Source organism: Malus domestica, chromosome 14 (assembly GCF_042453785.1).
Source record: "Malus domestica chromosome 14, GDT2T_hap1".
Classification (NCBI taxonomy): domain Eukaryota; kingdom Viridiplantae; phylum Streptophyta; class Magnoliopsida; order Rosales; family Rosaceae; genus Malus; species Malus domestica.
The window spans coordinates 627920-696760 of record NC_091674.1 but is presented as its reverse complement, the minus strand read 5'-3'; the positions used below and the strand labels follow the sequence as shown (position 1 = coordinate 696760).

At 37.7% G+C, this 68841-nt stretch overlaps 8 protein-coding genes and 1 long non-coding RNA gene across 18 annotated transcripts in view; 5 read left to right on the top strand and 4 right to left on the bottom strand.

Moving 5' to 3' along the window:
* The window catches only part of LOC103453904 (probable inactive leucine-rich repeat receptor-like protein kinase At3g03770), a 4972-nt gene extending 4873 nt beyond the window's left edge, over positions 1-99 (bottom strand). Inside the window, exon 1 of the mRNA XM_008393497.4 lies at positions 1-99. This exon is cut by the window's left edge and continues 420 nt beyond it. The gene's annotated coding sequence lies outside the window, so the exon portion shown is untranslated.
* A 3377-nt stretch (positions 100-3476) lies between these two features.
* On the bottom strand, positions 3477-6584 carry LOC103453905 (plant cysteine oxidase 2-like). The gene is made up of 5 exons (XM_008393498.4): positions 6039-6584; positions 5251-5372; positions 5007-5163; positions 4706-4909; positions 3477-4145 (listed from the first exon to the last, which is right to left on the bottom strand). The coding sequence occupies exons 1-5, from the start codon at positions 6196-6198 to the stop codon at positions 4015-4017; spliced, it is 774 nt and encodes a 257-aa protein (XP_008391720.1). The 5' UTR covers positions 6199-6584; the 3' UTR covers positions 3477-4014.
* Positions 6585-9818: 3234 nt separating this feature from the next.
* On the bottom strand, positions 9819-16975 carry LOC103430914 (protein RRP6-like 2). Its single transcript, XM_008369054.4, has 14 exons — positions 16171-16975; positions 15812-15967; positions 15080-15238; positions 14921-15004; positions 14641-14720; positions 14468-14518; positions 13931-14039; positions 13160-13242; positions 12515-12560; positions 12106-12193; positions 11828-11997; positions 11252-11536; positions 11055-11156; positions 9819-10715 (listed from the first exon to the last, which is right to left on the bottom strand). Exons 1-14 carry the CDS (start codon positions 16864-16866, stop codon positions 10080-10082), a joined length of 2745 nt encoding a protein of 914 aa, XP_008367276.2. The 5' UTR covers positions 16867-16975; the 3' UTR covers positions 9819-10079.
* A 924-nt stretch (positions 16976-17899) lies between these two features.
* LOC103430915 (argininosuccinate lyase, chloroplastic-like) lies at positions 17900-22172 on the top strand. Of its 4 annotated transcripts, XM_070811972.1 has the most exons (8): positions 17933-18074; positions 18380-18541; positions 18738-19062; positions 19158-19538; positions 19817-19965; positions 20713-21004; positions 21282-21446; positions 21688-22172. In XM_070811972.1, exons 3-8 carry the CDS (start codon positions 18745-18747, stop codon positions 21943-21945), a joined length of 1563 nt encoding a protein of 520 aa, XP_070668073.1. In that variant the 5' UTR covers positions 17933-18074; positions 18380-18541; positions 18738-18744; the 3' UTR covers positions 21946-22172. The 4 variants fall into 4 exon arrangements, with proteins under 4 accessions (XP_070668075.1, XP_070668074.1, XP_070668073.1 ...); XM_070811974.1 differs by lacking the exon at positions 18380-18541 and having other exon boundaries at positions 17900-18074; positions 18823-19062; XM_070811973.1 differs by lacking the exon at positions 18380-18541 and having other exon boundaries at positions 17900-18074.
* Positions 22173-22759: 587 nt separating this feature from the next.
* On the top strand, positions 22760-23290 carry LOC139191510 (uncharacterized). Its single transcript, XM_070812397.1, has one exon. It carries the CDS (start codon positions 22760-22762, stop codon positions 23288-23290), a length of 531 nt encoding a protein of 176 aa, XP_070668498.1.
* A 3936-nt stretch (positions 23291-27226) lies between these two features.
* Positions 27227-36370, top strand: LOC103430916 (protein XAP5 CIRCADIAN TIMEKEEPER). The gene is made up of 13 exons (XM_008369059.4): positions 27227-27363; positions 27803-28028; positions 28252-28317; positions 28428-28492; positions 28605-28717; positions 29118-29196; positions 29306-29382; positions 29466-29527; positions 29636-29767; positions 29868-29921; positions 30060-30125; positions 30307-30381; positions 36094-36370. Exons 2-13 carry the CDS (start codon positions 27858-27860, stop codon positions 36142-36144), a joined length of 1011 nt encoding a protein of 336 aa, XP_008367281.1. The 5' UTR covers positions 27227-27363; positions 27803-27857; the 3' UTR covers positions 36145-36370.
* Positions 36371-52787: 16417 nt separating this feature from the next.
* Positions 52788-57130, bottom strand: LOC103430917 (uncharacterized). Of its 2 annotated transcripts, none has more exons than XM_008369060.3 (10): positions 56898-57130; positions 56242-56506; positions 55859-55960; positions 55498-55667; positions 55200-55333; positions 54915-55092; positions 54098-54671; positions 53833-53945; positions 53487-53730; positions 52788-53301 (listed from the first exon to the last, which is right to left on the bottom strand). In XM_008369060.3, the coding sequence occupies exons 1-10, from the start codon at positions 57092-57094 to the stop codon at positions 53068-53070; spliced, it is 2211 nt and encodes a 736-aa protein (XP_008367282.2). In that variant the 5' UTR covers positions 57095-57130; the 3' UTR covers positions 52788-53067. The 2 variants fall into 2 exon arrangements, with proteins under 2 accessions (XP_008367282.2, XP_008367283.2); XM_008369061.4 differs by having other exon boundaries at positions 53132-53312.
* A 903-nt stretch (positions 57131-58033) lies between these two features.
* Positions 58034-60608, top strand: LOC103430919 (uncharacterized). 5 transcript variants are annotated; one of them, XR_011575742.1, is made up of 5 exons: positions 58120-58354; positions 58600-59189; positions 59727-59824; positions 60041-60148; positions 60310-60608. It is a non-coding gene; the product is annotated as an uncharacterized lncRNA (long non-coding RNA). The 5 variants fall into 5 exon arrangements; XR_011575740.1 differs by having other exon boundaries at positions 60041-60608; XR_011575741.1 differs by having other exon boundaries at positions 59707-59824; positions 60041-60608.
* Positions 60609-62626: 2018 nt separating this feature from the next.
* Positions 62627-68239, top strand: LOC103453896 (FH protein interacting protein FIP2). 2 transcript variants are annotated; one of them, XM_008393490.4, is made up of 11 exons: positions 62627-62823; positions 63375-63484; positions 63954-64088; positions 64903-65058; positions 65483-65566; positions 65734-65780; positions 65870-65943; positions 66163-66221; positions 66414-66473; positions 67740-67820; positions 68055-68239. In XM_008393490.4, exons 1-11 carry the CDS (start codon positions 62778-62780, stop codon positions 68106-68108), a joined length of 906 nt encoding a protein of 301 aa, XP_008391712.1. In that variant the 5' UTR covers positions 62627-62777; the 3' UTR covers positions 68109-68239. The 2 variants fall into 2 exon arrangements, with proteins under 2 accessions (XP_008391712.1, XP_008391710.1); XM_008393488.4 differs by having other exon boundaries at positions 62643-62823; positions 63954-64100.
* The last annotated feature ends 602 nt before the right edge of the window (positions 68240-68841 follow it).

Sequence of the window (68841 nt, the reverse complement as noted above, 5' to 3'; positions counted from 1 at the left end):
ATTCTAGTTATTTTTCTCTGTGTTTTTATTTTTGCCCTTCTGGAATATATTCTTGTGCTTTTTGGAAAGCTAAACTCAAAGGGCAGCCATGGTTGGACTGCAACTTGAAAGCAAAAGCAAAAAAAAATATTCTTTCAGAGGAGAATGGAAGCTTTATTTCACTGTAACTGTCTGTGAGTGGGGAAGATTGTCTAAGAGCATAAAGATAAAAAATCACGTGGAAAAATGGACAAAATTAAATACGATTTATCTTGTTTTGTTCTGTTTTTAACTCCATCGAAACCTTTAACGATAAATCTCTACACTTATTTGTGAGTTTTCCGGGATACAGGAAAAATTCATAAAGATATTTTAATTTCTTTTTAATCATCATCGTGTGATTAATCGGAATCGATAAACTACTGATCCGTTTTTATGAAACTTTGACAGAAATCGATCTACTGATAATATTCTCATAATTCCAGATTGATTTCGAAGATTATAATTTATTTAAAAAATGGGAAATAGTAAAATAAAATGGTGTGCAGGGCAAAGAGACAAAGGCAACAGACCGGGTGTAAGCTTTCGCTTTCTCGGTGTGGTGGTGTGGTAAGCTTTGGCTTTCCATCCACCTGTCACGTGCTGGTGTAGCCCTGGCCCACCCTCTCTACCTTTTTCTACTTTCCCTCCTGCAGCAGTCAACTCTCTCTCTCTCTCTCTCTCTCATTTGTAATTTGTCCCAAATAAAACTTGTTACACAAGGTTTTAATTAGTGACAATATAATATAAATATGAACTGCACACAAGATTTGATTGATTTAAAGATCAAACTTTGTGTTCTGAGACGAGCTGGTCACAAGATTAACTTTAAAAAAAAAATTTATGAAAAATATTTGAAAAATTTGAGTTTTAACAAAAATGATAAAATAAATAGTATAATGAATAGTATCAAGATTAACTTTTTAATGTAAAAATATGATTTTTAGTTAAAATGAACCGTAAGTTCCTTACTTTAATATCTTACGAACCCTTCATTTCATGTTAAATTTTTATTATTTTGTCTTGATTTTATTTCATTTGTTGCAACATCTTCTCGTAGCTGAAGAAATTGTGCGACATCATAAGGACAATGGAGGTCAATAAGGAAAAGCATTTTCCAATGTTTTGTGTGTGTTGGGACACAATTGGAGACTTTAGGTTCTAAAGACCCACTTATTTAAAGTGGAAGAATCAAATAACAAGGAATTGAGAGCTTTTTAACGTCACACAATCACACATATTCTTACCCTTTTTTTTCTTTATACAAATTAATCGATAATGAGGGAGGAAGAATCTTGAGTTAGGGATATAAGTTGTTATCTAACTCAACAAGTAATATTAAAGATGATGAAATCGAATTTAACATCTCGTAAGAATGAATGTTCTTAAGTAACTCAGCTACAAACCTTTTTTTTATCCTTATCTTTTTTTTTTTCCTTTCACTTTGACTACGGTATGTACATTTATTTTATACATTCATCATCTAACGGTTAGATATGATCAGATATGTAATATCCCATTTTATTATTTTTACACATTTACTAAATACATTCACCATCTATATTATTGTCACATCCCGGCCCGGGTCCACCACATCCCGGGTCCGTTCCACCACCGTAGCACGATATTGTCCGTTTTGGGCTTACCATTCCCTCACGGTTTTGTTTTTGGGAACTCACGAGCAACTTCCCAATTGGTCACCCATTCTGGGAGTGCTCTAGCCTCCTTCTCGCTTAACTTCGAAGTTCCTACGAAACCCGAAGCCAGTGAGTTCCTAAAAGGCCTCATGCTAGGTAAGGATGAGAATATACATTTAAGGATCACTCCCTTGGGCGATGTGGGATGTTACAATCCACCCCCTTAGGGGCCTGACGTCCTCGTCGGCACACTTCCGGCCATGGATTGGCTCTGATACCAATTTGTCACATCCCGGGCCCGTTCCACCACCGTAGCACGATATTGTCCGCTTTGGGCTTACCATTTCCTCACGGTTTTGTTTTTGGAAACTCACGAGCAACTTCCATGTGGGTCATCCATCCTGGGAATGCTCTGTCCTCCTTCTCGCTTAACTTCGAAGTTCCTACGAAACCCGAAGCCAATGAGTTCCCAAAAGGCCTCGTGCTAGGTAGGGATGAGAATATACATTTAAGGATCACTCCCCTGAACTATGTGGGATGTTACAATTATGAATCGCATATTTACCATCTATCCCAAGCTACCTAGACAGATCAGGCGCACCTTTTCATCTTTTCTACTTTTTTTTCCTACTTCGTATATCCTATAGTTATAGTAGCTTCGTGGATCTGTCAGGTTCTTGCGTCCCTGTGCTTAGAGTGAGTCCAGCTTGAGTTTTAGGTATTGTCAAATATGATATTCTCTTTTTTAATTGTATAATTAACCGTTAGTTGACGAATATATTAAGTAAATACATGTACTATAGCGAGCCTTGATTATTTCCCATGTATTTCAGAGGTTCAAGCCCATAACCATTGACAATTCGTTGTACACTGCAAGATTTTAAATGGAGGGTGTTATTTTTATATTACAACGAGGAGGATAGATTGGGAGACTTGGATTCTCTGCCCTCCAATTTCTATGCCCTCTCCGTGCCCTCCTATTTTTGTGGTTACGGTTAAGCTACGTCAACATTTTATATTATTATTTCTTTTTATTTTATTATTTTTATAAAAAAATAATATAAAATATTGACGTGACTTAACCGTGATCACACAAAACAGGAGGGCACGGAAAGGGCACCTAAATGGGAGGGCAGAGAATCCAAGTCCTAGATTGGGTGCCTGATTAGACATGCTTTATTAAAGGTGTAGGCCCCCTGGTCCAGGAGAGGAGACCCACCTACACAAACGTCATGGTCTCTTTTCCACTTGACCTAGGACTCCTGTGGTCCTATTTCAACCCCTACATTAAGGTCCAACCCACCCCTAATTTGTCTTGAAGCCATAGATCCCCCTCCCCCCTCTATACGCTAAAACTCAAAAACTCGAATCTCCTCACCCCCCCCCCCACGACGTAAGATACTCTCTCTCAACACCACAATTCATTACATTTCTATACGCTAAAACTCAAAAACTCGCTCGAATCTCATTTAACTCTTTGAACGTTAGACAGCATCTTAGAACTCAACTCGAGTCTTACGTTGTTGTTCAAATAGGTATTGTATAAGTGTGATGTGATTGAAAATTAACAAAAATCAATTTATTTATTTTTATTTTTATTCAAAGTTTTCTTATCCAAATAAGAAAATAAAACTCTTAACAAAACTTTTCAGGAGCTCATGTCGCATCCAACCAACAAGAGTTCTATTCGTAACTGTTTTACCAAGTTTTATTAAACGGACTTTAACAGTAGAAGGCAAAGTGAGACATGACACGAGTTTGAGTTTCAGAGAATTACGTGACAAAAGTTGAAAAACAACAAAAAGTAACGAGCAAACCACCTTATTAAAAACATGAGCTCTTTGAGCAACATGATTCTTCAAATACTAAAAATAGGAGAAAGAAGAAACAATCAGACAGCTCAACAACCGCCTTACGTCACAATGTAGTCAAATTCATAAACCATGAACTTAAAGGTTACCAAATCCACCTAAACTTTTTTTTTTCTTCTGAAAATCTGTAAAACTATGGTACATAAGCAATATAACAAAGTAATGAAATGAGAGAAGAAATCATCTCCGGATCTCTTCTACCAAGACCACCGAATCAAGTGATCTACACCTTTGAAATTTCATCCAACGGCAAAAAATTATTATAGATTTTAAGGGGTCAAAACAGATGACCGTTGGATGAAATTTCAAAGTCCCGAATCACTTGATCCGGTGGCCTTGATGGAAGAGATCCGCAGAGGATCCCTTCTCATGAAATGAAGCTCTACAACCATTTTATCTTAATTCAAACACTGTAGGAAAATGAGAGACTTCCGCCTAGATCGGAGCGTGGAGACGAATAAATACTCGGAGGGCATACATCGGGAGAGCTACGACCTCCTCTTGGTAACTTGTGGACCCAAGTACTCGATTCTATCCATTTTTGCGTACTCAGGCATTTCAATCTCTTCCAACCACCAGTAACTATCGTGTTTCTCTTCAGTTTCCGCTGCTCCTCCATCTGCGTCGAATTGGCAAGCAAATAAGATATAGCTTATAAACTCAAACGTGCATCAAAATGCCAGTAACAAGTTTCAGTATTTTAACAAGTCTCAGTAACAAGTTTCAGGAGTTCAAGTTTCTTCAATGGTTAAATAGAATGACCGAGGACCGTGCCTAAGCAGCCTAAGCAGAAAATGGTCAGGTTAAATCATCAACATGTAGCTGGAGAGTTTCAGAGCTGTACACATATACTAGACGTATACTGGAGAAGCGAGTGTTGAGAATATAAAAACATTCGCTCTACCTATAGCCAATTGAATTTGAGTTCGATGCTCTAAATTTTTAAGAGGCCTCATCTCGTAGGTTAACATTCTCTTTTGTATCGCCAAATGGCTCACCAATTGCATCATGCACATCTCTGATGGTTCCTACATTCTCCCACATTGATTGTGTGTAGCTTTTATAAATGCAAGTCCGAGAAAAATTCATACACATCACCCCATAAATTGGTTGTTTTCACAACAGATCAAAGCAAATAAACTATTTGGCAACTTGTCAAAAAAGCAAGAGTTCACTTACTTGAACAAGCAGCATAGGGATGGTCTCTGTAATACGTGCAATCCCGGCCATCTTCTTTAGAATAGGGTGGTCCCATCACATCGAGCACTGCACATGGTGTTTTGGCTGTGAAGGCATGGATGTTGCCACCTTCTGTTGGATAAAGTACTGATGCTTTGCATGAGGCTGTGAAGACATCATTAGCTTTCAACTCGGCCAGTCTCACTGCAAAATCATCCTACTAATATTAGATACTGGTTAAGACAGTCCCAGATAGTTTTTATTTTCGTTTTAATTCTACAGGAGAATGATATCGACTCACATTGAGGCGCTGGCGTGGAGCCATCTGAATTTACGGGATCAACCCAATCGTATGATTTAATATGCATCTCGCCTAATAGAAGCTTACTGAAAACAGTCATATCTGGATGGTTATGGAGTGGGATAACACCATTTGCCGGAATAAAAAAGCAGCACAACTGCACATGGAAATAAACAGCAGAACCAATCAACAATCGACCAAGTAAATACCGGACCAACTAGATAGAAGGAAGTAATAAACTTACCGAAAATTTGTTGCACTCATATATGGTTGTATACGTGACCCTAGGAGTCCCTTTCACAACAGCTTTACGCTTGAAGAACTGCAGATCCCTACTTAGCCCAACATCTTCTGGTCTCATATTATCTACAGCAACACAATAAAATCGGCTTGTAAAGAAGATGGCGGATGTCCACATTAAACAAGCAGTAATGCAATCAACTCGGACAATGTTTCCTTCACGCATGAAATGGGTCAAATATTTATCCGGACCACATATCACTTTCATACATAAAAATTCCGTGCTAATGCTTGCCTGCCCCTCTCCTTAATCTTTTCCCCAGCATTACACACACGCACGTCCACGTATAGATAATTGTACGCCATGAGAACCTAGATTCATTATCCATTGCAGGCTACAACATATTAAATCCGACACATTACCCCGACACGCCACCAACTACATATTAACTAAGCAACTCAAATTTGCAATTTTTCCTAAAACGGAACGAGGTTTATATTTCCTAGATATAGCAACGTTATCAAATTCTTTCCTATCTTTGCAAATTTGGACTTTTTCCTAAAACAAAAGGACAGGAAATTTTGTCCAAGCACAGATGCACGCACATACATTATACATAGATCGAAACGCCACAGATAGGAATTCGAATAGACAAAAACATATGACCATATTCTCAACGCTCCTAGTACAAGATTCTTATGATAAAATATCAATCAAACATAAACGACAACGACATGTGACTGAATTAATCAAAAGTAAAGTACGAAACTTGGTAAATCCGAAAAACGTACCGAGGATGCGACACAGCTTGTGCACATGGTGAGGCAAAGGAACGTTTCCGGGGCCTTTGAAAACTTGTCTGCACGCACGAAAGAGCTGTTTCAGCGGAGTTGGAACCTTCGACGGCGGCATCTGATGTCTTCCCTGCTCCACCACCCTCGCAGTCTCCATAGTGATATATTCACTTCAGATGCAGCACAGAATTTCTCCTTCAAACCCCAGAATTCAATATCCAAATTGAGAAACAAAGAAGCAAGAGAAGCAACCGATCCGCAAAGCAAAGATTAATTTCAGAATGGTCGAAGGTGTTTGATGAAATGCCAAAGAGAAGTGGGGCGATGATGATACCGTGTAACAGTGGGAGGGAGGGGGACATCTACGATCATATATAATGGATCGAGCCATCGAGAGAGAGAGAGAGAGAGAGAGAGAAAGGAGGAGAGAGAAACCAAAACCAGGGGCGGCACGGATGGATGTGGTGCGGAAGAGGAAGAAAAGTTGGTAGATTGTGGGAAAAACCAAGGAAAAATTAAGAGACAAGGTTCTGCAGTTCTGCCATTTGTACCCATAGATTTGGGTTGAAACTAGGGGCTTTGGGCTGAGCTGGTCACGCCAGGATGTGAAATGACCAAATTGCCCATACACGATGGCGAATACTGTTGGCTTTGACCGTTTATTTGGTAATTTGGCTGGGAAAATATCTTGCTCATCACCACTATCGTCGACCACGTGTCACTCTCTCTGGAATCAATTGTTTTATCGTATTATTATTCTTTTTTTTTTTTGGTTGTTGTATTATTATTCATACTGCGGCTTATTCTCTTTACAAAACTTCGGGGGTTGCTTCTAGGTAAAAGCACTTTTTGGCAGAAAGTGTCAGTGTTTCTTCTAAAATACGAATACTCTCCACTCTCAAGAGAGAAATTTAAGTTATGAAATGCATTGTGAATGCTACACATATATTTGTGCAAAAAACAACCTAATCAAAAAGGATTTTGGTGAAAGTCAAATGTACTAGCAGAAGAGAACTTATTCTATTTATATGAACAATCGTTCACCTCCTTTTACGTTCTCTTCAAGCGCAACCGTTTTAGTTCATTCAAATTATAAAAAAAAAACTTCATGATTTTACTTACGTGTATGAAAAAATGATGGTGAAACAATTTCTCTTAATAAGTGCATATTTTTAATCTTACGTAAATATTTTGATATAAAATTACTATTTTGCCCTTCTTATGTAAATATTGTGTATTAAAAGTGAGGGCAAAATAGCAAAAAAGGGAAAAAGGGAAAAAGATACATAATTACTATTTTGCCTTCCTGATGTCAATATTGTGCATTTAAAAGTGAGGGCAAAATTGGAAGAAAAGAGGGCAAAAAGTTGACAAGTCCTCTTCTCTTAATAGAATATAGAATATATAAATAGATTAGATGAAAATGTTGGAGGGAGGTGAAATACTTTCTTCTTCTATATAGAGCTCATTTTGATGTACTTTTAAAATGACCGAAAACACATTTGGTGAAAATATTTTTAGAACTAATCCTTAGTTAAAATGTAAGTAAATCCTAGAAAAACACTTAAAGTACTTCATGGAAGAAGCACATAACTGGTGCTTCTTACAGAAAACACTTCGAGTGTTTTTGGAATCCAAAAACATTTTCTCTAAAAACGCTTTCAGTTATTTTAAAAGCACATCCAAACAAGCTCATAAGAAGTTGTTGGATCAAATTCCTATAAATAGAAGCATGTCTGTAACTTCATTACAACACATCAGATCAAGAGTGATAAACAATAATACCACTATCCCCCTCCTCTCTTTACCTACATCCTTTGTGTTATACATTGTACCCGTTCTGCTTCTATATCTATCAAAAGTTATCTCTCACTTTTGCCTATTTATAAGAGTTATGTGAATTGGTTCACTTCACAACTATTTCTTATTTACTAACATATATATTTGAATTTTTTTTTAGTTTTCTTGTAAATCTATAATAAAATATTAAAACATCAAGAGAATGGCATGTTTCTTAGAGAACTTGTTATTTCCAGATCCTTTTTGTGAGAATTTCATAAATATGTGAATAATATATGTTCATCGTACATTGTGCGATCAGAAATTATTTTAAATATTTTTATTTAAAATTAACTACAAACAGTACCTGATAAAAACTGACCGCACGATGTATGATGAACAAACACGATTTACGGATCTCCAAGATCCTCACCAAAATGATCCGGAGAGGATCATGTTGGGTTATTTCCTTCTCGCATTTAAGTAAACATGTCTTTGCAGATGGTATTTTACCACATTAAAAAGTTGTAATTATGCCAATGCATCTTAGTGCGGGTTTGATTCGTATCAATATCCTTTTCTTTTTTACCACTAACAATTTAACACGTTAAAAGCTATCATCTGTCAGAAGAAAAAAAAATAATAAACATGTCATTTATGTAGTGAGTATGTACCAACTTTTATCTCTCTCTCACATTACAGGCAAAAAGAAGAGACAGCAGCAAGAGGATGCGCATTCAGTTGCATCTAGCTTTCAAGCAACAAATCCATTATCTAGAATAATTTGACAAATCCATTAACTAGGATACACATTCTCTCATACACTTGAGCGACCAATCCATTAAGCAATTAGAGAATACACATTCTAATATTCAATTTTAATGGCGTCACCTTCCAATAAATACTTTTCATTTGTTCGCAAATATAATGATTATTTATTGAAAGACTACCGCATGATGAAATAGTGACATAAGAGAATCTCGCCGGAGATAGGGGAAATTTGGCTAGTCCAAAAAGCAATAAGTGCCATAGGGCTTTCTAGCTTTCAATTCAAGTAGCAAAATCCATTAACTAGAATAATTTGACAATTTGATTAGAAATTTAGAAATAGGTATTAACTTGAAATTGACATGTTATAATTACGCTCAATTGCATAACTTTCAATTTACTTCTCTTTCTTAACTTTCAATTTTGTTGCATTTCTTTGGACTACTTGAAAAATTATGTCATTCCTACAATATTACAGAACAAATCTATGCCGGAAACTTAACGAAATGTCGCACTTCTAAGAAGTTGTTGGATTTTGGTAACAATTATGTGAATCAGTTCACTTCGTAACTATTTCTTGTTTACGAACATACATATTTGAAAAATTGTCAGATTTCTTGTAAATTGTAATAAAATATTAAAACATCAAGAATAAGGCATGTTTCTATGTTCTTTCCTTCTCGCATTTAAGTAAACATGTCTTTGCATATGGTATTTTACCACAGTGGAAAGTTGTAATTATGCTAATGCATCCTAATGTGGGTGCGATTCATGTCAATCTCCCTTTCTCTTTGACCACTAACAATTTAATACATTAAACGCTATCATCTATCAGAAAAAATAATAATAAAAATGTCTTTTATGTAATAGTATGTATCAGCTTTTGTCTCGCTCTCACATTACACGTAAAAAGAAGAGATACACATTCAGTTGCGTCTAGCTTTCAAGCAACAGATCCATTAATTAGAATAATTTGACAAATCCATTAACTAGGATACACATTCTCTCACGTACTCAAGCAACAAATCCATTAAGAGAGCAACTAGAGGATACACATTCTAATATTCAATTTAAGAGCGTCACGATCCAATAAATACTTTTTATTTGTTCAGAAAGTGCAATGACTTTATTGAAAGACTGCCGCCTGATAAAATATAATTTGATTGAAAGGCTGCCGTGTGATAAAATAGTGACATAAGAAAATCTCGCCAAAGATTGAGGAACTTTGACTGGTCCAAAAATGCAATAGGACTTTCTAGCTTTCATTTCAAGCAACAAAATCCATTAACTAGAATAATTTGACAATTTGATTAGAAATTTAGAAATAGGCATTAACTTAAAATTGACGGGGTTCACATTTTTTAATTACGATCAATTGCATAACTTTCAATTACTTCTCTTTCTTAACTTTCAATTTTGTTGCATTTCTTTCGACTACATGAAAAATTCTGTCATTCCTACAATAATACAGAACAAATCTATGCCGGAAACTTATCGAAATGTCGCACTTCTATTTCCGGTTGCTGGAAAAGCTTGGCGTCGCCTACCCTGTCCTAGTTCTTTTGACCCATCGTCGTTTGAAACTAGAGCAGCTAAAGATTTTTTCTTTCCCGCTGAGTTTAAGCTCTTCACACCATCCGCAGCTCCAGCCTCTTTGACCGGCTTAGCTCCGAATATAACCTGACTCTTTGCTGCCTCATAGTCGAAAGGCTTCACCTGCAAACCACCAGATTCCTGGGACTTCTCCACTTCTCTTGTCTTCCTGTTTTGGTTAAGCGACTGAAAACATTTTTGGAAGCTCGACGACAAATCAGAGAGAGACACGGGTTCGTCTTCCCCATCCCTCCCCCAAGCAGATGGTACCGAATCATTCTCCTCCGGCTCATTTCTGGTTTCTGAGGAACCATCTACCGGTTCACCTCCATCTGAATCATTTTCCAATGTTATGATGTCACCTAAACCAGAACCAGAGGGTGATGCAGTAAGCGGACCTTCAGAATGGGGAGTTTCTGAACTTTTATCTCGTGCTTCCAAGGTTGGTTTGGATTTCTCACTCCCGCCCGAAAATGAGTGGAATGGGAAGTTCACTGAAGATCTAATTTGTTCCAACTTATTATCTTCCTTGCCCTAGAAAGAAAATTAAGAACACAAGAGTTAATAATGTACCGAGTTACCAAAGAAGATTCCATGGAAATTTAGCTGTTTAAATATAAAAAATAAAATAAAAAAAACCACCACCAATATATGATTCAGTTGACAACGTAAAAAAGGACCGTTACTGATCACTTAAGTGCTTGATGTAGAAGGTGAACAATCTATATAACAAGACATTTGTGGTTGCAATATTTCTATTTGACTCGACTTGTAACGCGCAAGATTTAGGCCTAGCTGCGATTGCAAGTAATACAAGACAAAGATGGCCTATTCCATTTCAGGCATACAATTTACAGCAGTGTTCTTACTAACCTTTATATCGACATCGAACTTCCTTTTTGGAACTGCACTCCCCAACAGTGAACTAAAGGCACGGCTGGGCTTCTTTTGCACCTGAACACTCACTCCAGTAACCTACAACAGAAATAGACAACTATTTTAACACTAGAGCTCTACAAGCAAGAAATATAACAAGATAAAACATCCAAAAGAAGCAAATGGATGTCAACCTTCGCTGAATCTAATAAACAGGCATTGCTGCTTCCTTCTCTGCTTTGCCCCAGAACACTGTTCTGCCTAAGATTCACTGAAATGGGACTGCCAGTTTCAGGAGAGTTTCCTTGTCCATTTCTTACAAGTTCAGAGGCACCAAATGCAATCCCCTTATACTCCATTCCATGCTGCTGAGACGGGGGTGAAACTACAGATACATCACCATTAGTCGAATTGCTGACAGACTGATCCGGTAACAAGGCTTCAGATCCATCATTGACCAATATATTCTCTTCAGATGCCTGCAAAAAGTGTACTGTTAACTATAGATAAAAGTGAAGAAAAAAAAAGTCATCGCCAAACACCTGAAGAATGGACTACTGTCAAAATTAATAAATTTGAAAATGAAAGGGGTGAAAAGGACAGTGATTTTATCATGATAGCATAGTTAAATGGCACCCGACCCGATACATGAAATTGATAGATTTTTGTTCATAACATTCCGTAGGTAACCTGAATGAAAGCCTAATAGGGAAAGGCAAACATGAATGCCCAGTCTTCATGATCACCAAACAACTAAACATAGGGCTTACCATTCCTGCATGTGCCACCTTCAGATGTTCGACAGCAGGCTCAAAAAAAGCAGCATTTTGCATAGAATGTCTAATGATACTAACAACTGAACCAAGATTACGCTCAATGTACGGGTGCTTTGATTTCACCAATCGCTTTAACTTGCTAGTGGTGACAGGCATCTGTTTAGCTTTTACAGACAAAAAAGTAAAAGTAAATAAGTCGGATGTCTACTGTGTAAAAAGAGAAAAGAATTAATAATGATCTTGAAAAACAAGGAATTGAGTACAAGTAATACCAATTTCAAGAAGAGTTTTGTTTGGTAATATATAGCCAGTACTTTCATCCTCTGCACGAGCAACAACATCCCTCCACTCACAAAGACCCTGAAACCATTTAACAAATGAATAAAGTATAAGTGGTGTATAACCTTTAAAACTGAGCATTAATCAATTGAGTTCCTCGTCTAACATAAGTACATATGACATTACTCGATAAGAAACAGATTATCAACTTATGGTTGCGCCAAATAATTTAATATTTAACTAGTCCTCTTACGTAAAAACTCATTATTTAAACATAGTTTAGAAGTAACGCACAATGAGAATCATATTGGGAAAGTAGATAAGATATACTACAATTCAAATGAAGATTAGCCAACATTAAAATTTGAACAATGTATAAAAGAAAATATGGAGGCATCTTACGGAAACAATGGCAAGCTGCTGAGAATTGAAACCCGCACCATGCAACCTGCATCGAAATAGTAAATAATATAAATTGAAGTCATTATAAAATATAAACAAAGGTAATGCATACAAAATTCCTATTCATGAACATAGTTATAGAAAGGACAAAGGAACTGGACTCCCTCCCATCATATATTCATATTTCCTCAATTAATAGTATAATCCAACAAGGTCATCTCACCAATTTAATTGATGGCACAAGATTTTTACACAATCCCTACCAACTTATATGAAACTTCTAATGGAGCTTTAATGGAGGTAAACCCTTGTTTTGATGACGGATATTTGGTACAGAGTTGTGGTGGGCTTAAACAATGAAATTCAGAAAAGATGTGCGCTCTCTGAGGGAAAAACTAGTCTAACATTAACAATGTACAAGGCATATGAACAACCTAAAAATTGCGTGTAATAATATTAAAAATCTTTAAAAGAAATTTTGGTCAACAAAACAAAAGCATGCACTAGGGAAATTGAGGATTGGGGGGATTGGAGAGGGGTCATGGCCAAGACCAGAAAAAATTACCCAAATACCAAAAATAGAAAAAGAAAAAGAAAATAAATAAATAGATAACATTTGCCCGGCCACAAAAAATAAAAGCATACCCGTATATGTGGAGATAAGAATTTTCTGTCAAAAGCTCTTTCTCATACAGATGCATACATATATCATAACTGCGTTTGTAAACCTGTCAGGAAAAAAAAAATTAAAAAAAAACTTATAATATGTAAGACAAGATAATTGGAAGAACAATTTCCTAAGATGTATCAACCAATTTACCATCAAGACATAATTACTCTATATGAAAGAATACTTAGATCACAAAATACTAGAAGGATACCTACACAATAAAACACCAACTCAAACAGTAATCCATCTGCAGATGCTATAAACAAAAGAATATCGAAATCAATATTCCAGAAGTGCTACAAAATTCGTCTTGGGAATTTAAAAACAAATAAAAGTTGGGCTGGTTTGGTATTGTTGTGCTTTGAAAAAAAAACTGCTTCTGCTGTGATGTGAGAATAAGCTCATTTTTGCTGCTTCACATTTTCAGCTTTTTTTCACCCAAAACTGTGAAATAAAGCTGTTTTTAAGTGTTTACCAAACACCTTTTTTAAGCTCAGCTTTTTTTGATACCCACTTTCACCTCAGTACCAAACTAGTATTATATATTCTAAACGCCAAGAAACATGGCTAGGGGCCAACCCAAATATGCAAATTCAATAATGAAAATACAGTCTCATATAGGCAAAACTAGCAGTTCTGTACAAAGGGTAACAATATATAAAAGTGTTAAAATTGTAAAGAATGCGAGAGCCAAAAAGAACATATTCAAAACAAAGAAGAGCATGTGATCATCATTCATACTACACCTCCACTAAAGGAGTGTCAGAGTTTTCTGATTCCTTGGGCAGCAGACATAACTGTGTTCTCATTAAATCATACATATGCAACAAATAGTGTGTATCTTCTCTGGCATATCTGTCAAGAAAAGAAAACTTCTTTAGATAAACATGGAATAAAAAAAAATTCTAAAAGGAATGGACATGAGAATGCAACATCTAAAATATCTATTAATATAAACACCCAAAAGGCGAAAATAATCATGTGAACAAGAAAGCAAAATAAATTTATGATGCATGAAGACTGCCCTTAATGCATTGCTTACTCCAAGTTTCAATTTGGACGTAATCTTAATCCTAAAACTAATTTTCGAATTACTAGAAACCGCCGCACTAGATGATCCTAAACAATCAAGTGTCAAATAACTCTAATACAAATAAGAAAGAAATTTCACGTTGTGTCGATTATAAAATTAGGATTGAACAGTTTGAGACTTATGAAATATTATCAACAGAACTAATACTAGCTGAGTTGCTCACTTAAACATATACAATTCACATTTTTACCTGACCATCTCCTCAGGCAGAGGGCGTAATCTCCAGTCTGCATTCTGGTATCTGCAGGAGAAACAGTAGTTAAAATCAAAGAAGCAACACATGAATCTATCAAATGTAAAGAGAGAAAGTTATTTAGGAGCATTTAGAAGATTAAAGAAATCGGAGTAATAGCAACAGCTTACTCTTTGTTAGCAGTAACACCACATAAGTTCTGTAGAAGATACTCCAAACTATTTCTCTCCAATTTCAACACCCTCGAAGCCTGAGGATTAAATAAATTGGTCGTCTTTGGTTAGCAACACATAATAAAGAAGTATATTTCAAGTAGAAAAGCTAAAATCGTAAGAACAAAAGTAAAAATCATGGTACTCTTTTCCAGATAAAGGAAAAGATACTAAAAATTCCTTTGCGAGACAAGAAAATCCATTCGTTCAGTTGCTTCAAAGAATCAAAGTACATCACCTGGCCAGTATCAAACAAATTGCAGATATAAATGCCAAAATCACGTTGAAGCCACATGATATCACGATCTGCTCCATGCATCACCTGATGAATTGTAAAATATTGTCAGAAAAAATCATATGCTACGAAGGTAGAAATGCAAATGGGCATGAAACAAACCTTTCTCTTGGCAGGGTCTTTGAAAACTTCCCTAAGATATGGCCCAACATGAATTCTAAGCTTCAGAGTATCTACTATAAAATCTTCGGTTCGAGTTGAAATTTGCATCAAGCAAGTCAATCCTTGAAAAGATCGATATTGATTGTGTTCCAAATCGACCTATACAGCAAAAGATAGAAGTTAAAATACAGGGGAATGAATGCCAAAATGCAAAGTTAAGTAAAATGAAATAATCATAACAATGAAATGCCAACTTCGCAATTCCATGCAGCTATGAATGAATAAACCTTTTGAAAAACTCAAATATAGGGTACACATAGGTAGCAATGTTGCGGATGAAATGGAAAAGGTTAAAAGAAGCAGAATAACTGGAAGAAAAAAAACCGATGGAAATATATGCTCACATAACAAACATCACACAAATGTTTATACAACACCAATTTGACATCAATTAATACCATGCTCAGGTTGTGCTATTTTATCACAAGCAACTGTTTGTGAGTCTAGGAATATATTCTATAATGCTATAAGTCCCTATGAATACAACCATGAATTCTACACTAAATAAAATGGATGACAGGACAGCAACATCAAATCTGCCTAATCATAGTGACTGCAAGTACAACAAAATTCTGCAGAAGCAAATAACTTTAACCATGATGGAGTTGACTGCGAAATGGAGATCAACTTTCACATAAGGAAAAAAAAAGGATCATTGCAGTCAAATTTTACCGCAAATTCATTAACAGCACGGAGCTTAGCTGCGAGCTCTTTCAGATCTTTGACCTCCTCCACAAGCTTGAATGGCGTGGACTCTAATGAAGCCGGTTTTACAGACTCAACATCCCCAATGTTGTTGTCAACAAAATCCAGAACAGAAAGCTTCTCCTTTATTCATTAACAACACACTAATTAGAAAAAATACATACTCAAGCATACTTTTTTCTCTAAATACATACTCGTCGTTTAACAGCACAATCCCAAAGTAGTGTAAGACAAATTATCAAAAATTAAATAATTTTCAAGACCCAACATAAAATCACCCTGAATTCAATACATAAAACCCAAAACATGATCAAGTAATGACTTACTAGGGGATGAAGAAACTGTTGACCGTCCTCACTTCTCTGCAACCAAACATGCTCAAACGGCTGGTTTGCATTATTAACCAAAATGTTAAACTCCTCCTGAGGCCTCCGAATGCTCGGTATATGAAATGGCACTTTCGGCTTCGTCGCGACTGCAGTTTTCTTGTCCTTGGCAGCCACCTTCACCGCAGAGGAGACCTGACTTGAATCATCGTTTCCACTGGCGGCTGCCGATCCAGTAGACCCCTTCTTCTTCTTCCCACACACCAATTGAAACCCATCGTCTGTGTCCATAGCCGCACTCGTCGGCCGCTTGGCCTCCTCCGCCTCCTTCCTCACAATCTTGAACTCGTCCACCGACGAGTCAAACCTCTCCAGAGCCTCGTCGTTCACATTAACGAGCCAATCGTACGCGTCGTCCAAGTCGTCGGGGAAAGCCATCGGTTTCCCCCAAACAGTCGCCGACGAGCCAATCGAGCCGAGCATCGTCTGCGATTCCTTGGTGATTTGCTCGATCGGGACTCTGAATTCGTCGAAGTTGCGGTAGAAATAGAAGTCCTTGCTGTTAGGCAAGAATCGCGAGGAGCCGGAGAGCTTGGAAATCGAGGAGGAGAGAGGGCCTTTGGTCAGGGTTTGGAGGGCGTCGGACTTCGTCTGCGGCGGCGGAGATTGGTCCACGGTCACGGCGTCATGGCTCATGGCGGTTGTGCAAATGGGGGATTTTATCGGTTAGGGTTTTGCTAGGGCTTCATTTACAGTTAATTTTGCTTCCCAGGTGATCACCAATGTTTCGTTCATTGGCCGTTGTTTGTTAAACCTAAACCTAACGCCGGATGTCACGTGATATTCGTGCATGATGCACGTGATGATGAAGAATGTGCGAGTAAATTTTCAGTTTTGCCCACATAATTAATGCATGAGATTTTTGTCACACAAAAATGGAAAGTACGTTACTCGGACAAGGACAAATAAATATGCCTGTTGGCAGTGTTATGCAAAATTCGGAACCGGATCGTCTCCGGACTCAAATGAATTGAGCTCAAAAATTAAATGATTCGGACTATTAAAATTTGATATAACGGTTATAAATATGAGATCCTTTAAAAATTATAATACTTGTAGTTGTTGGTAAAAGTTTTCAAATATAAACAAGGTGCAAAATATGAAAAGATTTTCAATTTATATATTGAGGTATTTTGTTGAATCCTACATAGCGATAAATTGAAAAAATTTGTCGAGTGTTATCTACTTAACTTGTCGAGATATGACTAAGGTACATTATCTAAAACACTTTGTAAGATATAAAAGAAACTCTTACCAAACATTCAACAAGTATTCGAAAGACCTTCAAGTATATATTTTTTGAACACTCATGGCGCGTTTACGTAACGGTAATAAAAATAGGATGAATTGAATTGAGGAGGAGTTGAAATGAGAAGAAGTCAAAATCGGATTCCTGTTGAAGCGGTTTACTTAAATGTTCTGGAATCGGAATAGAATTTCATAAAGCTGTTTACTAATTCAGCAGAATCGAAATACAAACATGTATGATTACTAAAATGTCCTTGTCCCAAATCAAATATTTTATATACTTTAATGGGTTTATAAAGGATAATCTTGAAAATAGGAAAAGTAAGTGAGGGTATAACGGAAACAAAAGTATCATTCCGATTACCCAAACAATCAGGAATTGGATTACCACCTATATCTAGGAATCCAATTCCACCAACCCAAGGAATTAAATTCCAAAATTTATGTGAACCCACTGCTTTTTTTTATTCCTAAATCGGAATTCAATTCCACATTACGGATACGTAATCAAGCCATCAGTAGTTTTAGAAGTGGTACCTCTTGTCTGCGCCGCCAGCATCTGACTCCACCCTCCTTCCGTCCTTCCTCCGGCAACTGTAAGTCCTTCTTCACATTATCTTCGTCTTCTTCTTTTCCTTTTTCTTGTAAACTCATTTATGATTGTTTCTGATTTCTGATATAGTGATTTTGGATATAGGAATCAATGTTGATGGGTTTTTAGTTGATAGTTTTTTTAGGGATTTGAGGACTTTAATTACTGCCCAGTTTCTGATTTCGCATAATTCCTAACCTTTTAGGGATTCAAAAGGGTCAGTTAATAGTAAAGATGAAAGCTTTGGATGATTTCACATAAATGTCTAATTTCTAATTTCTGAATTGGGTTTGTAATTGAGCTCGGCAGCTTTGCGGATTTCAGTCCACCCGTTTTTTGAACCTGAATCCGTCCCTGCTCAATTTCGACTGCCATTTTTTGTTCTTGTTTGGAAAGGATTCATCTCCAGTGTTTGGGATGACCATGACCATGACCATCTTCTCTTACCCTTTGCACTATTGAATACATTAGGTTAGGTTCTGTTTTTCGTTCTTCGTTTTCCATTTCTGAAAATTTGTAAAAATTACTTCTGATTGTTAGCATTTTTTTGTTTTTTGTTTATGTTTTATGTATGGTGGCTTTTGTTTATAACGGCTGGACAAGTTGGTCTCCATATTTGTTCGAATTTGTCACCACCCATACATTCATTCTTCATCTACCACCACAGAGTGTACATGAACATGGAGTCCTTAGCTGTTTTCAACTCCTCACTCTCACTCTACTCTCCCTCGCATGACCACTTCATCCCAAAGAACCTTGGACCCTTCCGTACGACATCATTGCAACCAATGCATAAGATGGAGGTCCGATGTGCTGCCCAGGCCCAATCCACTGAAACCAAGTCCAAGGAGGCCAAGCTCTGGGGCGGCCGCTTCGAGGAGAGCGTGACTGACGCTGTCGAACGATTTACTGAGTCCATCTCCTTCGACAAAGCCCTTTACAAGCATGATATCATGGGCAGCAAGGCTCACGCTTCCATGCTAGCCAAACAGGTCATTCCTCTTTTCTCATTTTTTTGGTTTTTTAAGTTTTATTTTTCCAGGTTCTGTTTGGTCTGAGGGGAAGCTTTATTTTTTATTATGTTTAGGGATTGATTACTGTTAATGACCGGGATAGCATCCACAAGGGGCTGAGCGAGATAGAAAGGCTAATTGAGAGTGGCAAGTTTGAATGGAGGACCGACAGAGAAGATGTGCACATGAACATTGAGGCAGCGCTGACTGATTTGATCGGCGAACCGGCTAAGAAGCTCCACACGGCTCGGAGTCGAAACGATCAGGTTTTGACAGATTTTCGATTGTGGATCCGAGACGCGATTGATGCAATTGGAGTGAAGATTAAGTATCTTCAATTTTCGCTCGTCAAATTGGCAATGGAGAACGAGGGTGTTATCGTTCCTGGTTACACGCATTTGCAAAGGGCTCAGCCTGTTCTGCTTCAGCATTTGCTCTTGGCGTTTGTTGAGCAGGTTTGTATCTGTATGGCTTTGCACGATGCAATTCTTTAATTATTAACATATATTTATATGGTTTGTGGCCCTTGTATTGTGGTAGTTGCTATGCAATCATACCTTGTTTGTAGTGTTTATAGTGGCTTGATAGTTGGTTTGTGTATGAATTTGTCAATTAGTTGTTATTACCATGTTAAAATTGAAAATGTTGGTTGCTTATGGAGTACTTTTCTTTGCTGTAGTATATCCTCGGCCTTCGGAAGAGACTAATTTTGGCACTTTTTCTTGTTATGTAGCTTGAACGTGATGCTGGCCGTTTACTAGATTGTAGAGTGAGGTTGAATTTCTGCCCCTTAGGTGCTTGTGCATTGGCCGGCACTGGACTTCCGATTGATCGGTTTATGACCTCTGATGCTTTAGACTTTACTGCTCCTATGAGGAACAGGTACGTCCCTTGGTTTGACTTTGACTCTTTGGTTGGGATCGAAGTTGACTTGTGCTAGTGTGCGGCAGCATAGAGCTATGTTGCCTTTCTGTTTCATTGGTACTTTGCAAATGATGTTATATACTGGCCAATAGTTAACACATTAGTCAATTACTTCATGGCATTCTCATGTTGTCCCCTTTTCCCGTTTTTCCTTCCAATGCATGTGAGACTTTGCAACATACATGATTATAGTTGGGAGGCCCTAAGTATGGTACAAACAGTAGTCCCTCAAGTCTTCAGTTAAGAGAGTCTTTTGGCTGGAGACTTGAAATTCAGTCCATGTGTGGGCCGAAGTAACTAGATGTCGTCTAGAACTGAATACTCGATATGAGGCGGTGCTCAATGTGAAATGATGCTCAACTAGAAGTAGCACATGTTGCGAAGCTGCTCGGCTTGTGGCTTATGTTGCCTTGGTTGGCTCGGCTTATCTTTTCCTTTAACTTAGGGTTGATGATTATTTTCCTTTTTTTCTCTCATTAACAATCCACTATTGGAAAACGCAATTGTTCAACTCATACATTCATCACCCCTTTGCTGTGATGCCATACAAGTACATTAGGTATGCCCAATGAGGTCAGTTTAATGAGTGTTAGTGGTTTGTGGTGCCATCTGTTGGGTCTAAATCTTGTCTTCTGGTTGGTCGTGTATTACATGCTTCTTTTTTGGTTTTCACCGATTAATAATTAGTTTCTTTTCTTAATATAGTATTGATGCAGTGTCAGACCGAGATTTTGTCATGGAGTTTCTTTCTGCTAATGCCATCACAGCCATTCATCTCTCCCGGCTTGGTGAAGAGTGGGTACTGTGGGCTTCAGAGGAGTTTGGATTTGTCACGCCAAGTGACAAGGTTTCAACAGGAAGTAGTATCATGCCTCAGAAGAAAAATCCAGATCCCATGGAACTTGTTCGTGGAAAGTCCGCTAGAGTAGTAGGAGACCTGGTTACCCTTCTCACATTGTGCAAAGGACTTCCCCTTGCTTACAATCGTGATTTGCAGGTATAATCTTTTCTCTTCTTTTTTGAATTCACATGCAATCAGCACAGAAAGGCAAGGGTCTAGTTGGGTCTGTTCACTCTTTACGTTCTTGGGCCTGCAGCCAAGGTCTTAGTTGGATATTGCATGCATATTACTTTACTTATACACGAACACAATGCTACATAAAAGGATCTATTCCGCTTGCACTTACAGTGTATAAAATTCATTGGTCTTTTTACTAATCCTGCAATATTTTGAGTATGATTGCGGAAGGTTCTTTCTTTTCCCCTTGAGACAGGAAGATAAGGAACCTGTCTTTGACAGCGTGAAGACAATATTGGGGATGCTTGAAGTATCTGCAGAGTTTGCACAGAACATTACCTTTAACAGGGAGAGAATACAAAAGAGTTTACCTGCTGGTCACCTTGATGCCACAACGCTTGCTGATTATCTTGTGAAAAAGGCAAGTTCTGTTGACTAACTTTCATTTTTGCCAATTATGACGAGCTTAGAACTTCTTGGACTTGAAATCATCATTCTTGATTGGATATGCTGTTCTAAAGCTGAAGCTATCCTTTGTAACTATTCAAATTCTTGGATCAATGTTCTCAACGGCCCATTTTATTTGCGTGTTTTACGATCACATGTAATTCATAACATTTGTCAATAATTGCTACTGAAGTTGCTTTTCTTGTTTTATAAAGGGAATACCTTTCAGAACTTCTCATGACATAGTTGGGAGGGCAGTTGCCGTGTGCGTCTCCAAAAGTTGCCAGCTGCAGGATTTGAGTGTCGATGAGCTCAAAAGTATTGATCCAGTGTTTGACAAGGATGTATATGAGTTTCTTGGAGTAGAGAATTCAGTTAAGAAATTCTCCTCGTATGGCTCCACAGGGTCAGCATGTGTCGCCAGTCAGCTTGATCATTGGGTTACAAAACTTGAAATCAACAGAGGGGTCTGACAAACTATGGTGCTAGAGATGGATAACGTGGATCGCTGACATCGATAAGGAACACATTCACTGGACGCTTTGAAGTAGTGCTTCGCTGAGGAACGAATAGTCTTGAATACTTGGAGTTAGCGAGTATGAAAGATGCGAACTTCTCTCAGGAAGTATGTTAGATTTGAAGGATCAGATTGTTGTTCCATTAAGTTCTGGTTGGATCAATTCACAATTATTTTCTCTAATTTGGTTGAGTACTTGAACAGTTATTGAGAATGCGATACAAAATGTACAGGGAGTTAAACACAAGGCATTTAAGGCCATCTCCAACCGATGGCTGGCCAAAGGGCTCGTTTTAGTCATTTCACAAAAAATCGTCTCCAACCGAAGGCCAAATGTTCATAGGGCCAAACATAATTTATTATTTAAAAACTACAACTTAAATTCAAATCCAACAACTAAGTGACGTCAGTTAGCCGTTGGATTTGAATTTTTTTTGCTATAAATATGGTGGATATTGGGATATAATTCACACAACTTTGAACTCAATCCATTTAAATTCAATCTCTTTCAATTCAAGTTTGCAATGAATTCCAACTTTGGATCCTCTTCAGATTCCAACTAGGGGTCCTCATCCAATTCCAAAAGAGAAGCAAAATGAGCGCAAATGAGACGAGAAGATGAGGAGTCTGATGAAGAAGTTCAAGTAAGGCGCAACAAACAAAATATAGCAGCAGCCATGGCTGCGACCATGGTGTGTCAGCCAAGTGAGGAACAACCTCAATGGGGTGGCTCTATTGCTGGTCGCTCTTACAAACCACGAAACAGAGCGATGATGCATGCCAATCTGATGAACAACTACTTCGACCCCAACTCGGTGTACACAGAAAAGGATTTTAGACGTCGCTTCCGGATGAGGCGTCATGTCTTCGAGCGTTTACTTTGTGATGTCCAACAGGTCAATCCCTACTTTCGACAGAAGCGGGACAGAGCAGGCCGCCCTAGTTTCTCACCTCATCAGAAGGTTATTGTTGTACTCCGAATGACGGCCTATGGCTCCCCAGCTGATTCGATTGATGAAACCCATGGTATGTCTAAGTCTACATGCCTTGATATTCTTCAAGAATTTTGTGACACAATTGTTCAGCTTTACAAAGACGAGTACATCCACGAGCCAAATCAAGAAGATCTGAATCGGCTCCTTCGTAAAGCTGAAGACCGTGGGTTTCCGAGCATGATAGGGTCATTAGATTGCATGCATTGGGATTGGAAAAATTGTTCCACCGGATGGCAAAGAGGCTTTAGCGGAAGGTCGAGAAAGCCAACTGTTGTGTTAGAGGCGGTTGCCTCATATGACACATGAATCTGACATGCTTTCTTTGGAGTCCCTGGATCCCAAAATGACATTACAGTTCTTGGGCGTTCACCCCTCTTCAATAACTTAACGGAAGGTAAAACACCTCAACTTGACTATTGAAAAAATATTGAAGGAAATTATTGAAAAATTGAAGGAAATATTGCAAATGAAATGAAGAATTGAAAGAACTTCACCATATTAAAAATAAAAATTAAAAAAAATTAAGAAAAAAACCCAACGGCTAGCTGAGTCAGCTAGCCGTTATATTCAAAAAAAATTCAAACTATTAGTGTCGGTTATAACCGACACTAATAGTAAATAAATAAAAAAAATTTGCCTATGAATACCTATTATTGTCGGTTATAACCGACATTATTAAAAAATTATTCTTTAATGCTGTCGGTTATAATCGACGACAAAAGGAAAACTATAAAAAAAAAAAAATAGCCAGCCTTTGAAATTCTGTGGGGCCTTCCCAGATTCCCGAGCCCTTGGTTGGAGACGATTTTAGGGCTATTTTCGGGCCCCTGGCCCTCTGGACTATTTGGTTGGAGATGACCTAACCTCCCATCAATGACGGCGCCTTGTTATGCAAGAAAGTGCGTAATTTGTTTGAGTTGCCCTTACCGTGACATCCTCGAAAATGTAAGACTATTTTCGAGTAGATACACCCGGAGGGTACATCTAATCTTCGTCCTAAGTCAAATTTGTGTTCTTCAGGTTAATCATAACTAAGTTTCTAAAGCAACGACACAAGTTAGGGTACAAGTCAGATCAATATTGAAAGGCATTTGTATTGTAGTTTTTTGTTGATGAACGATAAACCAAAAGATTAATGAATCCAACAGCCAAAAAATAATAATGATTACCATGATACAGCCTTGTCTGAAGACACTACTCTACATTTTGAAATGGCATTTGGCAAGGCATAAGAAAATGCAGTTTACAAAATAGAGAACACACAACAAAATTATGAACTTGTTTTTCTAAAAGCGTTTTTAATTATTTAAAAGTACTTCTAAATTAAGCCCTTGAAATTTTTTTTTTTTTTTTTTTTATTTTTGTCAAACGATGGACTAATCTTATTAGATATGGATAGAAATGTTTACATCAAATGTCATAGTGTCGAATAACCAAATAACATATATAACCTCCTTCATGCTCTTTGCTTCAATTTACCATTAAGGGAGTAGAATTCGAATATCTTTTCCACATTGGAAAGAAAAATATCACTAAATTAAGATCTAATGTAAAATACATAGTCATTATACTTTGGTCAATATACATAGATGTTGTATTGTATACAAGATAAGTTTCAGTAAAGAAGAACATGATAAATTATGAGTCAAATATTAAATATAAACAAATCAACGATATAAATCTAAAGATATTTGAATCTAACAATGGTTACTCGAATAAAGTACGCATGAAAAAAATTCAAAGGAAAAAAGAAAAAAAATAAGGGGGTTTCTCCATTTTAATCCTTAATAAAGATTGAAATTCAATTAAAACCTTATGTTAGATTATATATTCATTATAGTCCTTTGACTAAATTTCCATGTCAGCATAAATATTAAAATTTATATTTTCTTGTTTTGAAATATTTAATGCGTTTTTTGGGTTCCTATAATGCCCCTATTAAATATTTGATTTTAATTTGCTCCATATTTTTTGGCATTGATTATTGTTTGACTTTCTAAAATGATAAACATAATTCAAAAAAATATTAGTGATACCTAACAAGAATTAACAAATACCTAATTCAAATGATTCATTATCACAAGCACAGAGGAAATATAAATAGCCAAATCATATATTTTACATAATCGAATGCACTTAAACCATGTCCTAATGTGCTTAAATCATATAACCTAGTCAAATGCACATAAATCATAGTACCAAGTCAAATGCACTTAAACCATGATACTTATATGAATGCACATAAACCATGGTACCTATATGAATGCACATAAACCATGGTACCTATATGAATGCACCTAAATCATGGTACCTATATGAATGCACCTAAATCATAGTACCTATATGAATGTACCTTAATCATTTAGGTACTATCAATTAGGTCTTATCCATTCGGTATTGTCGGTTAGGTACTATATAGTGTATGTTCGATTAATTCGGTACGATCAATTAAGTTGTGATCTCACATTCTATTTTCTCAATTTGTATTTTTTTTTCATTTATCTCTGGATTCACCTTCAATTTGGCATCTAAAAGCCCCTTTTTTCTCCTTTCTTCCGAATACAACAAGATTTTTGGTTTGTAAGTTTTCTGGTTTTTTTTGTTTGATCATGGTTTCTGAGTTTTCTGGGTTCCTTGATTGGAATAACACATGGAGATTTATGTTATAACAAACATGTTAATTATGGATCTAGTTAATTAAGCATTCTTGAAAAATTAATTATATATTTGTTTCTCTAATTGGTTTTAAAGAATAATAAGGGTAAATAGGGAAACTAAAAATGCAATAAATTTATTAAAAAATGATTAAATGTGACATGGAATACTATAATCTGACATGGAGGACTATTTTTAGTTTTTAATCTTACATACGGTATTATTGAAAAAGCAATCTTATTTAGGGATTAAAATGAAGTTTTCTAAAAAAATAATTAGAATAGGATATGATTGGTAAAACTCTGCCGAACCTGTTCAGTTAGAGTGCCTAGGTCGTAGCGCCCCGTTTAATGTATAAAAAAGAAGGAAGATTCTCTCATCTCCTAATCTCTCTCCCCTTCCCTCCCCTCATAATTGAATGTTTACAGTTAAGTCATGTTAACATCTTATATTGATTTTTTCATAAAGACAATAAGACAAAAAGCAAAGTGTGAGAGGAGAGGAAGAAAGTGAATGAGAATAGGAGAGGAGAGAATCCTACTCCATAAAAAAAAGGCTTTTAGATCCAGGTCCAAAAACATACAGAGCTCGTTTGGATATGATTTTAAAATAACTCAAAGCGCTTTTGGTGAAAATATTTTTAGAAACAATCCTTAGTAAAAATGCTAGTAAATCTTGGAAAAGCACTTAAAGTGCTTCCTGGAAGAATCACATAACTGATGCTTCTTGTAGAAAGCATTTAAAGTACTTTTGAGATCCAAAAACATTTTCTCTAAAAGCGCTTTCAGTCATTTTAAAAGTACGTCAAAACGAGCCCATAATGTTTTTAGGAGTGAGTCCAGTTATCCAATTATATGTTTTACTTTCTTTTATACTCATTTTATATTTTCTAAAAAATTAAAAATCAATTAAAATCTTCTAATATTATGCATTTTCCAACTCCAACAAATCTAATTAATATCTTATAACAAAAAAACTAATATACGAACATAAATCTATATGCAAAACATTATACCCTAACTCAAGTAACAAATATATGAATGTATATTATATGTATACATGAGATATGAAGCCTAACTAGAAGGTAGAAAAAAAATCATGACATACCACAAGCAAGACACATTAATTTGTGATAAGTTGATTATAAAAAAAAATGTTAAATAAGTAGATAAATACAATTAACCTGTGATATGGTTTGATTATAAAAAATAAAAATAAAATCTATAAATGGTGTTTAAAGCATGAGAAAGAACAAGAAATAACAAAAATAAATAAATAAAAAGAAGTAATTAAAGAGATAATTAGGAAGAAATTTGATTTTTATAATAAATTTTATCATTGAAGAGATAATTATTGATAAGTAAATAATTAAATTTAAAGAATTGAATTTATTTTAATAAACTAGACTATTCCTACCATTGACTCAAAAAAATTGATCTTATATTAAGTTCTCCTATAAAAAATACCATAACATAGTATTACTATTTATATTATAATATAAATAAATAAATAAATAACGAACTTGATACGTGTCGCGTATTTTAATTTGAGTGAAATAAATAAATAAATTGATACGTGTCGCCACGTAACCTACTTAAAATGACTCCCCACTTCTCTTCGCAACCACCTTCACCTCCCTCTAATTTTCTCTTCCCTCCTTTTTATCGTTCGGATTCTTCTTTCGGCTCGTCTTCTTCTTCCTCAATTCGTTTCTACACACCCAGGTATTTCACCATCTTTCAATCATTGATTGTTTTCTGTTAATTTAGGATTAAATTATGGCTTAAATTTTGCTAATTGAGGTTTAAGAGTGCGGATTTCTTGAGACAAATGCGTTCGTGAGCGAGTTTTATTATTTGCAGTCAGTCCTGCTTCCTTGTTTAGGGCAAACATATATTTGAGCTTTGAGTGGCTAACTTCTACTTGACATTTAAATTAATACATTTTCCTAATCACAACAAGTTGTGTTCAAGTTCTGAGCATGGAATTTCTCAAATTTATAATCCACGAGTGCTAAAGCTGTTAATTTTATGCTGAAATTCCTAATTATTTGAAATAAATTATGGAATTTTTTAATAATACGGGTCAGATTTCTAGTAGGTTTATGCTGAGGAGTTGTTTTTGTCAAGAACCCAGATTATTAACCTTAATGTATTTTATCAGTTCAAAGTAAGGGATACCAGGAGGGGTAGGGGTTTGAATACAGAGAGAGGAAAAGATGTCGGGTATGGGAGACGGATATGTGGGCACGGCTCAAGATGCCGTGAGGATTCGAAGACTCGAGAAGCAAAGAGAAGCCGAGCGCCAGAAAATTCATGAGCTCAAAAGCAAGTCGGCCTCCGATAATGGCCAGCCGGGTCTCCTCCAGTTCGGATCAAGTACTTCTGAGGTTTGTCTTTGAAATCGAACTCATATCTAGGGTTTTAAAGTTTCCCCATGCTCATATACTTCAGTGTCAGTTATCTCTGTTTTACCGGTGAATGATAAGCATGAAAATTGTGCAATTATTCATTCAGTTTTTACTTTTTGTCCTTATTAAATAGATAATGATAGCAAGTTTGTATAGACAGAATTTTAATCATTTATTAACGATTTATTGTTTGATATTTCAGATTCTTGAGACGGCATTTAAGAAAGAAACCATTGGTCTGGTTACAAGGGAGCAGTATGTGGAGAAGGTGAATATAATAAAACAGTAGCATTGTTTTTTTTTTTTTAAATTTACTTATACTAATGGAAGCATAAGATGGTTAAAATGCGGTGCTTGTACTGTCAATTTATGTTGTAGAAAGAAAATATTAAGAACAAATATGAGGAGGAAGAGAAGGAGAAACTTCAGAAGCTACAACAAGAGTGAGTTTCGTAACTGAGGACTCTGTTGCTGTTTGACTTATGAACATTTGAAAGTGTTTATATTTGTCAATGTCTGCAACAGTCTAATATTGTTTTTCCTTTTATAATTCAGGGAGGAGGAACTCCAATTACAAAAGCGAAAGAAGAGGAAGATAAAGGGGAGTTCTCGATTATCCTTTGCAGATGAAGTTGAGGATGGAATTGAAGAGGAAGGTGGAGAAAATAGTAAGAACTTCTCTCCTTAAAGAATTAATAAGAATTATTCTGGTTATACAGTGCCTTAAGTTGCTCATAGGACGCATATTGTTCTTTTTTTTTTTATGACCGACCATCACTGAAGTTTATTGTTTGGATTTGGAATTTTGTAGATTGATTTGGCATTTCTTTTCACCATTTTATTTGACACGTTCTCCCCTGATGAACTTTAGATGTAGATCTAGACTTATATATATTGCAACTTTCTTGTATAGAAGTCCATTTTAATTTTTGTCGAGAGCGTATATTTTGATACTTGATGATTTAGTGGTCACTTAAGGGTATTCTTATCTAGTGTTTTTGTGGATGCCCATTAGAAACTTAATACTGATTCTTGTTCTCTCATTTTGATTATATGCTTTTTCTACAGAAAGCACGGAGGCTACAAGATTACAGTGTGGTAGACTTGGGAAAGATCCTACAGTGGAGACCAGCTTTCTGCCAGATAGGTGTAATATTTTTCTATGTTTCTTTCAAAAACTTTTATATCTTTCCCTCTTATTTGATTCTTTTTTGGTCTAACATTTGAACTTAAGAGGTGCTATGGATTTATTTCAGTGAGCGGGAGGCAGAGGAACAAGCTGAGCGTGAAAGGTTGCGGAAGCAGTGGCAGACTGAGCAGGATAAAATAAGAAGTAATTTTGCTTTTCTAATTTTCTCTATTTTTCTCCTTTTCCAGGAAGAAGTTTTGAAAGAAACTTTTACCGTGTTTTTTCAGGGGAGTCACTTCAAATTACTTACAGCTATTGGGATGGAACTGGGCATAGGAGAGTGCTACAGGCAAGTAACATGCTTGACTTGCATTTGTTTTCCCTTCATGATTTCTCTTTTAAAATTGAAACTATCGTCTTTTCCATTATTTTTCATATTCTGTTTATTTCCGTTCAGGTAAAGAAGGGTGATAAAATCGGAGATTTCCTTAAGGCTGTTCAACAGCAACTTGCACCTGAGTTTCGAGAGGTGCGAACCACCTCAGTGGAGAATTTGCTATATGTAAAAGAAGATCTTATCATTCCACATGTAAGAAAAAACTGTTAGTAATGCATTTGCCTGGTAGAAACTTTACTGAATAATTGCTAATTAATTTCCCATCACTTGTGTCATGATTGTGGAAGTACAGCAGCATAGTTTCTATGAGCTAATTGTAAACAAGGCTAGGGGCAAAAGTGGACCGGTAATGTTCAATATTTCTTCTTGTTCTTCTTCCGTCATTTGGGAAAAATTGTATTAAGGTTAAGTTTGTCTGAAATATTATTGTAGGATGTGCTTATTGATAGTAACTCATTACGATATTCTGTTGTATTTTGTATAGCTTTTTCATTTTGATGTGCATGAGGATGTGCGAACAATTGCTGATGCTACAATAGAGAAGGATGAGGTACATTGTCGTTTCATTATTAGTAATCCTCTATTACGTAGAAAGTTTCCAATACTAAAGAAATGAAAGACAAGCATCACCATGGCTTGAGTATGCTTGCTTATACTTTTCAGGTATCTATTTCTGGTAATGACATGGCTCCCTTCGTATTCTTATATCTCTGCTTTTATTTTTGTGGCAGTCTCATGCTGGGAAGGTTGTTGAGAGGCATTGGTATGAGAAGAACAAGCATATTTTCCCTGCTTCCAGATGGGAGGTACCCTCTTTCTCTCTGACTCCCTCTCTCACTCTGTATTCTTAGATGTGTGCTATATATAGTATGTATGTCTGATAGATGTCGACAACAAAGTGTCCCTTTCGCCTTTTCACTGCAGACAGGATTGATAGTGTGTTACACTGCATGCCATTCTACAACTTGTTTATCTCGAGTATTAACTACAATGCTTTTGAGTATGCGATTTCTGTGTATGTAGTGAAACCAATATCTGAATGTTGCTGATAAATTTTATTTTTACGTGGGATAACATTATTGTGTCCACCAGCATGGGCGGTAAATAAATTTGAGTATGGGAGCGGGGTTTAATTCTCTAATATCTCTTGGATCACTGCCTACCCTTTTTGCTACTTCATCCAAGTATATAAGATGGGTTTAATATACTTGAGTAGCCAAAATCAAACATAGACTTGCAGATGAGGCTTCGTGCTTCTTTATTCTTTTATAGCAATATGGGATGTTCACTTTTGGTTTTGAGTGACAATATATCCACCTTAAAAGTGTATAAACCTCTTGTGATGTTTCCTTCAAAGTTTGCATCATTTCTCTCGTAATGTTCCAGTATCGATGTTTCCCTGTTTTAAGTTCCTTGTGTTGGAATCTAAAGGTCTTTGCCTAAGCCGATCAAAGACAGAATATATGGAGTGCAAGTTCAGTGCAAATGGAGGCCAAAACGAGTTAGGGGTGAGGATCGGAGATCAAAAAATACCAAAGAGCGACCGTTTTCGTTACCTAGGATCTATCATGCAAAAGAACGGAGAATTAGATGGAGATCTCAACAATAGAATACAAGCTGGATGGATGAAGTGGAAGAGTGCATCCGGCGTGTTGTGTGACCGCCGTATGCCACTGAAGCTCAAGGGAAAATTTTATAGGACGGCAATAAGGCCGGCGATGCTGTATGGCACAGAATGTTGGGCGGTGAAGCATCAACACGTACACAAAATTGGTGTAGTGGAGATGAGGATGCTTCGTTGGATGTGTGGGCACACGAGAAAGGATAAGATTAGGAATGAGGATATCTGGGGTAAAGTAAGAGTAGCCGAAATTGAAGGAAAGATGAGAGAAAATCGGTTACGGTGGTTTGGACATGTGCAAAGAAGGCCTACTGACGCTCCGATTAGAAGATGCGACTATGGGACAGAGGTTCAGGGTCGAAGGGGTAGAGGAAGACCTAGGAAAACTTTGGAAGAGACCCTAAGAAAAGACTTAGAGTACTTGGATCTAACGGAGGACATGATACAGGACAGAACACAATGGCGTTCTAAGATTCATATAGCCGATCCCACTCAGTGACGTGGATTTTCCAAGTCTCCAACCGAGAAGTTTTCCTCACTCGGGAAATTAAGGGAACACTACCTCAACCTACATGCTCCACTCACAAAGCTTCAACATACAAGCTTCAACAAAAGAAAATTCAAAGAACTTAGCGAAGAAGGCTTTGGTGTATTTAACACAATACGTTGAAATGAAGGAAAGCTTATTTATTGATATCCTCGATAAGTTACAAATATGTACATATACTTGAGTAAAAATAAACAAACAAGAGGGAGCCTTCACAAAGGTGGCTTAGGAGAAGTCTCAGCAGTCGGTAGAGCCCTAGAAAGAGAAGGCACCGGAGGGGGATCATTCGGAGCCTCAGTATTGGACAAAACCCTAGAAGGATGAGGCATCAGAGGTTGATCATTTGGAGCTTCATTACGCGGTACAGCCTCAGAAGACGAAGGCAATAAATGCATTTGAAACAAACCCACAAATCTCTGATGATCAAGTAAAACCTGACCATCAGATTCCTTCATCTGGTCAAGCTTCCTCTTCATGTTTGTAGCATAGTCATGTGCGAGCCGGTGCAACTGTTTATTCTCATGCTTGAGCCCTCTAATCTCCTGTTTGAGACTCATCACTTCAGCCGCCAATGATTCAACTTGGCGGGTTCGAGCAAATAGGCGTTGGGCCATATTAGACACAGAACCTGCACACTGAACACTGAGAGCCAGAGAATCCTTAACAACCAACTCATCAGACCGTTTGGAAAGTAGTCTGTTATCTTTGGGAGTGAGAAGGTTCCTGGCCACTACCGCAGCGGTCATATCATTCTTCATCACGGAATCCCCAACGGTAAGAGGACCAGTAGGGGAGACGAAGGATGGGCGCCATATGTTGTCTGGAGAAGGAGGGGCTGCCTCTTCAACAAGGTTCAAGTCAAAACGACGGTCGGAGGGGCCAGACATTTTCAAAGGTGTTGAAGAGAGAAAAGGTCGGACAAATCAAGATCTTAGAAGTGCAAGAATGGAGCTTCTACTGGTGGATATTCAAGTGTGCTTTGGAACTTAATGTCAGCCCCTATAAAAAATCTGTACTCGACGAAGCTTCAGAAATCGAAGAGGCGCCTGCTCAGAAATCGAAGAGACGTTTGCTTTCTCAAAAGCTGGGCTGCTCAGAGACCACGAGGGTCGATCTCAGAAATCGAAGAGGCGTTTGCTTTCTCAAAAGCTGGGCTGCTCAAAGACCACGAAGGCCGATCTAAAAAATCGAAGAGGCTTGCTTTCTCAAAAGTTGGGCTGCTCAGAGACCACGAGGGCCGATCTCAGAAATCGAAGAGGCACCTACTTTTCCAGCCTTGTCAGCACCTGTCACACGCACACTCAGCTTTGCGGAAATTATGGGCATTCTGTCGAAGATTTCTGGCGAAGTAAAAAGCACATGAATCGTACTGTTCAATCACCCACTTCCCACACGCAACAGTAACTCATGGGTACCACAGATAACTTTGCCAAAGTTCTCTGACAAAGTTGAGACACGTGAAGCTTGCAGCTCCCGCTACATCGCTCTGACCAAGAAGGGTAAAAGAATTGCAAAGAAACAACACTAACAAAGTTTAGACACATAAATTTTGAAGGTCTAGCTACCATATTATTACCCACAAGGGTAAAGGAACAGTACCACTGCTGGATAATTAGAAAGTCCCGGTGTGTCAACCTCTGTGCTTCGTGGCAAGGTAGACTAGCAAACATGCCCAACCTTTACTCACATTCGAGAAAACACTTCCAACAGGATTGCTTGCTCCAAAATCGAAGAGGCATCGCCCTTCGAATCTCGAGAGCCAGACTCCCAACATGATTACTTTCTCAAAAATCGAAGAGAAGGTAAAGGAACAGTACCACTGCTGGATAATTGGAAAGTCCCTGTGTGTCAACCTTTGTGCTTCGTGGCAAGGTAGACTAGCAAACATGCCCAACCTTTACTCACATTCGAGAAAACACTCCCAACAAGATTGCTTGCTCCAAAATCGAAGAGGCACCGCCCTCCGAATCTCGAGAGCCAGACTCCCAACATAATAACTTTCTCAAAAATCGAAGAGACACCGGTCTCCGAATCTCGAGAGCCAGACTCCCAGCAGGATTGCTTTCTCAAAAATCGAAGAGGCATCGTTCTCCGAATCTCGAGAGCCAGATCCCCGACAGGATTGCTTGTTCGAAAACCGAAGAGGCACCACTTTTCCAACTTCAAGAGCTGGATCTCCTTGGATAAAGCTTGTTTGTAATCTTCACACGCAACATCAGCTTTCCAGATACCTCAAACCACTTTTTCAAAGTGCTCTGACAGAGTTAAAACATGTGAAGCTGGCAGCTCCCACTACCGTACTATGACCAAGCAGGGTAAAAGAATAACATTATTACTTGATGTTAGGGAGACTCCTATATATGTCGACCTCCATCCCTAACGGACATGCAGACCTGCAAAAATGCTCAACCCTTTCTCTTATCTGAGAGGGCACTCCCAACGAAGCCTTTCGAAATATTCAGCTTTCTTTCCCCCCGATAATACCTCTGTAAACAAGCTATACTAGAGCAAGAATATCTCATATCATCAGGGTTAAAAGTAAGAGTATTCCATATCATGCTTTTTCCCTGTCTTTTCCTTTGGCCTTGTTCTTACCTGCAAGACAAGGAGAAAGAGAGCAATTAGTCAGCACTTGGAATCAAGCTTCCAGCCAGGAACTGACTGCCTGGAACCCCTTACCTGATTACTTACCTGGCATTGCTCTCGAGTACTCATCTTCAACATCTTATGCTTCCAGGGAAGATACCGCATCTGCCTGAGGAACAGATAGGGCAAGTGAGAAGGATACAAGGAAGCATGTGGAGACAAGCGTAACAGCACACGTGCCGATACATCCACTACTCTGTCAAAAGCAAAAGTATCCCATATCAGCAGGGTCGAACGTACTCTAGATTTGATGGATTTGTTTTGACCCTCAAATTCTTCAGTCGACCTTATACTCTGGAGGAAACCAGAAAACCCTCCAGCCCGGTTCAAGAATAAGCCTGTGGAAAGTTACTTCTTCAAAAGCAAAAGTATCCCATATCATCTCTTCTCATTTTTCTTCTCTTTATCCTTCATGCTGCCTGCAAGATATGAGAATGGGAACAATCAGCCGGAGCTCTGATTGCTTACCTTGTCTGTCACCTCTTTCAGCAGATCCCCTAGCCCGGCGACTTGGGGGACTCCTACTACATGGTTTGTATCGCGCTTGACCAAGCCTGAAACTACAAGTAAGCTTCAAGTGAAATTGATACATTACCTTGTGCATCTCCACCAGTTACAGATACCACCCCTGGATGGAGGAAGAGTACTTCCAGAAAAGATGCCACATCTACCTATGAGACAGATAAGGCAAGTCAAGACGATACCACACTCCGGTACTTAGAAGTTTCGTGGTTACGAGATCATTCTCCCACAATATTTCCTAATGTCATTTGTACTAAATCATTCACTTGTACTCACTAAAGGAGAGCTTGAACCTATGTACTTGTGTAAACCCTTCACAATTAATGAGAACTCCTCTATTCCGTGGACGTAGCCAATCTGGGTGAACCACGTACATCTTGTGTTTGCTTTCCTATCTCTATCCATTTATATACTTATCCACACTAATGACCGGAACAATCTAGCGAAGATCACAAAAAGTGACCGTTTTCGCTACCTAGGATCTATCTTGCAAGAGAACGGAGAATTAGATGGAGATCTCAACCATAGAATACAAGCTGCATGGATGAAGTGTAAGAGTGCATCCGGCGTGTTGTGTGACCGTCGTTGGCCACTGAAGCTCAAGGGAAAATTTTATAGGACGGCAATAAGGCCAGCGATGTTGTATGGCACAGAATGTTGGGCGGTGAAGCATCAACACGTACACAAAATGGGTGTAGCGGAGATGAGGATGCTTCGTGGGATGTATGGGCACACGAGAAAGGATAAGATTGGGAATGAGGATATCCGAGGTAAAGTAGGAGTAGCCAAAATTGAAGGAAATATGAGAGAAAATCGGTTCCGGTGGTTTGGACATGTGCAAAGAAGGCCTACTGACGCTCTGGTTCGAAAATGTGACTACGGGACAGAGGTTCAGGGCCGAAGGGATAGAGGAAGACCTAGGAAAACTTTGGAAGAGACCTTAAGAAAAGACTTGAGTACTTGGATCTAACAGAGGACATGACACAAAACCGAGCGCAATGGCGTTCTAGGATTCATATAGCCGACCCCACTTAGTGGGAAAAGGCTTTGTTGTTGTTGTTGTTGTTGTTGTTGTTATTGTTGTTGATGTTTCTGTTTACAGAGATACCCTACTATTGGGTACTTGTTTATGATCTTCAGCGTTCTTTTTAGTCACCCGTTTTATCTATTTTCTAATGGCAGATATATGATCCAACGAAGAAATGGGAGCGTTACACAATCCACGGGGACTGATTCGTTATCACAATTCACAGACATGGGAGACTGAAGTGAATACAGTTGCGAGTTGTTCCTCGTATGCTGCACAACACTATTAGTTAGAGGGTTGAGGTTCTGTTACTGCAGCTCCTAGTTTTTTTTCCTTTTCACTTAGTGGTCGAAACAGAGATCAGACTAACAGAATGTTGTTAGCAGATTGTATACACCTTAATCAGAACTGTAACGAAATCTGTTACGAGCATTTGGAGCTTCGTTCATTTGCTATTTAGTTTCTTTGAGGTTCTGTGGAGATGTTTGAGATGGCAGACGTTGTGCTTATGCTTTTAGAAATGGTAACGTTCCTGAAAGATTAAGGATTTTTTTGGTAAAAAGGTACGAGTTGCTTGCAAACGTTATTAGTCGACTGGTCATGTTTTTTACTTACAGCAATATTGGAGAATAAAATGGTCAAAGGCGAGCCCTTTCACTTCACTCTGGAACCGTACGGTCCAATAACCCCCGACCGCTGCAAAACCCGAACTGGGTTCCGGAACATTCTCTGCTCGATCCAGAAGGAGCAGAGAGGTTGGTGGAAGCGGTTGCTGAAGACGGAAGAGAAGCCGGCGCCCTACATTAAGGGCGCGTTCGTAATCATATTGAGAGGAATTGGATTAAGAATGAATTGGATTGAGGAATTGAAATGAGGTGGAAACAGAATCAGTTTGTTTACTAAAATTGTCTGGAATCGGAATAGGAATGATGTTGAGTTTATATAAGTTGTTTACTAATTCACTTAATCGGAATTAAAACTAAGATTACTAAATTGCCCTTACATAAATAAATTAATTTCATACTAATTAATTAAAAATTCCACCCATCAAATATCCTTGCTCCGTTTGCAATCCCCCAATAACTCTTCATCTTTCTTCTTTCTCGTAAAGTTTGCACCGCCATCATAACCAACCATCTTCAGCTTCCCCCTCTTATTTTTCCATCTTCCTCCATCTCACTCCAACCACACAACCACTGGAATATACCCCACAACCACCATAGCAGTGGATCCACCACCATTGCAGCTTCAATTCCAAGTGTTAAGAGTGTCGTTCAATTGGCAGATGCGGCACCGAATGAGTTTCAAAACCGTTCTTCGCTAACGACAACCCATTCCACCAACTCAGTCTTCGAAGCCCATCCTGGCACAAAATCATCCAGAATTGTGATTAAGCTAATGAACGTGCAAGGGAGTCGGCAGACTGGGCAAAGAGAGTCACAAGTACGAAGGGGGAGGTAGAAGATATGGGGGTAGTTTGGGTATAAAAGTTGGATTCCTAGAAGAGCCTTCTCCCTGGAATCCAAATACCACCTCCATCTAGAGGACCTGATTCTGGGAGATTTAGGGATCCAATTTCTGATTTTAAGTGGACCCCATCTTGTTTTTTATTTCGGAAATGTTAGTAAACGGCTTGAATGCCTGGAAAAGAATGCAATTCCATTTCTTGCCATTCCGTTATGGTTTTGTAAACACGTCATAATGTTAATTGGAACAAATTGTTTAGGTTAATATTTGAATGTTGGGCTTGAAGAAAATAAAGCCCAAGGATGCCAATTAAAATAGATCTGCCTGAAGCCCAACACTAAGTCCAGAAGCAAATTGAAACTTTCTCAGCCAAGGTACATGCCACGTGTCTAGAATTGAAATAACAAGTGATGGAGACTAACCTACTATCAGCCAAAAAACAATTTCCAGTGGCATTACAAGTAATAAGTTGATGACTCGCTACCCTCCAAATGCTTTCGGGTAAGATCAAAAGCTACAGCAGTAGGGCCAAACTGCCTATAAAAGGAAGAAAAGACAATGAGGACAAAGACACTTAACCAATCAAACAAATAAATATACAAACTCTGCTCTCAAGTTAGATTTGCATCCAAAAGCTGAAATCAACTCAAATTCAGTCATTTTTAGCGATAGTTCCTTAAAAAAGCTATCTCTTGTTTAGTATAAAAGCTCTGCTGTAATACCCTGGAAAATTTAAAATATGTGATTATGTGGAATTTTTTATCGATAAGTGGAAATGACGAAAATGCCCTGGGGGTGCTAAATGTAATTTTACGAGGATGGAATTTTATCCTCATATAATTTGTCATGTTTCTTAACATATTTGGATAGAGTTCGATCCTACGAGTGCATAGGTGAAAACCGTTCGTGAAACAGAGTTATAACGAAGAAGTTAATAATGATTGAAGTTGAGGGCAAAATAATGATTTTGCCATTAAATTGAATGGCTCCAGATCTTCTTTAGAAATGGGAATGCCACGTGTGTGGTTGTGATGAAGAGGGAGGTAGAGAAAAGAGAGAAAGGAAGGTTCGGATGGCCCAATCATGAAGGGGGAAAGGATGAGAAAGGAGGGAAAAATGGAAAAGATAGATAACTGGATCCCCTATGACCTGTGACTCGACCCGGCCATATCTCTCAACTCCGGCCACCGTTAACGACGGGGCCGATATCAAATTACTCCTCTCTTCAAACCCAGTCGAGCCCTTACCTTAATTTCACCTATGGGTTATCATGTGTGACGAATGGAGCATAAGAACCTCTCGGGCCCGACAAAACCCTAGGGTAGCTACTTCCATTTCCGGTAACGATCATGGTGGCGCACCACCTGGGGTTGGTAGCCCTTCCTAGCAGGAGTAAAACTTGACAAAAATCATGGTCATCGGACCTTTGACGAAGGAGCGGCGAGGCTCGAAAGATTTCGGCCACCCTGCCATTTCTTGCGATTTTCCGGCCACTGCCCGGTAGAATTGGACTTCGGCCCAGGTATGAAAGTTGTTTCTCTCATTGAAATCTACAACCCTATAAAATTTGGTAATTTTGAGAGTTAGTCAGAATTTGGGGTTTCTGTTCGTCGGAAACCGTCACGCACAGCGGCGCATGGCCAGTGAGCCGATACCATCTTTTAAAGCAAATTTTGATATTCTGAAACCATATTTGATATGCTTTTGGTGTGATTCACTTGTTTGAACCTAGTTAGTGATTGTTAGTCACTTGAATGATTTTTGGAAATGAGTTAGAAATTGAATTTGTGAACTACGAATGACTTAATTCCTTAGTAGGGTATGTAGGCAGTCTAACGATAAGGTTAGATGCAGCCATAATAAAATACATGAGATTAATCTTTTAGTGAAATTTGCTAAGTGATGCGAAATATATAAGCACACAAATTAAACCCTCTTTTTATCAATTGTAGTAAAGTATGTAAGTAGGGATCGTTCTAGGCCGGGGATTAGGAGGGATTACTAAATCACTTGGAAACTGACTTGAAAACGTAAAAACAAAGTTTAAAACACTAACTAGACTCAAAGAATGCAAAACTATACTTTAAAACACTAAAACAAACCAAAAGACTCAAAACAGCCCCTAAACATTCAAAACTACCTTAAACACACAATTTGGGCAGTTTTGGGACTCTAACACAAACTTGGACGAATTTTGGTTTTCTAATGAACTAAAACACTTAAAAACATAATCTAAGACAAGTTCTAATTAATATGACTCAAAGAAATAAGATGGGATTGATTTTGGATGAAAATAATTAAATTAAGACAAGAACAAAGTAAACAAATTCTTAGACAAATTTAAGTGAATCAAAACAGATTGTAAAATGAATTTGAATGAAACTTATGGATGGAAGATTAGCTAGGAGGTTCTTCTCCACATATGTCACACTTGCATACAAAACGATTTCCAGTTGCTTTTCGATAAGCTATGAATACTCAACGCCCCAAATTAACCGTGAATTGCACTAATTAACCCTCAGTTTTTTCCACAAGTTATTAGGTTGGATGATTGCATACGACAACCCAAAACATTCCCTACAAGTTCCCTACATGAATTGCATAATAGAGATACAAGCAAGAATCATTAAGTTCTATGAAAAACATAAGCATTGACGAGGCACTCGTTACTATGATTTGCATGAAACTTATGCCAAGAGTTTACTTAACGTGATTGTGACTAGCAACCTTCACTACTTGTGAATATAAGTTTATAACGATTAGGTGAAACTCCCTTATATTCTAGCGTCAAATTCATACATGAAAATTAAGCGTGCACTCTTAACCAACATACACAAATTAGTTTTTATATGAACGGATAAGTAAATTGAATTCACAACTTATGAATCACAACTGGATGTAATCAAATCATATTGCAAGTATGAACATAGTTTCGAATCACCCCCTAACTAAGAGGGGTTTAGTTCCTCATACTCACAAAGCAAAGATACATAAATTTAGACATTAAAATCAAAGGAAAGAAAACACCTAAAATGCTCCAACTTGGTAGCAAGTGCATCCAAGATTGCTCCTTTCCCTTGCTTGCGGCAGATTGGGTTATGGACAGATTTTGGGTAGTTTTATGATGTAGAATGGATGGGGAATGGTATGGAAGGGTTTAGGGTGAGTGTGGAGGAGTGTTTGATGGTTGGAGGGTGGTGGAGAACTAGGCAAAGAGGGTGGAAGAAGGTGGAGTGGCTGTTATGTTTTCTAGGCACTAGAATGGTGTTTTTGGGGTGTTTTTCTTCCTAGGGTGTGTATGGACGAATTTTTGTGATAAAATGATGAATATGGGGGATTGTCCTCTGGCCAAGGGGTGTAAACATGTATTTATAGGCCCCAAAAACCTTAGAAAATCAGGTTAGGTTAAGGATGAAATGCATGGCAATTTGTGTGTGTGGTGTGCAATGGTCCAAGGGTGAAAATGAAGTAATGATGCAAAGTGTGAAGGGTAAAATGGAGTGGTGTTGTAGCTAGGGAGCATGAATGATTGTGTACATTGCATAGAGATGGAAAAGGAGGTGAAATGTGTCAACAAATGGGTCAAAGGTGCAACAACATGTGTTGCACATGGCATTGGATTCCAAATGTGAATGATGGAGCATCAATTGGTGCATGTAATGGATGTAAATGTTGTCTAAAATCTAATGAGTGAAGGGAACAAGAGGTATCAAGCAATTGAGTGTAATAATTAAATGAATTGAAGCATGAAATTAGAAATTATGTAGGGGACAAGAGTGATCAAGCATGGCATGGAATCCAAAGGGAATTCTATGTGGTTTGCATGGCAAGGAATGCAAGTTGGGGTGACAGATTTTTTTGGGCTGTTTTCTTCATCTTTTGGACCATAATTCTTCATATTCTTGGCCTCTTTAGTTCTTAAATTCGTCCATCCACTTGGCCCATGCATTTGCTATCCATTCCAAGCCCGAAACATGCTCCAAAGGCCTCCAAAATGCATCTTCTTGCATACTTTGTACTTAGAGTCTGAAAACACACAAAAATAACTTTAAACACTAAAATAACTAAGGAAATACAACGTAAATGCACAAGAACAAGCTAACTAAGTCGCATAAATATGCTCCTATCAAATTCCCCCACACTTAGCTTTTGCTAGTCCTCGAGCAAACAAAGAAATAAAACGAAACAAAACAAATAAAATACAACCTAAACCTTCCAACATTTGCCTCAGGGATTCCAATGCATATGACATGTTAAAAATCATTATCCCCACAGATTTGAATCATCTTCACACTTAAACATGTACTTAATCATAGTCACTGCTTACTTGTTCACAATTAATCGATTAAAACAATGTTTTTGATGTAGTAACATGCCTTAGAGAATTTACTCAATTCCTTTCAAAGTATGCACTCAATTTTCACTCAGATTTTCTAACTACACACCCTATACTAGTTATATGTGAGAAGATTGATGTAGATATGAAAACGAACGCTCACATATATGTATCACAAAGAAAGCAATTTCTGGAGTTAATAAGCAAGTTTAGATATGATCTCATGAATGAAATGCTACTACTTAGATGCGAGAACCAGTGACACCATATGCTCATACCAAATTCAAACTCCACATATTGAAACGCATGACACTCAAGATGAAGTTAAGGGTTGTAACGGGGCTTGGGGTGATGGCTAAAAAATGAAGGATAAGGATAACAATCGTTCTTAAAGCAATAGCAAGTAAAGTAATGAAATTGAAACTTAGAATTCACTTAGATTGCAGAAATCAGCTTTTAGACACGAAGGGAAAATTCAAGCAATAATTAGGGCCGAATTCTATGTTTTGGACCCTTTCTTCAACAAGCAGCACTTTTAAAACTCTTTTTCGCATATTTTTCAACTCTTTTTTTTTTTTTTTTTTTTTTTTTTTTTTCAACTCTTCTTTTCTTTTCAACAAGCATAATAACTCACACTTCCCCCACACTTGTTTTCTGCCATACATTAATCAAAAGAAATTCAATTTGAATCATGTTTTACTATGCTTCAAAAACAAGGGTATGGATGGTCCTAAACTAGGCTAGGTAAGGATAATGTGGTTTAACAAAGAATGTAGGCTATCAAGGCTCAATGGGGTTAACTTAAACATATAACGATATGGGATACATGGCAGTTTGGCTTTGGTGGTGGTAACTACACAACTTCATCTTGAATATGTTTTATGCAAATCAATAGCATGCTTTGAATGAAATAGGCATGAGTTCTAGCATTTGGAACTAAATGATGAAACGCCTTCTAAGTAATAACCAAGCAAAGAATAATGAGATCATGCAACGACTTTAGAAAACAAGAATGCACAGATTTTAACTCTCCAAATAAACGTTTAAGCTCAAGTCTCACAAGGTTGTAGCGTTAGTTTGAGTTCTTTCCTTCAAGCATGTTACAAAAACTAATTTTTTTTTTCTTTTATGATTACATGTGATTTCATAAGTTATAACCACAACCACGCATAAATAAAGAGTAAATCAAACGTTCATCCATGTTTATAACTCTCTTTAACAGTCATGCAATTACAAACCGAATCCTCATCATTGTGTTGGAAAGTACCCTAAGACACAAATAAGCGCACAAAAACAACTCTTTTTTTGGATTTTCAAAAACAATTTTTCAAATTTTTATGAATTTTCGGATTTTTATGTCAAAACACACTGAAACACTCCAAAACAGCTTAAAAAAAAATACTTAAAACAACAAGGAACAACACTAGAAGTAATGGGTGATAAATTTCTACGAATTTCATGCAAAACAATGGTTACCCCCCACACTTAAATCAAACATTGTCCTCAATGTTTTAAGCATATACTCACACCAAAAACAAGCAAATAATAAACGACAAATAAACATGACAAATATGGCAAAGTAAAAACCAGACAGAGTAGAGTTTAAGAATGCAAATTTGGTTTTGGAGATAGTTGATCTTGTTGACTTTCCACAGCTTTGATCTTGAACTGGATTGGAATTGTACGGCGAAGCTTTTCTCTTTGGCGATGTTGCAATTCCTTATTTGTTCTCCAAGCAGATGTGGCAGCTTCTCTAGTTCTTCATCTCAGACTCCTTCCGCTGGGATGATTGTGCAAGCTGCATTCTTCTCTGCTTGTTTCTTCTGCACGACAGGCAGGCACGAGGGAGATGTGTTGGTCTGTTTCTTTCTTCAATCTTTCCAAGTGCCCACCTCTTGCTTTCTTTCTCCTTGTCCTTAGTTGAGGATGAATCAGCACGTTGTCTCCACATGCTTCGAGGTATCATCTTCACTTCCCTTATACGTGAGAGACGAAGCGGAAACATAAGATGATGAGTACTCGAGAGCAGGTGCTGGCTGGAGAAAGGACAGGGAGAAAGCATGATATGAGATACTCGTGCTCTCAACCTTTATGATATGAAATACTTGTGCTCTGGATGGGTTGTTTGCAGGGGTATCCCAGGGGATGAAAAATACAGAGTGACTTGAGAGGGTTTGTTGGAAAGCCATTTCAGAGAGGATGAAGGGTTAAGTGAGGCTGAAAGTTGGGTGAGATTGCTTCACTTTGAAGTTCAACATTTATAGAATTTTCTTAATGGCTGGGAAGGCATTGTTCCATTACTCGTGTCGGCAAGCCTGGGATAATTTAACAGTAGTTTCCACGTGCATTCCGCTTCTCCAAAAAATTTCGACAGATTGCGCGTGATTTACGCAACGCAGATGTGCAAATTGATAGATGCTGACACGTCTCGATAAAGCAGAGGTCTCTTTAATATCCGGAATTTACGCTTCGAGTTCTAAGCTTCGTTGAGGGCAGAGATTGCATGTGACAAGTGCTGACGAGGCTGAGAGAGACAGATGGTTGGAATCGGTGCTTCGACAGACTGCCCGTGATTTTCGCAAAGCTGAGTTGCGTGTGATGGGTGCTGACGAGGCTGAGACAGTTGACACTCTTCGGTATCTGGAATTGGTGGTTTGTGAGCAAGCCCAACTTTTGAGAAAGATGGCGCCTCTTCGATCTCCGAATGGCTTCTTCGATTTCTGAGCTCACCTCTTCGATCTCTGAAATCCCATCGCGTGCTGATTTTTATAGAGGTATGCAGGACGTTCAAAGCACTCTTGAATTTCTGCCTGTAAAAACTCCCATTTTGCACTTTTACGATCTTGACTTGTCCGATCTCCTCTTTCTTTAACACCTCTGAAAAATGTATGGCCCTTCCGACCGTCGTTTTGACTTGAACCTTAGTGAAGGAGCAGCCCCTCCTTCTCCAGACAACATATGGCGTCCGTCCTTCATATCCCCTACTGGTCCTCTTACCGTTGGGGATTCGGTGATGAAAAATGACATGACCGCTGCGGTGGTGGCCCGGAACCTTGTCACCCCCAGAGATAACAGACTGCTCGCTAGACGGTCTGATGAATTGGCGGTTAAGGAATCTCTGGCTCTTAGCGTGCAGTGTGCGGGTTCTGTGTCCAACATGGCCCAACGCCTATTTGCTCGAACCCGTCATGTTGAATCGTTGGTGGCTGAAATACAGAGTCTCAAAGAGGAGATTAGAGGACTCAAGCATGAAAATAAACAATTGCACAAGCTTGCACACAATTATGCCACAAACATGAAGAGGAAAATTGACCAGCTACAGGAAACTGATGGTCAGATTTTACTTGATCACCGGAGGTTTGTGGGTTTGTTCCAACCGCATCTGCCTTCGTCTTCTTGGGCGGCACCGCGTAGTGAAGCTCCAACTGATCAACCTCTAATACCTCCTCCTTCCGTGGCCCCACCGACTGCTGAGACTCCGCCGACTACTGCAACTCCGCCGACTACTGCGACCTCTCCCAAGCAACCTTTGTGAAGGCTTTCTCTTGTATTATGCTATGTTTCTTTATTTCCCAGTTTGCTGTTCATTTCCACGAAGTTTAATTTTAAAATCCTTTGCATATTTGTTAATGTTTCAAAATAGAAAGTCACAACCAAAAATAATTAAACAAGTAATAAAATTGACAATCAAGCAGAATAAATGGGTTGCCTCCCTTAAAGCGCTTGCTTTAACGTCTTCCAGCCGGACGATGAACACAATTACTCCCCACTGGAGCCCACGGCATGCAAGGGAATGTCCTCCACAACATGCTCAACAAAGTTCTCATAGATTACATCCTTGAACGGAAATGGATAGTGATGTTTGTTGATGGGTGCGTTGTGTTGCCTAAGGTTCATGTTCATACGCCCACCATCGGGGATTTGCTTGGGTACCTGCACCAAAGAAGGGAACCACCTATCAACTTTAATGGAAATTGGATTTGGATTAGGTGGCTTACCTATGTGTTGTGATGAAGTGGCAGCAATGTGAACATTCTTCCCCATGGTGCATTCGGCCAATTTGAGCATTTTGAGAGCAGTGGCCGTATGGTCCTTGTGCGCCACTCCAATTCCCTCGTCTTGCATGGTTCTTGATGCATCCTTTGTGCCTAGTGCTGAATGGTCCGGTACTATATTTTCTATTTTATCAATGGCACAACAAGAATGAACAACATTAGGAGTCTCAATGGATTCAGAAATTTTAAAACTAATCATGTCACCACCAAATGCCATAGTTACTAATCCTTTGGCCACATCAATCTTCGTTTGATCCGTTTTCATGAATGGCCTTCCAAGGAGGATGGGCAATGAAGGGGCATGGTCTGATTCATCCATTTCGAGAACATAAAAATCCGCTGGGAAGACTAAATGATCAACCTGCACTAAAACGTCTTCCAAAACTCCCTTTGGATAAGCGTTAGATCTATCGGCCAATTGTATGATTACACCATCATTTTTCAATGCTCCTAAGTTCATAGATGCATAAATGGAATATGGCATAACATTTATAGAAGCACCTAAATCAAGCATGGCAGATTTGAAACGGGTATTACCAATGACACACGGAATTGTAAAACTTCCCGGATCTTTGCATTTGGGGGGTAGTTTATGTTGCAAGATGGCAGAGACATTCTCACTTACATGTACCACCTCTTTCTCCCGGACACGTTTCTTTGTTGTACAAAGCTTCTTTAAACACTTGGCATACTTCGGGATTTGCTTTATGGCATCAAGGAGGGGAATGTTGACTTGCACCTTTCTAAACGTCTCTAGAACATCTTTTTCCTCCTCTTCGTTCTTTGATTGCAAAAATCTGCTAGGAAATGGGACATTCAAAGGAAAAACATTAGTAGGAATTGAATTTAACACATTCGTACCCTTATTGGACAGATTTGAAGGTTTAGGGGCCATGGACACTTGCGGCATAAGCGTGTCCACCTTTGCCGTGGGTGGGCATGCTTTCTCCTCCTCAAATTGAAGTTTTTCATCCTCTTTGTGACCTGTTTTTGATGAAGAACCTGCCCCAATCTCTTTTCCACTTCTCAAGAGTATGGCCTTTGCACTTTCAAAGCCTCCATTCGGGTTTGGAATGGTAGAACTAGGAAGCCTTCCTTGGTCTTTAATCTGCCCAACAACGTCGGCAATCTGCCCCATTTGTTTCTCTAGTTGGTCCACTCTTTTGTTTTGATTTTCCTGCCCATTAGTCAAAGTGGTTAGTAACTTAACAAGTGTATCATTATCCAAAGCATTACCTGAATTATTTGGGGCAGATTGTGGTTGGACTTGAGGGGGTGCGTATGGGTTGTTGTAGAAGCCCGGGGGTTGTTGCCTAAAGCCTTCTTGTGGTTGGGCTTGTTGTGGCTCTCTCCATTTGAAGTTTGGATGGTCTCTCCACCCCGGATTATACGTGTTGGAGTATGGATCATGTCTTGGCTGATTTTGGCTTTGAAACCCAATGGCATTAGCACTCTCCCATCCACCATTCTCGATGAGTTGAGGACACTTTTCGGAAGCATGTCCTTGGATAGAACATACGCCACACACTATGGGTCCTTGAATCTTCATTCCCTCGGCCATCTGTGAAATAATAGAAGTAAGATTAGCTAACTGAGATTGAATATTGGATGCGGAACTTACCTCATGCACTTGTTGCCGTGGGGGTCCTCTTTGGCCTACACCCTCGTATTGTTGAGCGTTCAATGCTCGATTAGCAATCAAGATTTTTGCAGCCATGGGCGTTTTGTCTACCAATGCTCCACCCGCCGAGGCATCGAGCATTTGACGTTCTAGTGGTAGGAGCCCTTCGTAGAAGTATTGCAAAAGTAATTCCTCCTTCATCTGATGCTGTGGATAAGAAGCAACAAGTGATTTAAATCGTTCATAATATGTAGGAAAAGACTCACCTTCATCTTGTTGAATTCCACTTATTTTTTTACGAAGAAGAATGATGCGAGAAGTTGGGAAAAATTTCTCCAGAAACGCCCTCTTCATACTCTCCCAAGATGTAACTGTACCGGGAGCCAATTCGTATAACCAATCCTTGGCTTTGTCCATTAAAGAGAATGGAAAAGCCTTCATCTTTAAAATACTTCCGTCAACGGTAACTGGAGTCATACTTGAGCACACCACTTCAAATTCTTTCAAATGTTTGTTCGGATCCTCCATGGACAGCCCATGGAACTTTGGAATGTGGTGGAGCAAACTTGACTTTAACTCGAACTCTTCGGTTTTACCTTGAGCAGCCGTGGGATATTGGATACACAATGGTGCGGCATTAACCAAACCCGAGGCGGCAAGCTCCTTGAGCGTACGGTTGTCCATGGCTATACCTTGCTCTTCTCCACCCACTTGTGCCGTGGCCTTCTCTTCAACCTCAACTTCTTGCTCTTCTAATTCAGGCTTGGGACTACGAGGATTAGACTCTTGCAATTTCTTTTTCCTTCTCAAAGTCATCTCAAAATCACCGTCAAAGTCGGAGATATGCTCACTAACAGGTTGTGAGCTACGGGTCATAAACTAGTACCTGCACACAAGAGCAACAAAGTTAATAACCAACTTAAGAGACTCGGCACAAGTAAGGAATTAAGGTGCCTATACACGGCACACACACACACACGGTGCAAAATTTAAAAACAAAACAAACAAGAAAAACTAAACAATTTAAACAAGACTCAAGACAAGGGATTAGCGACTTTGCTAATCCCCGGCAACGGCGCCAAAAATTTGGTGCGTAAAATAACTAAACACACAAATTAACCATCTTTTTGACAATTGTAGTATAGATGTAAGTAGGGATCGTTCTAGGTCGGGGATTAGGAGGGATTGCTAAATCACTTGGAAACTGACTTGAAAACGTAAAAACAAAGTTTAAAACACTAACTAGACTCAAAGAATGCAAAACTATACTTTAAAACACTAAAACAAACCAAAAGACTCAAAACAGCCCCTAAACATTCAAAACTACCTTAAACACACAATTTGGGCAGTTTTGGGACTCTAACACAAACTTGGACGAATTTTGGTTTTCTAATGAACTAAAACACTTAAAAACATAATCTAAGACAAGTTCTAATTAATATGACTCAAAGAAATAAGATGGGATTGATTTTGGATGAAAATAATTAAATTAAGACAAGAACAAAGTAAACAAATTCTTAGACAAATTTAAGTGAATCAAAACAGATTGTAAAATGAATTTGAATGAAACTTATGGATGGAAGATTAGCTAGGAGGTTCTTCTCCACATATGTCACACTTGCATACAAAACGATTTCCAGTTGCTTTTCGATAAGCTATGAATACTCAACGCCCCAAATTAACCGTGAATTGCACTAATTAACCCTCAGTTTTTTCCACAAGTTATTAGGTTGGATGATTGCATACGACAACCCAAAACATTCCCTACAAGTTCCCTACATGAATTGCATAATAGAGATACAAGCAATAATCATTAAGTTCTATGAAAAACATAAGCATTGACGAGGCACTCGTTACTATGATTTGCATGAAACTTATGCCAAAAGTTTACTTAACGTGATTGTGACTAGCAACCTTCACTACTTGTGAATATAAGTTTATAACGATTAGGTGAAACTCCCTTATATTCTAGCGTCAAATTCATGCATGAAAATTAAGCGTGCACTCTTAACCAACATACACAAATTAGTTTTTATATGAACGGATAAGTAAATTGAATTCACAACTTATGAATCACAACTGGATGTAATCAAATCATATTGCAAGTATGAACATAGTTTCGAATCACCCCCTAACTAAGAGGGGTTTAGTTCCTCATACTCACAAAGCAAAGATACATAAATTTAGACATTAAAATCAAAGGAAAGAAAACACCTAAAATGCTCCAACTTGGTAGCAAGTGCATCCAAGATTGCTCATTTCCCTTGCTTGCGGCAGATTGGGTTATGGACAGATTTTGGGTAGTTTTATGATGTAGAATGGATGGGGAATGGTATGGAAGGGTTTAGGATGAGTGTGGAGGAGTGTTTGATGGTTGGAGGGTGGTGGAGAACTAGGCAAAGAGGGTGGAAGAAGGTGGAGTGGCTGTTATGTTTTCTAGGCACTAGAATGGTGTTTTTGGGGTGTTTTGCTTCCTAGGGTGTGTATGGACGAATTTTTGTGATAAAATGATGAATATGGGGGATTGTCCTCTGGCCAAGGGGTGTAAACATGTATTTATAGGCCCCAAAAACCTTAGAAAATCAGGTTAGGTTAAGGATGAAATGCATGGCAATTTGTGTGTGTGGTGTGCAATGGTCCAAGGGTGAAAATGAAGTAATGATGCAAAGTGTGAAGGGTAAAATGGAGTGGTGTTGTAGCTAGGGAGCATGAATGATTGTGTACATTGCATAGAGATGGAAAAGGAGGTGAAATGTGTCAACAAATGGGTCAAAGGTGCAACAACATGTGTTGCACATGGCATTGGATTCCAAATGTGAATGATGGAGCATCAATTGGTGCATGTAATGGATGTAAATGTTGTCTAAAATCTAATGAGTGAAGGGAACAAGAGGTATCAAGCAATTGAGTGTAATAATTAAATGAATTGAAGCATGAAATTAGAAATTATGTAGGGGACAAGAGTGATCAAGCATGGCATGGAATCCAAAGGGAATTCTATGTGGTTTGCATGGCAAGGAATGCAAGTTGGGGTGACAGATTTTTTTGGGCTGTTTTCTTCATCTTTTGGACCATAATTCTTCATATTCTTGGCCTCTTTAGTTCTCAAATTCGTCCATCCACTTGGCCCATGCATTTGCTATCCATTCCAAGCCCGAAACATGCTCCAAAGGCCTCCAAAATGCATCTTCTTGCATACTTTGTACTTAGAGTCTGAAAACACACAAAAATAACTTTAAACACTAAAATAACTAAGGAAATACAACGTAAATGCACAAGAACAAGCTAACTAAGTCGCATAAATATGCTCCTATCACTAAGAAAAGGAATTTGGGGCCTATCTTAGTAATTAGCTTCCGAATTAGAAATTTTGGGTCGTTACATCTGCTACCTCCCTTGTGTTGTAGTATCAATTTTCTCGTGTAAACTTGTTTACCATCCATCCCTCTTTAGCATATAAGCCCTGTAAATTCAAAGAGAAGTAACTGCAAGAAGTTCAATTTTGCCAGATAAGGTGAAATTTTGCCCGAAGCTCTTTGTTTGTTTTATGAATTAGTAGAACTACTGTGTAGTATACTTTTCAATATGTATTCAAGTCATTTCCACCTGTGTTGTCATTTTGAGAGTCCTATTTGCATATGGATCTGGTTAACTTAATGGATATGTTTTCATTAAGAGCAATATAGAACCAAACAAATGACTTAAAGGACTCTGGACTTCCTCCATTCGAACATACAAGATCATGAATTAAAAGTCCTTGTTTACAAGGCAAGAAAAAGAAAATGCAGACTTAACCCATATGTGACAATCATTTCATAACAAGAAGTTTGAGTAACTTGGGGTGCAAGTAATCGACTTAAAACACACTTGTTCTACATCTGCTATACTAAGATAGCAGTGGCACGCCTATCACTTAGTTAGTTTTGGTTGCGAGCCTCAAGGCCTACATCTAAGGCCCTACAAAGACACCTTTCATAACTAACTTTGTTCTCTTCTTGTAGCACATCAACAAGCAAGAGCCCGACTACACATCCAAAGTGCCAATTCCTTGGGAAGCTGTGTTGAGGTCCGAGGAGCCTTCTCTAGAGAAATTTTTACCCGAACACAAATGGTGTGACGAGGACGAGGAAGGTGAGACTTGTAACTTGTTTTTGTTCGTCAAGTTTCGATTTTCGTAAATTGGGTTGTTTTGTTTTAGCTTTTTGTTTGGTATTGGTTTATTTTTCGAAATTTTATCATGTTTTGATTGATGGGGTTCATCTGGTTATGATTTTGTCTAACCAATTTGTGATTTTGAGGTGAATAGCGAACCGCCGAAATGAATTTTTGGATAGGGAAGGTTATTTAGGATGGAATGTGAAAAAATGAGCCCAAGGTGGCATAAAGTTGATAGCTTGTGTCTTGTGAACTATCTGGAATTTTGATCAAACATATTAAGATATATGAGCCCATGTAAAGGCTCTAGTTTGGCAAGTAGAATCATATGTCTTGCCTTTTCTCGTTCATGCGCTTGTTGTTGTTTGTCCGAGTAGTGAGTGATCGAAAGGAGAGAAGCAGGACTATCTGGTGATTTCGTCCGCTCACTATGGAATGCTCTGTAAGTGTATTTTTCCTCCTTGTCCGTTGGTGATGTTAGTCGCAGTTAATCTTACAGAAGTAAGTGCATTTGGTGATTTTTGCTGCTGAGTCCTTACGAAGAGTTCCGCAAAGTTTCTTTTACTAAGATAATGTGGTGGCACACTGGTTTCAGTCGGTGGTGGAACGAATTAGAGTGAGTCATATGAAGAGTGTTGGAAATGTTAAAAGTGTTGCATCTGCATCTCTTTCTCACGGTTCTTTAACCCCCGGTTTTGGATTGTTTACAGATCTTCCGGACCTGGAGAAGGCGAGAATGTAGGAAAATGGTGCTGAAGTAGTGAGTAACAAGCAACGATATGGGATGGACGGCAAGCGACTCTTATTATGTAGATCAGAATAGAGGGAAAGCTCGTTAAACTTGATGGAAGGCAGAATACTTTGCTTTTGACATGACATGACAGATCCTCTTGCTCTAAACTTGGTATTCTGTTTGGTTCGAACTCGAAGGTTTCACATACAATGTGGACCTGTTGACTGCCGTAGTTCATCTTTGATGACCAGAAAGAGCAGAATGGTCGGCAAAAAATTGGAACGATGAGAACAAAGAGAAAATCCGTGAGTATTAGACCCTGAACTTGTAACAACGTGACACAATGGTCACTTAGATTAACTTCAGTAGAACTTTTGTCCCTTATTGCCGCTTTAAACACTTAATTTAGATGAAAGTTGTAACGACGCTGTTATCCATTGCCCCACGTTATGACAAATTCAAGGACCAATATTGAGCTGAGAGACCGAAACTCACAGTTCGACTAAAATTCAGAGACCGATACTTCAATTATTATTAACATTACCAGTTTTGCTGTAATGAAAGTATGACAATAACAACATTCATTTATAATCTATAGGTCTTGATGATGATATTTATTTACACATGGCCACACATGCAAGCTACCCTTCTTCTGTATGCATATACCGCAATGTCGAAAGGAAATTGGGGAATCCACGACAAACCGGATGCAGAAGCGCAACGGAAACTATTTCGGGCAGTTGCAGTCGGAAGCAGACTTATTTAGTCTGTCTTGGACTCTCGAGTCTGGACAACACGGACAGGAATGACTGGAATTGAATCCCACCATTCTCTTAGTCGTCTGTTGCTTTGGTTCTCCCCCTTACTCGTACCTATTCTTGATGCCAATGTCGAAGAGAAGCAACAAACTATGGCTGCCATTATAATGAACTTCACCGGAACCACCGCCAAAAATATTGCGATGGCACTCAACAACACCATCGCCGCATTTGCATGCTGCAACAACACTTTAAGTTTGTTAATTGGATTGATCAATCTCTTACATGCATGAAAAAAGTCGGCAGGACATAAGCATTGCGACATTTGAGCCTCGAAATTAAGAGTATTTTCAGACTGTTGCTACTAAAGTTATGCACATAGTGAGTTGTAGAAATGAACATATAGCTTGGCTGCATAAATACCTTGCGAGCCTTCGAAATATATATGGACCACAACTTCAATATCGAAACATTTGCTATCTGCACCATCTCATGCACAGTTTGCATTCCATGTTGAGCAGACACTATGCTTTCTATTGTACTCTGGTCCGAGGCGGTGCACACGACTATCTCATTGCATTTTATATCAAGTCTTTGCCGTCTTGCTCTAACCATCTTTGCAACCAGCGAAATGAAGAAAGCAGCTATTGCTTTGCCAACCCACTCCCTGCATATCAGGAAGAAATTATTTTTAACTAAGTCTCATTCACCAACTTCGAATTTTATTAAGCTTACGTAGCACTGCAGCTAGATAGAGAACGAGACTTACTGATAGGTGACTATTAAAGCCACAGAAACCACAGTGAGAGTGGTTGACGGTCTTTCCCATGCGAGTACTTCTTCAAACCAAGGCACTGAATTCCTAAGGGGCCTTAGTAGCTCCTACACAATAAACGAAGTCAGATGATTGTAGTGAGGATGTCTGCGAAGGTACATGTGCGGAGGAAAATTAAGCTTAATATAAACAAGGATATTTCCGCCGTTGGATAGATGGAAGTTGCTCTAGAGTGATATAGACGGGGTTAGATACTTGCCAAAAAGGTAGTAGCACTTTCACTGATTCCCTCCTCTTTAAGTTCCTTTGTGGTAGCTTTGGCAATAGCAATTTCCTTTTCTTCCTCTCTTGCTTGATTAATTGCTGTTTCTAGTAAGGAACTGTCTTCGACTTGACCGCTTGGAGTTGGGGTTGCACTTTCGCTGCTGCCTACTTCTGTCTCTTGAACTAAACTTGAGATGATCATTGACTCTAACAAGTTCATGCTCCTTAGGATTGAACTAGCACTACATGGATGCCCGCTATTTCCCTTCTTAAGACTCTCCGCAAGCTCCTCCAGGACATAATCTCCCTTCGGTATCTCATCGAACAAAGAAAAAATTAAGAACCTTGTTGGTGGAGGGGGTGATATTCTCAGCATTTCTCTTGCTGCATGGAGCCTTGTTATTGCTAGGATTGTCCTTGAATGCATCTCCCATGCTTGTATCGGACAGTTTATCTCATACTTTGCTAGGAAACGATGCATCAACATAATCTCCTTGGAGAGGGCAAGCCAATGGTCCCGCCTTGTAGAGCTTGTTATCTCAGGGAACTCCAGAATAATCCCCTCTGATCTACAAAATTGGTGAAACAAATCATTAATCTATAACAACAATATCAAGATTCTAACGAACTTCGTGTGGTTGTGTTTCTGTTTGGTTGATGTGGCATCAGGAGGACTAGAAACCCTAGCGAAGATTTTGGTATTTCAGTGTGTCAAATACTAGTTTCTACACAAGCGAGACATAGATCGATTAGCTATATGGTGCTTTGGGTTAGACTAAAATATGAATGCAGTGCAGAGTATATGTCCTTACAATTCAGGAGACTCGTAAATTATAGCCTTGTCAAAAAGTGGAGCACCCCATGGCCCTGTTGAAGCTGGCTTCACCGTTTGCTCCACATCCCTTGTAAGGTCTATTTTAAGAGCATCTTCATACGTTAATACTCCAGAAGCCTCGAAATAGAGTGCGTAATTTGTTAGTGTAAGCCTACCTGAAATACCGATGCATGGCTAGCCATATCAAATCGATTGCTTAATTATGGGGAACAGAAACTACATATAAGATTGAGATGATCAATGTTCTCTTTTCTAAACAAACCAGGCCAACTTGTTCCTCCAATGTGGCGCACTACTCGCTGTGTGCTAGCAGTTCCCTCGACGTGTAAAATGAATTCGTCGTCTGCAAGCTCCACACCCTTCGGTTTTGCATGTTTTACCAAATGTTTTATACATCTGTAAAATCAAAACAGTACAAAAAGGGAAAAGTTGTAACATGTTATTATTCCAAATGGAAGGTTCAATTAAGGTATTAAAGAGGGCCTCTAACAATATTAGCTGCTTATTGAGTATGCGTCGACGTATCATACAAACGAAATATATGGTTATAGATGCATCACCTATCAATTTCCTTTAAATATTTGTTGTAGGATGGAAAATGGAGCCGGTTTCCTGTAGACGCCGTTAAAGTTTCAAAGGTAAATCTCCCATTGACAACATCTGTAACTAGTGGAACCAGCGACCCCATCCAAACAAATGCATCTTCTCCAACATCTTTCTCGTTATCAACCTGCCAGACAGTAGGTGAAGAATGAATAGAAACAAAACATAATTATGACTGCAACGAGGAACAAAAGATTAGGGTTCGAGCAACGACCATTACTTTAACCTATAACTTAGTTCAGTCCAACTTTCCATCTCTCTACGTACGTAAACGAAATTACAAAACGAAATTAAATCTTAAGAAATGATATAGCTTACAAGAAGTGGCATGAGGTCTGAATAGAACAAAGGGACGTCATCTTGCTCCGAACGAAATTTTCCAGGTAATTTTTTCTCTTCTTTCTCCTTCGCTACGCACTCCTGCAAAACCCCAAAAATGTGACATTTAAAAAAAAAAAATATATATATTATTAAGAGAATGAGGGGGAATCGAAACTAATACAATAATTTAGGAGAGCGGGAGTTTCGAACCCGGGATGCATAAGTAAAAACCCAAAAAGCTATGTTTGAATGTATTATAGGGTAAATATGGTGGAGAAATTCAATACCAAATTTTTCACTTCAACATCATGATCATGTGGCTTAGCGAAATCACCGTTGGTATCAAAAGAAACAATCAAATTACGAACATAGTTAATTACCTCAAAAGATTCTTCGTCGGCAGAGGTAGGCATCTCCCAAGCGAGCATCATGTCGAAAGTGAAGCGGCTAAAAAATCCATTGGCAATCTTTTCCTCAATGGTTTTGCACATGTCACTACTCTGCAGAGCCTTGGCACTGCAAAATTCTACCAATTTCCTCCCATAACTATTACTGTTGTTATTAGCACCAACCGGCACCGTTTCATCCGTCTTCCATGTAGTTTCGAATTCCTCCACCAATTTATCCACCGGAGTTTCCAGTTTCCTGCACGTAATATAATATTAATTATATAACCACATAATAGGATTTAATCACAAAGCATGCATATACACACGATGTAGACGTAGCCCCATTGGTTTGGCTACAACAGATGTGCTCTCTCCTGTGCCCTCGACATGCGCGGTTTATAGTAGTTTAAAGTAGAGTAGTGATTTGTATAAAAAAGACACTCATCTATATATAAAAATATATAGTAAACATGGATTTGAACAACAAATGTGAATAATAATATTCGCAGGTGCACAGGAGATTGCATATGAAGAACAACAAATATGTTTATATATTGTTCTTCATATGAACAACAAATATGAAGAACAATATATAGTAAGCATGGATTCTATATACATGAATTGCATATTATATATAATGGACTTACAAGGCGCATTTTTGTACGACATCGTTTGCAATGGAGGAAAGATGCTTCAACCTCATTGTGGACATTGTTGGTTTTTTGCAGATCTGCAGAGAAATTAGACCAGAGTATTGTTTGGTTTTCAATAGGGAGGAAGCAGGAAGGAGGAGGGAGGAAGGAGAAGGAGATGGAGAGGCAGAGGCTGAGATGTGTTTCTGCATGGAGCTGCCACGTTTGGCTGGCCATGCAGCAGTTGCTGTTCCACCCACCTGTTGCACGTTGCTCGTTTCACTGAGGCTAACTTGGGCTGTCTTTCCATAACTTCTGGGTCTACTTGGGCCCAATTATCCAGAATTAGAAACCAACCACACTCTTGGCCCTATTCAACTCCATTGCCAACTAGTTGGTAATTAAGTTATGAAGATCATTTCTAAAGAAGCTATCAAACTTTAAATATAAAATTTAAATTTGACAGCTTTAAAGTTTCTCTCTCGACATAATATGTTAAATTTTAAACATAAAATAAAATTTTATATTTATTTTCTTTGCATTAATAATGAAAGAAAATGAATTACAAGGTATAATGAAAAGAAATTAAAAGGCAAGGCTTTAATCAGATAAAAAGTTAAAAAAAACATCTAATAATTAATTAAAAATTTTTGAAGCTGCTACAAGGGTGAGAGATGTCATTCCATGTCATGCTACATCAGATTTGGCTTCTCGGTTGGAAAACATTGCTACTGTCTTTTATTATCGTTATTACTTATTTAGACATTTTGACATTTCTTTTGAAGATGCTTTAACAAGTTAATATGGTACTAGATATTCATTTGTGCCCACTTCATAATGTATGATAGGTGTTGTTCGTCTTTAGGTTTTCATTCAAAATCATTTCTACAAAACTTTAATTGGACGAAAAAGTGTTTAGTTATTTAAGTCTGACCAAAATAAACACATTATTTTCAATAAACAATATAATATCGATAAACAAGTTGAGTGAGCTTGTTTTATTAGGAATATCCTCAAAGAAGGACCTAATTAACAATTAAACGGTTTAATACATTTTGGAGTGGGCCAAAATGAATAGTTATTTTCGTATAAAGTAACTAAATAAAAAACCAGTTAAAACTTTGAGGGCCCGTTTGTTTGGCATCACTAAGTCTCCTTGGATTGGACTGGATTAATCTCTAGTGTAATCCCATGTTTGTTTTACACGGGAACTACGTTTAATGGGACTAGGGTGGACTCGCTTCGACTAACACCCGGATTAGGTGGTCTTAGCGAGGGCCCCCGAAAACATCAGGATTGCTAAGACTTCGCTCATCTGTTTCCACGGCTTCCCACAAGATGAAAAAGGTAGGGGTTCAAATCGCCAGGCTTCAGCTCCAAGAAGAGTGGGTCAGCCGGGTCTGGGTCCTGGGAAGCCTAAATGGGCTATGACGGTGGGTGAGCTGATGAGGATTCAAATGGGAATTTCAGAGGTCAGCTCAATTTCTTAACTTTTTTTCTCGTTTGTGTTTTTCGTTGATATGAATTTGAAGGGTTTAATTTTGTTTTGATTTCTCTGTGATGTTTGATTTCTTAAGTGTTTAGTTGATGGGTTAGTGGATTGGATTGCCATCTTAATTTGTGTAATTTCGATTTTGCTTGATTTGAAATTTACAACTCTAATTGTGGTTGGGTTTTCGTGATATCTTCCGTTCCGTGTTTTCGTGTTCAATTTCAGTGAATTTCCTTCAAATTTGGGGGAATGTCAGCGAGGTGCTTGATGATGATGATTTCGTTATTGTTGGTGATGTGGACATTGGGGAAGGTAAGCAAAGCGAGAATGATGAACCAGGCAGTGGCGAATTGAGGAAGAAGAAGAGGAAGATAGAAAAGGTTGCTGGCGAGTTGAAGGGTGAGAAAAGATTGAAGAAATAAGCTAAGGCGAAAGATGATGCTGAGTTAAATGGGGAAAATGATGTTGGTGAGAAGAAGTTGAAAAGGTCATCGAAGGCAGGAGAAGAAGATGGTGCCACTGTCAATCATAAGAAAGATGGATTGTCATTGAAAGAGAAGAAAAAAGATGGTACAAGGAAGAAAGCAGATGATTCGTCGGCTCGAGGAGAAGAGTCTATTGGAAAGAAAGAGAGGAGAAAGAGTAAAGAGTCTGTTGGAAAGAAGGAGAAGAAGAAGAGTGAAGATGAAAAGTTGAAGAGCACAGAAGCAAACCTAAAGAAGGCCAAGAGAAGTAAGAAAGCAGCAGAGTGATTCGGGATAACAGGCTCCAGGCAAATGACAGGCTTTGCAGTGGGATTCAATAGATCCGGGCAAGTATGGCTATCAATATTGAGTCATCTGGAGAATTTTGATTGTTGTGTATTTTATTCTGGTGTTGAAATGATGATCTTATTTGTTAGTTTATGAGTTGACATTGCCTATTTACTTAGTTATAACTTATGGAGATCATACAAAATGTTTACTTTTCCATCGTGGTTTTTCTGAAGTTGCTTAACTCTGAATTTGAACTAAGATTGTGTCTCTATGAGTCTATGACTTAAACTTGCATCCCCATCTCCAATTATAAATGAACATAGCATTTCTTTGCATCAACTTAAACTGAGATTGTGTCTCTATGAGTCTATGACCTAAACTGAGATCGTGTCACTATTGTTTCTTCATATGATTGACACCTCCTGATTTCTAATATTTGTCATAAAGTGAACTTGATGTAAATTTCATCTGCTAGTTCTCAGAGCTTTTACTGGAGTGGATTTGAGATATATATGAATTTCATCTAATATTTGTTCTGCCATCGTTGAATTTCATCTAATAATTTTTATGTATGTAGTCTATTATTGTATGTCTCAGGTTCGAGACTTGGGAGCAGCCTCTCCATAAATTGGGGTAAGGCTAGCCGACATTCACCTCTCCCAGACCCTGCGTAAAGCGGGAGCCTTGTGCACTGGGTACGACCTTTTTTTTAGTCTATGATTGTATGTGTCTGTATGTATGTATGTATGTACTCTGTGTGTGTGGGTGTGTCCTTCCATATGGGTATGCTGATTTTGGGTGTGTCCTTCCACCTGGTTCCATAATATTGTTGGTAGTGCCAAATTGCCAACGTGTATCTTCTTAATTATGTTTTTTGTGAGTTTTATATGTGAGGATGATTTAACATGCAGGCTCATAAGTCTAAAGGTGCAGTGGATGGTGAAGGGCCAGCCTGGGCTCTCTTAAGAGATAATTACATTCTCACAAATCCCAAATTGAAAGATTGGGATAAGATGCCGGTAAGGATCTTTAATCACATCTTGTTAAGTGTTTCACATGTCAAAGACACTCGCGTGCTCTCACTTAAACACGTGCGTGCATACACAATGCACTTCTAGTTGCTATTATGTATTATGGTGACACATTGCTGTAATTTGCATACATGACACCATTGTGGAAGATGACATTGGAATGGTGGCTGGAGATAGTTACGATGACGATTGATGTTGTGGAATTGCATAAACGGCTATGTGCTGATTGTTTCCTAGGCATACTTTTTGTAAACATGACGTGTTATCCTTGTTGCTACTACACAGGAGGAATTTCCATTAATGTTATAAATGAGTGCTCTATGATACGAATAGCGAAAATATCCTGTTTTTCTTGCTTATTATGTGCAAAATTTTCTTTTAACTTCATAAGATTTTGGAGAAGCAGCTCACAGAAACAATGAATTTATACCTGCAATTTGCGAGCGAAGCGGAATGTGTATTCGCGTAGATTACAATAATGTACAACAAAACACCGGATTTCTTTTCTTTTTTTTTTTGGAAAGAAACACCGGATTTCTTAGCATTCAAAAGGCGTAACCTGTAATCCGAAGGAAACTACATTTTATCCTACAACTGAAAGGACGGTGCAAAATTTATTGACGGTAAGGAACTGAGACAAAATTTATTTTTTCCATATATTCATTTTGATGTTTTTTAAAAATAAATTAAAATATAATAATAATAATAATTTATTGTTAGTCCAGCTTCTTAGTCCGACATTGCATCAAACGCTTCACTAAGTTAGTCCAGCTTAGTCTAGTCTAAGCCAATCCAGCTTAATCCCTGAAGCTAGTCCAGTTCAAAACAGTCCGGTGCAACAAACACACCCTGAATCTCTTGTCAACATTAAAGAAAATAGGGAATTGTAACAATGATCTCTCAACTTTAACCTAATTTGCGTAATAGTCATTCAAGTAAAAATCTATGATCATTGATCCTTTAACTCTTCAAAATGCGCAGCTATGGTCATTTTTATCAATTCTGTCAGAACTTTCGTCAAAACGAATGTTGGAAGAATCATTGCTATAATTGGGTTAAAGTTGAAAGATCATTGCTTCAAATGGGTTATTGTTGAGATACCATTTCTACAACTTCCTCATTTAAATTTCCATATTTGACCCTTGATTCAACCTCACTTGAGTGACACGTGACTTATTTTTACGGAAGTTTTAACGGAGATGACGAAAATGATTGTGATAAATTAAAGAACTAATGATCATGAATTTTTAATTAAAAAACCATTACTTTAATTGAGCTAAAGTTGATGACCATTGCTACAATTATCTATCAAGAAAAAGCACCTCCAACTCAAGAGTTGGGATGTCTTCATTTCTCATAAAGAAGTGAATTATGCATATTCTTTTCCCTCAAGAGTAATATTATTATTTTAAGTCTTAAAATTAATTAATAAATAAAATTTAAAATGCTAAGTTGCTAACAAAAAAAATAAAACATGTTGAAATTATTTCCATTTTCCTCACCTTCTCTCTCGTACCACTAATTGTTAAAAAAAAAACACAATAGAGAATGAGACCTACATTTTCCATTTTTATGTTTTAATCTTAAATTTTGTTAGGAATTGTTTTAATTTTAATAAATAACTAAAATTAAGAATAGAAGAAAAGAAAAAAGAAGGGGTTTTATCCCACAAAATGTTGAATACATCCCACATTAAAATTTAATATTAAATGACTTATTTACTCCACTATGTAATGACAATTTTGACCTTATTAGGTTTTAAAAAAAATAAAGATTTATAAATACACCCAAAATCACTTTTAGCGTATTATTTATCTTCTCAACTATCAAACATGTTGATTAAGAAAAATTGTTTTTGACGAATGGAACACGAAATCGATGTTTTAGGAGCTTCACATGAGGTAAGACTTCATAGTTTTCATTATTTTAGTGATTTCGATGATATCGATAATTATTTAATCTTGCGTTTGCTGCATTATTTAAACTTCTATATCCATATTCATCTTTTAGTGTTCATATGGTTAGATTCAATCCCTAAAAATTAAAAATGAGTGTTATAAGATTTGAGAAATGTGGGGTGTATGTACAAAATATAAGATGTATATTGAGAATGTGGGGTGTGGGGTATTATGGGAAAGTAAGTGAGGTGTATTAAGATAATTTTTAAATGAAAAAGCAAATGTGAGGTGTATTAAGTTTGTTGGGTTTATTCAACAATTTGTGGGGTGTTAATATAATTAGCCAAAAAGAATTCTTACTAGTACTCAAAAAATCTCATTTCACTTCTCACAATTGTATTTTTCTTTCTAAAAATTTAGAGCAAAATAAAAAATTGTTATTGGCGCTTCAAAAATCTCATTATACACTCTAAACTTTTCATATTTAAAAAGAAAAATACACTTATGAAAAGTATAGAATAAGATTACTAAATACCAATAACACTTCCAAAAAAAATACCTTTATTCTATTTCTCGCTTGGCAAGTAAAAGAGAGATGCAAAAGCACACCAAACTCGAACCTAGAATATCATAAATTCGGAAAACCGAAACGTAAACACAAAGCTCCGAGCTTTGAAGTACATGCTCCTGCGGATTCCCAAATCGGAGCCCCCAAATCAATGACGAAGGACTCCGATTCCTCCTCTCTGATTCGCCTTAACATCGGTCAGTCACCTCCCTTTCTTCTCTCTCTCTGTTGTAATCCAATCCAATCCAGTTTAATTTCAATTTTCTGTTTCTTACAGTAGAAAGTTTGTTGTTGAATCGATTTGATCGCTCTCAAATGGAATTTGAAACCCTACATTTTCATTTGCTCAGAAAATGCAAGCAATATAAGTAAAACCAATTGAATGTTTTGGTGAGGCAATTTGTGCAATCTGTGTGTTTGTGCATGTGTGACTGATTGCATTTGTCAAAAATTCAAAATTGGGCTTTTAACTTATAAGCCTTGATAATATTACATTTTAGGGAAAAACCACTTCAAACCCAGTACTTTAGATTAAAACCCATCTTACTTTGTAATGAGAAAATGACACCAAAGAAATTTCACAACTACGAATCATTAGAGCATGACAAGTGCATCAATGGGGAGTTTTTTTTTCTCCAATTTATTTAGCTCTTGAAGCGGTTTTGTTTGAAACTTATTATTATGGTGTAGTTTAATAGAGCTCGAGGATTAGCTACATGATTTGGATACGTTCTTTGTTTGTTACCAGGAGGAAAGAAATTTTGTACTACTATTGATACTTTGACTCATCGTGAGCCCGATTCGATGCTTGCTGCAATGTTCAGCGGTCGCCATAGTATATGTCAAGATGCCGAAAAGGTATAAACTTCTGCCTTTGAGACACATTTTAAACAGTTTTCCATTGTGACTATTGATTTCCCCACTACAACCTGACCAGATGTTAGATAATTATTTATGTACTTGAATGATCATGTATAAGAAGGCTGAAATGGCACTGAGTGGAGACATAGAGAGAACCATCTATTGTGGCCTCGATGTGTTCCAGCGAAGGTCGGTGAATGCGCTGGTTAGGAAGAGTGACTTAATCAAAACAGAGGGTAGTGCTACGAAAGGAGATGACAAGGGAGTAATTAGGAAAAATACAGTATGGTGTGATTTGTTTGAAAATATGATCCATATAGGATCCAATGAAGGGTTAGGATTCAAGTAACAATCCTAAATAGTTGGATATGAATCTAATTTTTAATGTATTTATTGTTATGTAATTATGAATTAAACATTCTTTTCAATTTGTATAATGATAATCTGCTCCCGGGCTTTTTTGTAGGGGTATGTGTTTCTTGATAGGGATGGCAAACATTTTCGGCACATCCTTAATTGGTTGAGGGATGGTGTTGTTCCCACGTTAAAAGATTCAATATATTCAGAACTACTTAGGGAGGCTGAATACTATCAACTTCTTGTGAGTGTGGTTGTACGTTTTTATACTCATTTACTCTTATTTATTATTGTGATCAATGGGCTGCACTGTAGTTTACTCAGACAGTGAATTTTTGTTCAGTGAATTTAACTGATGGATTAAAAAATGTCCTAGTTGTGCTAAAATTGTACACTAGGCTTGAAAGAGAGTAGGGCAGCAGAAAAGCAGATGCATGGATCTCTTTAAAGGGCCTTATTCCATGCGTGTAAATTGTAATGATAATCCTTTTGTTTTGAATCACGTGTGTTTCAAGGGAGCAATGTATTGGTTACCAACTTGTCTTTTTATCCTGGTCATTTGGCCTGTTTACATTTAACTCTATGCAGTGAGCTCAAGTGCATAATGTTATGAATGTTTGTTTCTGATAGGTCATTATTATTAAAATTACATTTGAAAGTTCATTTGCAATATATGGGTAATATTCTTTTTTTTTTGTTGAGACAATCTGCAACGTAGGAATCTTAATTTCCTTACTGTGAATCTGGACCATATATTCAAGCAATGATCAAAGTAGTTAATGGTTCAGATTCACAGTATTAGCTTTGCAACTATTCAACTTGGATGAAACATTTTCTGTATATCTCTTAACTATGTTGAAGTAGTGGAGTTTATACCTGTTCCTGAGATTCATGCATCAATATACTAATGAATTTACATGTCAAACATCTCCATTTTTATCCGCTTTCCTTCCTCCCATCGCAATGAATCCTGCCATATTTAGGGATGGGCACTGCCTCTTTTCATTTGACAGTCATCTTTCATCAACAATGTTGTGAAATTTTTAATCAATTTTCAGGGGCTGATGGATGGAATAAATGCTGTTCTAAATAAGAAGAGGGAGGATGAAGAGTTAGATACAGAACTAACACGCACTGATATCATCAAGTGTATACAGTCTGACAGAGTGCGGTTTCGAGGTGTCAATCTTTCTGGCCTTGACCTTTCCAAATTGGTAATTTCTCAGGTTCTCAGTTCTGAAAAAATTAAATCAGAATTCGATATGTGCCTTGTAAAATTCGGTTTCTAGAAATTTGAAAAAACAAACAAGAAGAAGCTATTTCCGTTAAGAACTCCTAGCTTCAGAATTACAGGCACATAATGAAGCCCCTAAGAGATCTATACAGTTCCATTTTACCAAAAATTATTTTGAATTTGCTAAACAACATCTATTACAATCTGTTTTAAGATTTAAGAATCAAAAGTTCCTTTAGCATGTTGAAACCAGTTGCTTACATGAAAGTAAGCATTGATGAATTATTTGAACCTTCTATGAATTTAAATGAAATAATGTTTGGATGGTTAAAGATGCTTGATAATCCATCTATTTGATACCATGTCTCTGACGTTGTGGTCTTACTTGATCCATGAAATTGCAGGACTTGTCATTGGTTGACTTCAGCTATGCATGTTTGAAAAATGTCTTTTTTTCACGTGCAAATCTTCAGTGTGCTAAGTTCAAGGTAAGCTTTATTTATACATGGTATGTTTGGCCTGTTAAGAACAACTACTGTTTCTACATATTTTATTTTGTTAGAAAGTCTCACTGTATTTTTCATTGGCGTATATGGTTTTTGTTTCTTTTATAAGATCAGCACATGACTATTGAGGCTTTTATATTTTGTCACAGGATGCCGATGCTGAGGGTGCCATCTTTCACAATGCAACTTTGCGGGAGTATGAAATCTAATAAACTTCCAATTAGTGATGATATTACATTATTAATGGGTTGCCTGATTAATGCATTTATATTTTGCCTAGGAAAGATGTGAATTTACTGGGGCAAATCTCCGTGGAGCTTTGTTGCCTGGTGCTGATCTTAAGAGTGCAAATCTACAAGGCAAACTTTTCTGCATTCTGATTTCTAATAATGTTTTACTATTTTATTTGTTAGTTCCTTCATCATGTTGCCTTATATTCCTTGGCATATGTTTCTGTTCATGTATACTTCAAATATTTTATTTTAACTTTTTCTAAAATGGATTTAGCTTGTGTCTCTCGTTTACCAAGAGTTAAGAATATTCATTTTCCTTTTAATCGTGTTCTGTCTCTCTTGCAGATGCATGCTTGATAGATTCTAGCTTCTGCCAGGCAGACCTGCGTTCTGCACATCTACAGGTTCTGCATTTATCAATTGGAATATAGTTCACTTGTTTCTGAGTAGTTTGACCCTTTTTGGTTTTTTAGAACATCCATTAATGAGATAGTAACTGTTTGTTTGAGATGCACATATTATGTCGATTAATGAAAGGCTCAGGATTTGGTACTTATGGACTGAGATGCATTATCTTCTTGCTCTTAATTTTTCAGAATGCTGATCTTACAAATGCCAATTTAGAGGGAGCTATTCTGGAAGGAGCAAATTTGAAGGTAAAGTGGAGGTTGTGTGTCAAAAGATAAAAAACTTAGTCTGAAGTATGAATATTATGCTTATGAGATTATAAGAGTTCCTATAAATTCATTTGAGAACTCAATATCCATTTTTACTTCTGAAAAAGCGTATGAATTGCCATATTACATATTTTATCATAATTCTAAATTTTCTGGGACACATCTTCACGGCCTTGCTAATACATTGCAATAGAAGGGAGATATCTTGCTTTCTCTTTTATCTAGGAAAAAAAGTACCATGAAAATAGTTTTCATTTTCTACCAATTTAGAGAAACATTGAGCCTTATTCTACTTCTTTGTTTGGTCTGCGATAATAATGAAAGATAGGTTCTTTCATTTCTTGGTTTGTTTCACCATTAGGGAAGGGAGATAATTTAGAAAGATCCCTAACAGTGAAGGTTGGATCACTTTGCGGTGAATAGGTCTTTCATGTTTAAATGAACATAATAAATGCTGGTAGTGAAAATCTAGTGTTAAGTAGTGAACAGAATACGACCAACAAGTCCATCATATTAGATTTGGTATCAGATCGAAGGTGTGTCAGAAAATGCCGAGGTGATTGCACTACGTAGTTATTGAAGGTGAGTGGTGGAAGGTATTTAAAAAAAAAAAACAATGTGAGATATCCGTTGAATTATCTTCACTTTCGATCTAGTGAGATCTTCTGTTACTTAGTAAAGTAGAAAATAATGCAAGTAGACCTGGCATTTTCTTACACGACCTGTTAACCTGACCCAAAACGACACAAACATATCGGGTTTTGGCTCAACACGTTAACTACTTGGGTCGTTATCGGATCACACGTTTAGAACCCATGGGTAACCCATTTCAACCCGATAAGAAAAAAGTTTGATAATTTTAAACTAGTAAAAAACCTTACTACAATTATGCAAGTGATATCTCCCATTCTTTTAGGGAACTTATATGGTTGGAATTTGGATGAGTTTCATTACAATTTGAGAATTAGGAGGTCTCAATTATGGGAGATCAAGTGTAACACCTATTTGGTTTGCTTATTTCTTGTGTTTTATTATGTGATTAGGAATGCCTTCAGTCAGACATGCATGAGAGGCTGTTTCGGAGAAACACCCCATGTTTGCATAAAAACGAATTGAATTTTACAGAAAATAATCTTGCAGTTCATCTTATAATGCATTATTGTTCAAAGAAATGAATCTTAAATGAAAATAAACATATCTTCCTCTCCTTAATTTATTTGTTTGGTTTGTCTCTTTGCATGCTAGGGTGCCAAGTTGAGTAATACCAATTTGAAGGATGCAAACCTTCAACGAGCTTATTTACGTCAAGTGAATCTTCGAGATACGGTAATGAAAGTTGATCAAAGCATTTTTTAAGTGAAGTTCAGATTTACTTTCCTCCCTTGAATTGAAGTTTAGGGTGTCTGGTATACGTGCATTATCGTAACATTCCAGTGTAGAAATTGCAGCACAGAGAATGCCCTTTCTGTTGGTAGGATAGTTGATAAGTGTGTCAACTGAATAGGTCTCTTCTGTTTGCATGGAATTGAGGATGTGACTCTAATTTTATGTTTTGAACAGCATTTGGAAGGTGCAAAGCTTGATGGTGCAAATTTGCTTGGAGCAACCAGATGAAATTGAATGATATGGTGGTATTTTTACATACTGTGGAGGTTTGTATGTCTGTTTGTGTATAATAACATATTTATTTTATCCTTCGTCTTCCGTCTCCCAACATTTCCCCAATTTTACAAAGTATTGTCCAATTTGTTTGTGTATAATAATTTCTCCGTCTAACGAAAATGTGTGGACCGAGCTCATCTTGGATAGGCCGACTCCATTAGAGCAAGTCCACCCCTAAGGACTTTGTGTCAGCACTCAGCGCATTTATCCACTCAAGTGAACAGTAATAGACCTCAGTGAACAGTAACAGACCAAAGCATCTTCATCTCTAAAAAAATGCGCTGGCACCCAGCACATTTATTTGGTGTGTGTGTGTTTTTTTTTTTAAGTTTATTTCGGATATGATTTTTAACCAATTTTGGATAAAATTTCAAATAAACTTAAAAAAAAAAACACTGAAATAAAATTACATACTCATCATATAAACTTAAAAAAAAACACACTAAAATAAAATTACATAAACTCATCAGATAAACTATAGAAAGAAAAAAATAATTTTTTTTTAAATTTTCTGTATTTTTTAATAATTTTTTTGTGTTTTTTAATAAATTTCAATTAAGTTAATTAATCTGGACCGTTGATCTTTGATTGGACGGTCCAGTTTAAAAGTAAAATGTAAATTTTTTTTACCGTTGGAAATCCAACGGTCTAGAAAAACTAGCCGTTGGAAATCCAATGGCTATCA

Coding starts and splice junctions, on each gene's coding strand:
- LOC103430916 (XM_008369059.4), top strand. CDS start 27,858: ATGTCGGGTATGGGAGACGGATATGTGGGCACGGCTCAAGATGCCGTG. Junction 28,718..29,117: donor AGAGGAAGGTGGAGAAAATA/GTAAGAACTTCT, acceptor CTTTTTCTACAG/AAAGCACGGAGGCTACAAGA. Junction 30,382..36,093: donor TCCCTGCTTCCAGATGGGAG/GTACCCTCTTTC, acceptor TTCTAATGGCAG/ATATATGATCCAACGAAGAA.
- LOC103453905 (XM_008393498.4), bottom strand. CDS start 6,198: ATGGAGACTGCGAGGGTGGTGGAGCAGGGAAGACATCAGATGCCGCCG. Junction 5,164..5,250: donor ATGAGTGCAACAAATTTTCG/GTAAGTTTATTA, acceptor TTCCATGTGCAG/TTGTGCTGCTTTTTTATTCC. Junction 4,146..4,705: donor TCCCTATGCTGCTTGTTCAA/GTAAGTGAACTC, acceptor AATTCGACGCAG/ATGGAGGAGCAGCGGAAACT.
- LOC103430917 (XM_008369060.3), bottom strand. CDS start 57,094: ATGCAGAAACACATCTCAGCCTCTGCCTCTCCATCTCCTTCTCCTTCC. Junction 55,961..56,241: donor CCGACGAAGAATCTTTTGAG/GTAATTAACTAT, acceptor GGGGTTTTGCAG/GAGTGCGTAGCGAAGGAGAA. Junction 54,672..54,914: donor ATTTACGAGTCTCCTGAATT/GTAAGGACATAT, acceptor CCAATTTTGTAG/ATCAGAGGGGATTATTCTGG.
- LOC103430915 (XM_070811971.1), top strand. CDS start 18,631: ATGTTTTATGTATGGTGGCTTTTGTTTATAACGGCTGGACAAGTTGGT. Junction 19,539..19,816: donor TCTTGGCGTTTGTTGAGCAG/GTTTGTATCTGT, acceptor CTTGTTATGTAG/CTTGAACGTGATGCTGGCCG. Junction 21,447..21,687: donor CTGATTATCTTGTGAAAAAG/GCAAGTTCTGTT, acceptor TGTTTTATAAAG/GGAATACCTTTCAGAACTTC.
- LOC103453896 (XM_008393488.4), top strand. CDS start 62,778: ATGACGAAGGACTCCGATTCCTCCTCTCTGATTCGCCTTAACATCG. Junction 62,824..63,374: donor TCTGATTCGCCTTAACATCG/GTCAGTCACCTC, acceptor GTTTGTTACCAG/GAGGAAAGAAATTTTGTACT. Junction 64,101..64,902: donor AACTTCTTGTGAGTGTGGTT/GTACGTTTTTAT, acceptor ATCAATTTTCAG/GGGCTGATGGATGGAATAAA.
- LOC103430914 (XM_008369054.4), bottom strand. CDS start 16,866: ATGAGCCATGACGCCGTGACCGTGGACCAATCTCCGCCGCCGCAGACG. Junction 14,519..14,640: donor GGTGTTACTGCTAACAAAGA/GTAAGCTGTTGC, acceptor TTTCTCCTGCAG/ATACCAGAATGCAGACTGGA. Junction 12,194..12,514: donor AGCAGCTTGCCATTGTTTCC/GTAAGATGCCTC, acceptor AAATGGTTTCAG/GGTCTTTGTGAGTGGAGGGA.
- LOC139191510 (XM_070812397.1), top strand. CDS start 22,760: ATGATGCATGCCAATCTGATGAACAACTACTTCGACCCCAACTCGGTG.